Below are 72,089 nucleotides of genomic sequence, written 5' to 3'. Positions count from 1 at the left end.
CAGCATTTTCTTTGCGCCCAGTGATCTCATTTAGACCCTGCCATAGTCTACTGGCATCCCTCTGGTTAGCCTGGGATTCCAACTTGGCTCGATATTGCCTCTTGGTGCCCTTAATGGCTTTCTGGAGTTCATGCCTCGATCCCGTGTAGCGACTGGTATCCCCAGACCTAAAAGCCACAGCTCTAGCCTTTAAAAGAGACTTAACCTCATAATTCATCCAACGTTTCCAGTTAGGGAATACCCGGATCATCTTGTGAGACACAGAGTCCTCCGTGCATTTCCAAATAAAGTCCATGACAGCTGAGGCATACTCATCGAGGTTAGCTGCTGCGTCCTTGAATACTAACCAGTCCACCGATTCAAAGCAATCACGGAGGATCTCATCCGTTTCCTCCGTCCAACGCAACACCAGTTTTGACACCGTGACCTCCCGCTTCAGTTTCTGTTTGTAAGCCAGGAGGAGGAGTACGGCCTGATGTTCCGATTTTCCGAAGTGAGGTCGTGGGACGGAACGGTAGGCATCCTTGACTGCTGTGTAGCAGTGGTCAAGTATATTCAGGCCTCTAGTGGGGCAGCGGACATGTTGGTATAACTTTGGCAGCACCTTTCTGAGGTTGGCCTGGTTAAAGTCCCCGGCTGTAATGAGCAAAGCCTCCGGATACCTGGTCTCAAGTTCACTGATGTTGGCATACAGTATGTTCAGAGCACACTCCACATCCGCCTGGGGGGGAATGTAGACCGCTGTCAGTATGACCGAGGTGAATTCCCGTGGCAGATAGTAGGGACGACACTTCACCGACAGGTGTTCAAGGTCCGGACTGCAGGAGCTTGTCAGTGCCACTGTATCTGAGCACCTCTTAGTGTTGATCAGTAGGCAGACACCACCTCCCCTCGTCTTGCCCTAAGATGCCGTGCACTTCATCCGATGGATCGAAAATCCCTCCAGTCGGATGGCACAGTTGGGGGTGGCGGGGAGAGCCAGGTCTCAGTGAAACAGAATATATATATACACAGAAAATATATACTGTATATACAGCATACTATATAACACAAGTACTAAATAAACATTCAATGCACAGTACATTTTAAATTGTTCCATTCAGGCCTGAAGACTCAATCGCTGAGGAGGATTTCTTATTCTTCTGGGATAACTTTTCCTGCCAAGGTGGGGTCATTCTGCTTGGCAGGTGAGACTTGTGGTTGTGAAACAATCTCAGGTTCCGGTGCCTCCTCCGTATTGGTTGTAGGAGTTGACTCAGGGACTGCAGGAATTGTTGGCATCCTGAACAGTACCAGGGAAGTTGCTTGATCCGCTGATCAATCCCAGGCCAAAAGACAAAGCTTCTAGCCAACGCTTTCATTTTGACCACACCTAGATAACCAGCATGTAGCTCCTCCATCACTTTAGCTCTCAGCTTGGATGGTGCAACCACTCTCGATCTCCACATAAGGCAACCTCTGGCAAGGGCAAGTTCATCCCAGCGCAGGTAAAAAAAAAAGGGGGAATAGAATTTCTGCTGCACATTCCAGACATTTTGATTTGCCATGTAGAACTGAGACAGTGTGGGTTCTTTTCTGGTTTCCCTTTTGATCATCTCGGCTGTAATAGGAAGACCTGCAATTTGTTTTGGGGAGAATACATCAAGAGAAGTGTTCTTTTTTGTAAATTTTTCAGGTATTCTCTTTTCCAAGGGTAAATGGGGCAATCAATGATTAGTTGTCCTCTTGAATTCAATCTTGCAATTGTGTCCTCCAAGAAACAGAGCCCATCTCTGCATTTATGTTGCTGCTATTAGTGGAACATCCTCCTGTGGATTGAAAATGGACATTAATGGTTGATGATCAGTAATGAGGGTAAACTCTCTCCCATCCAAAGTTGAAACATTTTACACGCCTAACCGAACTCAAGGTCTCGCTGTCAATCTGAGTGCAATTTTTCTCTGCCGGAGTAAGAGAACATGACACAAAGGCTATGGGCGTTCATTTCCATCACTCGTAATGTTTGACATGACTGGCCCTATACCATGCAGCAAGGTGGTGCAGGCAAGCTTCCTAGACAATGTGGATCATAATGTGTGAGTACAATATCTGATGTCATCACTTCCTTTGTCTTTTAGAAAGTCACCCCATACTGTTTTGTCTATTGCCATTTCTTCCCCATCTGTAGTAATGAGTTTGAAGTGGGGAGCACTGTTATCACACTTGGCAGGAACCCGTTATAGTAATTGACAAATCTGGAAAAGGACCTCTACTGTGACACATCCTTTGGCCTTGGAACATCCACCACTGCTTGAATTTTCTCAGCACACTTGTGTAAATCTTTTGCGTCAATGGTGTGCCCACAGTCAGTGATGTTTGGTTGAAAGAATTTACACTTGTTGCGTTGTGCTCTGAACCCACAATATTTTTAACACATTCTTGAAATTTTGGAGATATTCTTTGACATGCTTTCTGGACACAATGATGTCATCCAGGTAACAATGAGTTACCTGGACAGCCTTGCAGCACCTGGCCCATAGCTTTCGACTGGAGTGCAGGTACAGATGCTACTTCAAAAGTAAGCCTCTTACAGAACTTTGGACTCTTCTTCCATCTCCACCTGTCAGACCCATCCTTCTTGGCTACTGGGACCATTGACATTGCCCATAAGCTCCACTCAACCTTGGAACAATTTCCTTCAGCCTTCGTGTGATTGAACTCATTGGCTATATTATCATGAAAAAGCGTAAGGAACCGGTGAGGCTTTGTAAAACTTGAATGTGGCATTTTCATTTGACACTATTTTACCCTTGATATGTTCAAACTTCCAAGGCCATTTTTGACTACTGCTGTGAGTTGACTATGGCAGAGGATGCGGCATGCAAATGGAGGATATATCTCCAGTCCAGTTGTAGTTGTCTCAGCCACTCACGACCACACAAAGTTGGCCATCCTGTTTTTACCATACAAACCCAATGTGGCTTGTTGTTTGTTGTATCGCATTGTTACAAATGTCACTCCCACAGAGTTGTCTTTTCTCCGATATAATTTCTTAGTTGGAATCCTGCAGGCTTCCGTTTACTATCTTTGAAATGTCATTCAAACTCATTCTGTGGAATGACTGAAACAGCTGAGCCAGTGTCCAATTCCATTTTTATTAACTTGCCATTCACCTCTGGAGTAAGCCATATTGCTTGTCTATTGTTAGTTATCACATTGTAAATCTCATGCCATGGTCCGGTCCGTGAAATCTGCATTCTGGTTCACGGTCTGGTCGGTGGACTCAGGACTCCGGGTCTTCCAGCTGTCCCTTGTTTTGGTTGGGTTAATCATAGGCATCTGATTCCCATCTTGAGGCTTGGAATATAAGTAGCCTTGGGGTCGAGTGTGGGTTGCTGGCTCGTCTTGTCTAGATCCTCTGGGAGCAATCTGCCGCTGGAAGGTTAGAGGGGCCACTTGCCATCTTTAGGTCGTGTTGGAGAACCATCGCTTCATAGAGCCTTGCTGTCGGTAGTCGGAGCTGTCTTTGCTGTATGGATTCAGCCATTTCCCGGGCCAGCTGAGTGGCCGTCAGCCACTCCAAGCTAGGTAGAGATCCGGCTGTTTCCGTAGCCAGCCGAGGTTGCTGGCCGTAACTGAGACTCGGAGCAACCCCGATGCAGAGATGGAATTGTCTGTTGTTCTTTGGTTTTGTCTCTTCTTGACCTTGCCTCCATGGGGTAAATCAGGCTGTTCTGCCGTTGTCCTATGGGGGGATCTGTCTTCTCTTGTCCTAGCCTCCGTGGGGTAAGTCGGGCCGATCTGCCATTGCCCTGCGGGGGATTCTGTCTTGTTTTGTCCTCGCCTCCGTGGGGTAAGTCAGGCCGTTCTGCCGTTGCCCTGCGGGGGGACCTGTCTTGTCTTGTCTTTGCCTCTGTTGGGTAAGTTTGGTCATTCTGCTGTTACCCGACGGATGGACCTGTCCCACCTTGGTGTGGAGATAAAGTTGAGTCCCGGCTTCTCTAAGGATAAATCTCAACTCTATGTCTATGTACTGTCCAGTCTCATGTTAGTGTCGTGTTAAAGATAAGTCCCAACTTTTCGAAGGTTAAGTCCCAGCTCTATGTTAATGTACAGTTCCCAGTTTGTCTCTGAGCTCCAGTCTCCAAGTTATCAGCCTCAAGACCCCAGACCCCAGCCTTGTCCTGTCCTGTAGACATGTCATGTCCCCACCTAGTTCTGGAGTCTGAGCCCGAGGCAACACCAAGGTTCTGGGTCCTTGTCCAGTCTCTGGCTCGGAGCCCAAGCCCAGGCTCCTAGTTCATGGTTCCTAGTCCTGGTCCCGCCTTCCCAAGCCCAGGCTCCTAGTGCATAGTTCCTTATCCTGGTTCCCTGTCTTGTCCATGTCCTAGCCCAAGTTTGCGTTCTTGTCCCTGCTCCTTGTCTGTATCCTGTCACATCCTTGTTCTTGTCAAGTCCTGTTCCTAGTACCTCAGTGTCTGTGTCTTGCACTTGGGTCCGTTCCCAACACCCCCGCTGTGACATCTCAAGGCTACTCAGTCCTGTTTCATTGTCATTGGTATCAGATTTTTCCTCAAAAGCATGCAGATCAATGCCTTTCTTGAAACTGCAACTTGACTTGCGATCTTTTTCTCCTTCTTGTACTGTCCATTTATTTTTGACTGCCTGACATGCTCTTTGCATATGTCCTAATTTATGGTATTTTCTTCAAGTTCCACCTTAAAACCTGCATTGGTCTGGTGTATGAGAGCCCCTGCCACAATGGTAACGCAATTTGTTCTACCTGGTCTGTTTCTGTTTAGATATTACAATTTTGTTCATACTCACTTTCATTCCTACATCAAAAAGATAGATGCAACTCAACTCAATTGTGTGTCTATCTTTTGTTTCCATTGATACAGCTATTTCAACAGCTCTTTTAAATGTAAGCTGTGCTTCAATTAGGAGCCTTTTTTGAATACTTTCTTGTAAGATTCCACAAACTAAATGATCTCACAGTGCATCATTAAGCTCATCATTCAACTGACAATGCTTAGACAATTTCTTCAATTCATCCACATATGCTGAAATGAACTTCCCTTCCTTTTGATTCTGCTTTTGGAATCTGAACTGTCTTCAATCAAAAATGGTTTCACTTTGAAATGTTCCTGCTTTACTTTCACAATATTAGCAAAACTCATTTTGGCTAGATTGGGTGCAGCAGTCATACCTCTAAGCAAACTGTATCCTCTTCCAGCCAATGCACTCAGCAGAACTGGCACTCGCTTCTCATTGGCTATTCCATTTTCTTTAAAATACTACTCAATTTGCTTAGTATGCAATATCCAGTTATCTCTTGTGCAATCGAATGCATCTATCCTTTTGATGTAGCCAGCCATTTCTGTTTTTATTTAAATTTACGATTATTATTATCACCTGGTAGTCACTGTTAATGAACCCATGAATTTGTCTGCTTTCTGCCTTTTTTAACTTGACCACCTCTGTCCCTTCCCATAGAAGCATGCACTGTGCTGTATTGTTTTACTCAATTGTTTCCACAGCACTTTTTTCTTAACTTGATTGTCTCACAGTGCTTCATCAGGAGGGTGGTTATCTTGGGTTCATTTAAAACTTGCTTGGCATCACTGTTATATTTTCTAACTCCAAAATATAAAACTAATTGAAGGAGAAACATGGAGCCTGGGTAACTCATGTACGTTCTTAGTTTTAGTTTTAAAGAGACACTCATGTATGGCATGGTGGCATTATGACGTACGCTATTCATGTTCTTTTATGTATAACCTGAAATGAATTATTTAAACAAACAAGGAATGCTAAATCAAACAGTAATTTTACAATATTACTCAAATGTTACTGAAATATTAAATGTTGTTGTTTGTCCATCGTTGTCGTCGATGAAGACCTCGACACCATGATGGTATTGAGACTAGTGCGTGATTTGGATTTAAGCGAGGGAGAGTTGTGCAGCGTCAGCCTCACCCTCTCTTCCCAATTCCCATCTGGATCCAGTGGCGAGCCATAGTCGAGACAGCTGGAGATGGGACTAGGAGCAATGGATGACCAGGACATCTTCTGTGTTTTGTCGTGCTCTACACATTCCACAATGCTTGCAGAGACCACCTTCTTGACTGTTGGACCTTCCATGGTCTCGTCCGCTGAATCCGCTGGAATCTGTCTTCACATGCTGGGATAGACAACTCCCTATGTCACTGAGGGTTTGAGACCCATCGGCTACCCTCACCTGGTTTAGACGGCTTGTCAAAGCCGTTGCCCGGGGTGTTGGATCTATCCCATGCAAACAGCTACCAGGAGCCACAGGTGAGAGCTGAGTGCCAGGTGAGGACCAAAGGTGGACTAACCGCCTTGAAAAGGACAGAACATGTTCCCCCACCAGAGGTGCTATCCCTCCCTGACACCCCATACACCCATAAATATTAAATACACAACAGCTGTCATCCAAATTGTAATGCTAAATAATGGCAGGGTGTTGCAGTTACATAGTTAAATCATTAACTCAGAGCTCCAGTAACCCAGATTTAACCCTGACCTCAGGAGCTAACTATGAGAAGTTTGCATGTTCTCCGCATGACCTTATGGGTCTCCTCCAGGTGTTTCAATTTCCTCCTACATTGCACAGATATTCAGATTGGTAGGTTGACTGGCTGATGTAAATTTCCTGCAGAATATCGATGTGGAAAATTCTGGGGTGAGGGGCTAATAGGAATGAGAGCCCAATTAGCTAGTGGGAAAATTAGCAGGAATGGCAGGAATGAGATTGCTCCTTGAATGAAAAGGAACCAGATGTATCAAGTAGCCATCATCCACTGTGTGTAAGAAGGAAATATGGAAATATAAAAAATGCACTTATTGTTTGAAGATAAAGCACGTCAACTGTGCCACTAGGTTTGAGGAGACCCTAAGGTGACCACACTCTGTGGTGGCCTCTTCTGTTCTGTTAATCCCAGGTACCGACAGATCTAGATGGAGGTCAGATTCAGACTAGGTCGTTATTAGTGCTAGGGGACGACATTCCTCAGCAACCAGGAGTTCTCAGTTCACTATCTTCATATCCAATCAGACAATAGCTCAGAAATTTGACTGTATTGCTCTGCCTGTCTCAGTAACAAGCAAATAATGGATTGAAATGTGACGATGACCAATTTCGAGTCCTTTCACACCGCTACAGAAACTCAACCAAGTGTTTCGCAGTTTGAGTGGCACTGATATACTCTCTCAGTATCAAAGGTGAATTTAGAACCATAGATTTGTACCACACAGAAACAGGCCATCCGGCCTACCATGGCATACTGACCATCGTGTCTATCTGTTCTAGTTCTATTTACCCACATTTGGTCTGTAGAACTTGTTAGCTGTGGGAGGAGTAGTTTAGAAATCTGTAATGATATTCTCTATACTTTACTCTAGAGTTTGATAGACTGAAGGAGTTCTCATTGATACATTCTTAACAGGGTAGATGCTGCAATGATATATTCCCTGACCGAAGCATCTAGGACGAGGAATCACAGTCTCAACATAAGGGATTGTCATATATTAAAAGGACAGTGATAATATAAGATGTCTTCACCCTGTGGGTGGTGAATCTTTGGAATTCTCTGTCCTATGGCTGCAAAGACTTGGTCTCTGTTACATTCAGGACTGTGATTGATAGACTTTTGGATATTAAGGGGGTTACTGCAAGATGATGATGCTGAGGTAGAAGACTAACCTGATCTGAATAGTCTCCTCTATGGATGCTGCACCATTTTAGAGAGGATGTGCCAATGGCATATGGTTCCTTTTGGAACATCACAATGCAAGCTTGCCTACACTGGACACACTACAAATTTTAGAACGCAGCACCAGAACGGGGGTCCATTACGTCTTGCATATTCCATTTGTCAGATACTGCTCAATTTTCACCTCTTCTGTCAGTCTCCCCAGCCTCACATTCCGAAATGAAAATCAGAACAGAAACCTCAGATGCAGCAAATCTGAAATGAAAGCAGAAGATACGAGAAACTCTCAGTAGGTCCAGTACTAGCATTGGGGGGAAAGAGAAGTAGTTAATATTTTAGGTCTAATTAAGGGGAAGTTGGGCCCACTTCTATGTAATATGTGTTGCAAATGCCATGTAGTCCGTAATGCATCAAGTTTATGGGCTGTGTAAAGATGTATTAGTGGAGCAATATTATATAGTCTCTGATCAACAGTGTGTAGGCTATGTACTGTAATATTGTATAGGCTCTGTAATGTATATTCTGTGTAATGTTCTACAGGTTGTGCAATGTTCTCAAAGCTGTGCAATTCATAGCTTCTGCAATGGCATACAAACTGTATATTTCATAGTCTGAAATATTGCAGTGTGTTCGATATTTATGGCCTTTCTGACATTGTATGGTCTGTAAAATGTTGTATAGGCTATCTTACGAAACATGTCTAGCAGGTCAGAGAAAAGAAAGAATGATGAAAAAGGGAGACAAGCTCAGATAGCCATTCCTGATAAAAACAGTACTAAGGAATGAGTAACTTAAAGTTGGAGAATTTGCCAATTCCTGATGGTCCTGTTTACCAGTAGCCTGATTCCCTAATGCTCTGGTGCCCATACAGACGACCCAATTATTTCCACCCTCCCACATATGGAGCTCATCTTCGGATGCTTGTGACTGAGTCCCAGTCCCAGTACCAGTCCCAGATCATGCAGGGAAGATAGATAAGATCTCACAATCAGAGTCAGGTTTACTATCATTAACACAGATGGTGAAATTCACTGTTTTGAGGCAGCAGTGTAGTTCAAAACATAAAAGTTACAAATATAAACAAACAAATAAATAAATAACCATTGAAAAGAGGAATAGTGAGGTCGTGTTCATGGGTTCATGGACCAGTCAGAAATCTGATAGCAGAGGGGAAGATGCTCCTCCTCAAATGGGTTTGGGTCTTCAGGCTCCTGTACTTCCTCCATGATGGTAGTACTGAGAGGAGGGTATGACCCAGATGGGGAGTGTCCTTAGTGATGGATGCAAACTTCTTGAAGCCCAGCCATTTGAAGATTTCCTTGATGGTAGGGAGGCTTATGCCTGTGAGGAAGCTGGCAGTCTACAACACTCTGCAGCCTCATTCAGTCCTGTGCATTGGTGACTCTACTCCAGGCGGTGATGCAGCCTGTCAGAATGCTCTCTACCGTACAATGTAGAAACATGCTAGGACCTTTGGTGACATATCAAATCTCTTCAAACTTGTAATGAAGTATAACTGCCTTCATAATTGCATCACTATCTTGTGCCAAGGATAGATCCTCTCAGATGTTGACACTCAGCTGCTCACCATTTCTACTACTACACCCTCAATGGGGACTGGCGTGGGTTCTCCCGGCTCCTCCTTCCTAAAGTCCACAATCAGTTCCTTGGTCTTGATGACATTGAGTGTGAGATTGTTGTTGTGACACCATCAACCAACCGACCTATCTTGCTCCTGCTTTTCTTAGGGACCAGTATGACTGATGCCCTTTTCAAGCAGGTGGGAACATCTGACAGCAGCAGTGAGAGGCTGATGTTCTTGAACATTCCAGCTAGTTGGTCAGCACAGGTCTCTGGTTCTCTGCCAGTTATCTGCTCCACCTCCCTGAATGACCATAAGACATAGGAGCAGAATGAGGCCCTGTGGCTCATCAAGCTTTCTCTGTCATTCCATCATGGCTGATTTAGCATCCCTCTCAACCCCATTCTCCTGTGTTCTCCCTGTAACAATTACTAATCAAGAACCTATCGACCTCTGCCTTAAATCTACTCAATAACTTGGCCTCCACAGCTGTCTGTGGCAATGAATTCCTCAGATTCACAACCTTCACTATGTCAGAAGATCAGAGAAAATCAGCTTCCGGCAATGGTCAGAGTACCTCAGCAAGTAATGGAAACAGTCCTGAGCATGTTCTGTCAGAACATTTGCATGCTGACCTCAGGGCATACCCAGACTTCTATTTTTACCTGTGACCTCATATGCAGTACCTGCTGCATCTTGGCACTCCCACTGTGCTGGGTGGCAGGGACTCTGTGGCCTGGTGCTGAGCGTATCTTGAACTCCAGACCTCCTGACTCAAATGGGGAAAGCTTCCAGAAGTGGCAAGTCTTTAGTGGCAGATGCATAATCGCTCACTTGGGGAAGTAATGAGTGTCGACAGAGACAGTCATGTCCTCCCTCCTTCCTGAAGCTTCTGGCCTAATCCTGAGTGCATGTTCCCACATGCTCAGTCTTCCCAACTTTGGCTAACTATGACAAACACCATCCAGTATACATCTGTCAGCATGGCTCCTCTCAACGAGAAACTCCAACGAGGACGGTGGAATTGAATTGAATTAATTCCTCAACTACTGACTAACAAAGACAAAACCCCAATTATGGAGAAATTCCTGTCTGGGTCTGCCTCATGCCTGGAGGCTGGGGGTTGAGGAGCTCCAGTGGAGGGAGGGATTCCAGAGAAAGGGGCAGAGGGGAAGGTGAACTGAGAGGGTGGAGCCCACCCATAAGGAGAGCAGCAGACATTCAACTGCAGAAAAAGGGGGATAAAGGTGCCCCCCCCCACCCGTGAGCAGAAGCTGCCACAAGATGGAGAGGGGTGAAAACATCTGGGATGGGTTTCTGTGATTTTGTTCAAATCTTGCAACAGGTAGACCTGACCAGTAAGTGATCAGTACCACCTTCTATTATTTCACAAAGACTTCTATTATTTCAATTGTTGCACATAGGTTTGCCCTCCTGATGTTAGAGACTGTTCCTAAATAGTGTAATGAGTAGCTGTCTTCCAGGTCTCAGCATTGTGAAGTTCCCAGATGTTGGTGCAATGGGAAGCTGTCCAAGATGTTGACGTAATGGAATTAGTTCCTAGATAATGGTGTAATGATATTCAGAGCTCCAGATGCTGCATGAGGAGGAGCTGTCATCCAGATTTGGAGGTAATGTTGGATATTCTCAAGGTGATGATATTTCCAGATGTTAATATCACAAAGGGCATTGCCATTATGTGGCATAATTGCAGATGCACTCTAGACGTTATTGTAAAGAGGACTGTTCATCAAATATTCATGTGATAAGCGGCAATTCTCCAAATGTCAGTGCTCTGAGAATCAAATCCATATGTTGCTGTAATGGGGCCCTTCAGATGCTGATACGAGGAGGAGATCCTCCAGATATTACTGCAATGAGGGAAGGTCCAAGGATATTCTGCTGCTGAGGGACATACAGTATATCAGATGCCATTGTAATGAAGATCAGTCCTCCAGATGTTGATATAACGAGGGTCAGTCCTCCATGTGTTGGTGAAATGATGGACAGTCCCCAGATGTTGGTATAATGAGCATAGATCTGCAGATGTTAGTTCAAAGATCAACCGTCACCGAGTGTTGGTGTAAAGAGGTCAGTCCTCCAGATATTAGTATAATAAGCATCAGAACTCCAGATCCTGCAGCAATGAAGAGTACTCCTTCAGATGGTGCTGGTAAGTGTTAGCATTCCAGATGTTGCTGTGATGAAGGTCGCTATTTTGGAAGTTGATATAATAAGAGGCATTGCTCCAGATGTTGGTATTATTTGCTCCATAAATAGCTCCTGATGTCTGCATCCTCGTGTCAGGTTGAGTTTATTGTCATACGCACAGATGAAATGAAAAACTTACTTGCAGCAGCATCACAGGCACGCACTATAGCATCATATAGCAATATTCACAAAAATAAATTAAATATAAATTATACATTATTTTTGTAAGAAAGAACACAATTAGAATGGGAAAAAAGAGCTAAGTCCATTTGACTGCAAAGTAAACTCTCCAGTGCAACCTATTCCTGTGTGAGTGGAGTGGAGCTATTGCCAGTTATAACAAGACTGTAACTAACACTGCTCCAGGTCTCTGCCAGATGCCTGATAGAGTCGTTTGCCTTTTTTGGGCGTTTTGACCAGAAGTTGTTAACTTTTGCTTGTTGGCTTGTTGATAAGTGGATGTAAATACTGTTAACACTGCTTGCTGATTCTGTAATTTTCCATGCCTGTATTAGGACTATCCTGGCTTCATGACTCTTGGACTGCAGCTTGCAATAATTATGCTGGTATGTGTTGGTGGATCGGATTATGTGCAACCCTTAAAACGACAAACAGTCTAATAAATATCCTGCAGTTCTCTGCTCACACTCTAACCCCAACTCGAAATTTAAAAAAAATATGTACAATTTTGTACTGACAACTATATCCCTATTGTCTTACAATGACATACGATTTACCCCATTGTTGTAATGCATTTCACATAAAGGTTAATCTGTGAACAACAGGATCCCATAGCAAACAGTGAGGTAATGACCATAACTTGCACACAGCTTGGTGGTGATTGGGATGCAAAGTAAAGTCCTGCTCTTTTGCGTAGTAGTTTTATAGGAACCGTGGATCATCTGAGGTTCAAACAGACATTGGCTTGAGTTGATGTACAGGGCTTTGAAGTGAGTAGTTCTTCATACATTTTATTATTTCAAATCAAATGAGCCATACACAAACAGGAGAAAATCTGCAGATGCTAGAAATCCAAGGCGACACATGCACAATGCTGGAGGAACTCAGCAGGCCAGGCAGCACCTATGGAAAAGAGTAAACCATCTGCGTTTTGGACCCAGACCCTTCATCAGGACTGGAAAGAAAAGGTGAGAAGTCAGAGAAAGAAGGTGAAGCGAGGGGAGGAAAAAGTACAAGATGGTAGCTCATAGGTGAAACTGGGAGAGGGAGAGGAGTGAAGTAAAGAGCTGGGAAGTGGGTTGGTGAAAGAGATAAAGGGCTGGAGAAGGGGGAATCTGATAGGAGAAGGTAGAAGACCATGGAGGAAAGGAAAGGGTGAGAAGCACCAGAGGGAAGTGATGGGCAGATGAGGAAGTGGGAATTGGGCAATCGGGCAATGGTGTGGTGGGGGGTGGGGGACGCAATTACCGGAAGTTCAAGAAATCGATGTTCAGGTTGGAGACTCCCCAGACAGAATATAAGGTATTGCGCCTTAACCTGAGTGTGGGCTCACTGGGCAGTATAGGAGCCATGGACTGACATAAGACCATAAGACATAGGAGCAGAATTAGGCCATTCAAGCCAATGAGTCTGCTCTGCCATTCCATCATGGCTGATTCTGAATCCCACCCAACCCCATACACCTGCAGTCTCACCATATCCTTTGATGCTGTGATTGATCAGGGGACTATCAACTTCCACCTTAAATATACCCACAGATGTGGCCTCCACCACAGTCTGTGACTGAGCATTCCACAGATTCACTACTCCCTGGCTAAAAAAAATTCCTCCTTACCTCTGTTCTGAAAGGTCACCCCTCAATTTTGAGGCTGTGCCCTCTAGATCTGGATACCCTCACCATAGGAAACATCCTCTCCATATCCACCCTATCTAGTCCTTTCAACATTCGGTAGATTTCAATGAGATACCTCCTCATTCTTCTAAATTCCAGTGAGCAGAGGCCTAAAGCTCTGAAACCTCCTCATATGTTAACCCCTTCATTCCCTGAATCATCCTCATGAACCTCCTCTGGACACTGTCCAATGACAACACACCCTTTCTGAAATATGGGGCCCAAAACTATTGACCATACTCCAAGAGCAGTCTGACTAGTGGCTTATAAAGCCCCAGCATTATCTCCTTGCTTTTATATTCTATTTCCATTGAAATCAATGCCAATATTACATTTGTCTTCTTTACCACAGACTCAACCTGTAAATTAACCTTCTGGAAGTCTTGCACGAGGACTCCTAAGTCCCTCTGGAGTTCTGATGTTGGAACCTTCTCCCCATTTAGATAATAGTCCACACAATTGTTCCTTTCACCAAAATGCATTATCATACATTTCCCAACACTGTTTTCCATTTGCCACATTTTTGCCCATTCTTCCAATTTGTCTAAGTACTGTTGCAACTGCATTGCTTTCTGAACACTATACTCCTCCACCTATTTTCAGACCATCCACAAACTTTGCCATAAAGCCACTAATCCAATTATCCAAATCATTGACAAACAATGTGAAAGGTAACGGTCCCAATACTAAAGAACACCACTAGTTACTGGCAGCCAACCAGAAAAGACCCCTTTTATTCCTACTCACTGCTTCCTGCCTGTCAGCCATTCCTCCATCCATACTAGCATTTTTCTGTAACGCCATAGGATTTTATCTTGTTAAGCAGCCTCATGTGTGGCACCTTATCAAATGCCTTCTGAAAATCCAAATAAATAACATCCACTGCATCTCCTTTGTCCACCTGCTTGTTTCTTCCTCGAAGAACTCTAACAGATTTGTCAGGCAAGATTTTCCTTTACAGAAACCCTGCTGCTGACTTTGACTTATTTTATTATTATTCTCTAAGTACCCCGACAGCTCATCCTTAATAATATAGTCTTCAACGCTTTCCCAAACACTGAGGTTAGGCTAACTGGCCAACAATTTCCTTTCTTTTGCCTTCCTCCCTTCTTAAAGAGTGGAGTGATATTTGTAATCTTCCAGCCCTCTGAGAGCATGCTAGAATGAAGTGATTCTTGAAAGATCATGATCAATGCATCCATTATTTCTTCAGTAACCTCTTTCAGCACTCTGGGATATAGTCCATCTGGTCCAGGTGACTTATCCACTTTATGACCTTTGGGTTGACATGTGGGAATGGGAATGGGAATTAGAATTGAAGTGGGTGGCCATTGGGAGATCCCACTTTTTCTGGGGTGTGGAGCATAGGTGTTTGGTAAAACAATCTCCCAATCTATGCCGGGTCTCACTGATAAGACAGGAGGCCACACAAGGAGCACTGGGTACAGTAGATGATCCCAACAGACTCACAGGCAAAGTGCTGCCTCACCTGGAAGGATTGAACGGTAGTGAGGGAGGAGGTGTAGGGGTAGGCGTGACATCTGTTCCTCTTACAATGATAAGTGCCAGGAGGGAGATCAGTGGGGAGGGACAAAGGAACAAGGGAGTTGCGTAGGGAGTGATCCCTGTGGAAAGTGGAAAGTGGAAAGTGGGATGGGAGGGAGAGAAAGATGTGCTTGGTGGTGGGATCCCATTGGAGATGGTGGAAGTTCCAAAGAATTATGTGATGGATGGGGAGGCTGGTGAGGTGGTAGGTGAGGACAAGATGAACCCTATGCCTGGTGGGGTGGCAGGAGGATGGAGTGAGGGCAGACATGCATGAAACGGAAGAGAAGAGAGGTGAGGGCAGTGTTGATGGTGAAGGAATACAAGCCCCTTTCTTTGAAGAAGGAGGAGGACACCTCATTAGTTCTGGAATGAAAAGCCTCATCCTGAGAACGGGTGTGGTGGAGATGGAGGAACCAGAGAAGAGGATGGCATTTTTACAAGTGGGAAGTTAGGTAGAGTTGAAGTCCAGACAGCTGTGAAATCTGTGGGTTTATAAAAGATATCACTAAATAGACTGTCACCAGTGATAGAAACAGAGAGATCGAGAAAGGGGAGAGAGGTGTCAGAAATGAACTAATGTTAGACACTATTTTAAAAATGAACCCTTTAGTGAAAGGTTTCATTGGAAAAATTTATAATTTACTATTACAACAGGATAACTATCCTTTACTTAAGATTAAGCAAGATTGGGAAAGAGTGTTTAACATGACCTTGAAAACAAAGGAGTGGTTGCGAATTTTGAAGCTGGTTAACTCTTCTTCGATTTGTGCCAGTCATTCTCTAATTCAATTTAAAATTGTACATCATTATTATTTGACAAAGGAGAGATTGTCTAAAATATTTCCTAATGTAAATAGTCGGTGTGATAGATGCAAAACTGAGATAGTTACATTGACACATACGTTTTGGTCGTGTTCTGTATTGAAACAATTTTGGAAATCTATTTTTTCTACAGCTTCTAAAGCTTTAAAAATCAATTTATAACCTAATAAATTGACAGTTTTGTTGGTATAACTCCTCAATATATTCACGGTATTTCTATATCAGACCAATACATAATTGCATTTATCACATTATTGGCTAGAAGGGCTATTATATTAAAATGGAAAGATGCCTCTGCTCCCACTTTGACACAATGGTTCTCTCAGGTGATGGTATGTCTTACTTTGGAAAAAATTAGAAGTCAAACTTTTGATCCTAAATTTGACTTTGAGAAAAGGTGGGGTTCCTTTGCCCGTTATTATCATTTGATTTGATTTAATAAAGATGGTCCTTTTCTGATGCTTGGGTAAATGGATTTGGTTGGCAGATTGATGTCTTTTTTTTAATGGAAGCTTGTATGGCGTATAGCTCCAGGTTTGTGCTCCATTTTTTTTGTTATTAGGATTTTTTTTGTTTTAGTTTGTAGGGGTTCTTTTTTTCTTTCTTTTTTCCATTAAAAAAATAGCTTTAACATTTTGTTTTTTTTTATTATTGATATACTGTTCAGTTTGGTTGATCGTTTAACTCTTATTCTACATATGGATATGTTGTCTTGATTATTTTGATGTATTTTTCTCTGTTGTTGATTTTCAATAATAATTAATAAAAAGATTAAAAAAAGAGAAAGAAATGAACTAAGTAAATTTGAGGGCAGGGCGGAAGTTGCAAGCAAAATTGATGAAGTTGACAAGCTCGGCATAGATGCAGGAAGCAGCACCAATGCAATCGTTGACGGAGCGTAGGAAAGGTTAGGGAGTGATACTGGTGTAGGCTTGGAACATAGACTGTTCTACTTAGCTGACAAAAAGGTAAGCATAGTTGAGACCCATGTGAGTGCCCATGGCTACACCTTTGGTTTGAAGGAAGTGGGAGGGGCTGAAGGAGAAATCATTGGAAGTGAGGGCCAGGACTGCAAATGGAAGAGGGTGGTGGTGGAGAGGAACAGGTCCAGAGAGAGGGGACAGCTTTAAGGCCCTCCAGATGGGGGGGTGAAGGAGTATAGGGACCAGACTTCCATGGTGAAAATGAGACGACTGGGGCCAGGGAACTTGAAGTCAAGAGTGTGTCAGGTGTCACAGATGTAGGTAGGAAGGGACTGAACCAGTGGGATAAAACTGAGACGAGGTATGCAGATGTAAATTCAGTGGGGTAGGAATAAGTAGAACTAATGGGTCTACTTGGACAGGCGAGTTTGTGGATCTTGGGTTGGAGGTAGAAACAGGAGGTAAGGGAACTACGAGGCTGGTGGCAGTGGATGGGAGATCCCCAGAGCTAATAAGGTTACTGATGGTGTGGGTGACAATGGCCTGGTGCTCCTTAGTGGGGACCTGTTCAAGAGGTAAGTAAGAGTCTGACAGTTGTTGCATGGCCTCAGCAAGGCAGAAGTCAGTCTAACAGACTACTACAGCCCCCCCTTATCTGTGGGTTTGATGGTGAGGTTAGGATTCGTATGCAGAGAGTGGAGAGCAGCGCATTCAGAAGGAGTGAGGGTAGACTTGGAGAGAGGATTGGTAAAGTTGAGACAGTTATGTCTTATAGGCAGTTAGCAATGAAAAGATCCAGAGCAGGCAAAAGTTCAGAGCGGGGTGTCCAGGAAGAGGAAGAGGGTTGAAGGTGGAAGGAGGAGTCATCAGTGCGAGCTGGAGAGTCCTTGCCAAATAAGTTGGCACTAAGATGGGAGAAAAGCTCAATGTCATGGCGGGCGTGGAACTCACTGACGTGTGGGCACAGGGGGACAAAGGTGAGGCTCTTACTGAGGTCCGCAAACGGAGGAGTCGTGGTGGTGGAGATGAACAGGTTGGGTCGGAAGATTCTGCCTCAGAGAGGGGAACATCAGAGGGAATTGTGAAGACACCGCAAGGATGAGAGCTTGGATCAGAGTTGGGAAGAGTGTTGGTAGTGACTGAGAGGAGAGGAGAGGATTGGGGTTTTCAGGGAAGGTGGGGTGGGAGGAAGATGGAGTGTCCGAGGACCCAAGAGCTGACGGTGGCCTGACAGGCACAGAATTGCAGAGTGGTGCTGGGGGAATGGGAGACTGGGCTTCCAGCAGCACAGCACATCAGGTCATACACTCATTGTTGCTGCCGCTGTTGAATAGAACTTAATGGATAGCACAGTGGTGTTGCCAGTAGAACCAATGCCTCTCCACTCCAGAGTCCAGTGCAGATCCTGACCTCAGCAGCTGTCTCTATGAAGTTTATGTTTTCTCCCTGTAACTAGGTGGATAGTCCGTGTAGACACAATGGGGCAAAGGGCCTGTCTATGAATTTCACAAAAGGAAAAGTACATTGATTGTGAGTAATTGTTGCTCCACAGAGTGCATGGATGTGTTTGGACCTGACTCAGCACTGCCACGCCATTGCTACTTTTCTTCAGAACACATTTAGTCTTACGGTTTCACATCATCCCTTGACAAGGAAGCTTCAAATCAGGGATCCTTGTTGTTGAAAAGCACTCGGGAGAAGCAGTAAGAGTGGCAAGACATAGAATGGCCTCTGGAAGGAGATTTCATTGTTCATCTGCAGGAGTGGGCTGGTAGCTCCATCACAACCCCAGGTGATAGGGTTCAGTAGGACCCAGAACTGCTGACTATTGTCTGTGGCAGGTAGTATTCCAAATCTTTGTGACAGGATGTTGAGCAAAAAGCATGATACAACATGCGAAGCAGGCCATCCCACAAAACTCCTTCCCCATGTGGACCCATATTGACCAAATCAGTCACTTCACATAGCCAGTGACCCAGATTTCATCTGGCCCTTGGCACTGCCTGTGTGGAGTTTGCCATTTCTCCCTGTGACCATGTGGGCTTCCGCTGGGTGTTCTGGTTTCTTCCCACCTCCCAAGGCCACAACGATCTGGGAATTGTCTGCCGTGTATAGGTGAGAGTGGTAGAATCTGAGGGAAGTAGATGGGAATGCGAGGAGATTGGAGACATGGAAAATTAGTTGGACTGTAGGATTGTTCTGTAAGCTTACATAACCACGATGGACTGAATGGCATCCTATGTGATAAGAAAATATGGATACATAAAAGTCATCTTGACCCTGAGGAACTGCTAATGAGAAGAGGAACTTGTGCTTCAACAGTATGACCTGTCCAGGCCTCAACTGACCAACCTTACACCATTTCCTGAGCACTGATGCTCCAACACCTTCTCTCACAAGGAAAATGGAAGCGTTTTCAGAATGCTTAAACCTGATGGTCTGATTAATGGCAAACTGTGGCTCTGATCGACAGCTCTGGCTAGATTACACAGAAGCTTTTGTTCCTCACTGGGTAGCAAGAACAAGGGCTCAGTGCAGTGTCCAACAGCACCAAATGGGTTGTGTAAGGAAAATATTATTTATCCAATTGAAAAAATTTCCTTCAGTGCAAGCCTTCCAAATATTTGTCACTAAGGAACTGTTCCAAGTGCCCTCATTTCTCCCACCTCAGTAGATTTCCAAATACACATTGAGTTTAAGATAATTTTATAGATCAGAAACTAGTTCTGGTTGGGAAGTTGAAGCCTTTGGATCAGTGTGGTAGACATTGCATAACGTCAGTGTTCAGAAATTCTGACAAAGATGTTTGCCAACTTGTTGAATATTTCCAGCACCTTTTGCTTTTCCTTCTTGTCATTTACAGTCCCATTGTTATTGTGCTACACTGTGACAAGCAACACACAGCCCCTCCTTTAAAGCTTCAGATTCAGCACAAATATTGAACTTCAATTGGCTTAACCTTCCACAACCTTGATATGAGTATTCCAGATGCAACGCATTTGGAAAGAGTTAAACTAATTCCCAGTTAATATAAATCCTTATCCAGTCCAATATAATATTTCCCAATGTTCCCTCACGTGAGTTTTTATGAGTTCATGATTTTGTGCATTTAGTGTCATAAAACATAGAATTGGGACTGTGGTGCTCGGCAACAACCCTGTACTACGCTCATCTCATATTTTTCCGTATTCCCACCAATTCACGTCATGTCCTACCACCCACCTGCATGCTAAGGACAATTAGCATGTGGGAGGAAACTGGAACATCCATGGAAACTGGAAGTCAAATTCCACACAGACAGCAGCCGAGCTCAGGACTGAGCCAGGGTTCGGAGTGGTGAGACACCAGTACAGTATGAACGTGGATAGGTGGGAAGGTGGAGAGGGAGAGAGGGAGAACATAAAGGGAAGAAGACGGATGAATAGCAAGAGGGAAGAGAGAGAGAGGCAAGGGAGAGCAGCAGGGAAAAAGAGTAGGAAATAAGAACGAGGAAGCAAGAGCAGAAGAGGAGGAGGATGAAGGGAGACCAGGAAGGGAGGGAGTGCAGCAGGGAAGGACTGGAGAGCTTGTGGATGGACTGAGGAGAACAGAACAATGTAAATCATTAGACAAGGCGGGTGAAGTTCAAGTTGCACCATGCTTGCCCATATGACTCATCCTACACGTACACAATGCCAAAGGCATCTGGCCAAGCCAACATTGGATCTGTTTACAGAACCACTAAAACCATTGCCACAGTAACAAGAACCTTCTGCTCAACAAAATGAAGTTTTATCAAGTGATAAACAATTAAGAAATGAGCAGAGATTAAACCGTCGCATGGGAATGACCAATAGCACCCAACTGCAGCAGATATTTACACAGTGGGTGGAGCCTCTGTCTCAGAGCCAGGCACTGAGGTTCAGTCCTGACCTCAAGTACTCCCTGAGTGCTCAGGTGCTTGCGGATGCTGGCCAGGACAGCTTTCTATGCTAATCCTATCTTCTTGCAGTTGACATGTATCCCTGATTTCCTTTCTTTTCCATGTACCTGTCCAAATGCTGTGATTCTATCACCTCATCTGACAACTCATTCCATATGCTCACCACCCTCACTGTTAAAACATATCCCTTGGACCTCCTTTAAAGGTTTCCCCTTACTTTCTTAAACGTCTGTGCTCATATTTTAAAGTGCCCTACCTTGTGGAGAAATCTCAGAATTATCCAACCTATCAATGCCCCTCATCATTTTATAAGCCCTAATAAGATTAAGCTTCACCCTTTTGCATTCCAGTGAGACTAGCTGAATTCTCCAGTTTCCTGTGACAACCCAGGGATGTGTGACGGTAGCTTAACTAGCCACTGTACAAGGGGTGATAAGTTTGTGGCCTAAGGTAGAAGGAGTCAATTTTAGAAAACCTAGCACATTTATTTTTGAAAATAGTCCCCTCCTACATGTACACACTTAGTCCAGCGGTCGAGGAGCATACGGATCCCTTCTTTGTAGAAGTGGTCCACAGCAGGGGTGAATGATAAGTTCGTGGCCTAAGGTAGAAGGAGATGATTTATTAACTTCAAACTTTCTGTATAATCACTCAAAGAGTTGAACTGCAGGTGCATGTAACAAGAGCGTCTTGGACCTCCAGGTGGTTCACAGCAGAGGTGATTGATAAGTTCGTGGCCTAAGGTAGAAAGAGATGAGTGATACAGTTCTCGTTACGTACACTTGCAGTTCAACTCTTTGTGTGATTATGCAGATAGTTTGAAGTTAATAACTCATCTCCTTCTACCTTAGGCCACAAGCTTATCAATCACCCCTGCTGTGGACCACTTTCTGGAGGTCCAACACACTGACTTCTACAAAGCAGGGATCCGTATGCTCCACGACGGCTGGACTAAGCGTGTAAATGTAGGAAAAATAAATGTGCAAGGTTTTCTAAAATTGACTCCTTCTACCTTAGGCCACGAAATTATCAATCAGCCCTCGTAAATTGCCCATGCTGAGTGAGTGGGAGAATCTGGGAGAACTGGTGGTGATAATGTGGGGAGGAATGGAATGGTACCAGTGTGAATGGGTGGTTGATGGTTGGAATGGATTTGGCAGGTCAAAGGACCACTTTTTACACTGTATCCCTTTGTAGGTACTGCAAGGTATTTAGACAGCATTGGTGAAGGAGCCCTCTTGCACATCGGTATCACGAGCTGTGGCTAGAAACGTTGGTTTAAGACAGCGCTTGTGAATCAGCGACTTCTTGCTGCTGGCCGATGAAACAAGGAAAACAACTAAATGCTTTGTTAATCTGGTAAGTGATCATCGCAAGCAATAGTATGTAACTTCCCTTTGGACTTGATGTGGCAGAATTGAGGCAAGGTGAGGCAGCAGGCTCATCGCCGAGAGATAAGGAGACCCGAGGTTTGATCAATTTCGGCCAGGCCGAATCGGAAAGGTCGGGTACAGGCTGAATCGAGACGGCGGGGTCCAGGCCCCAGGACGTAGCGAAGCAACTGAACCCAGTGTTTGGATGACGATCTCAGCACCAGGCCAAGTTGAAAGGTCAGAGTGTCGGGGCCCGAGGCAAGGGACGTGCCGGTTCAGCTCGCTGCTCCGCTCTGCGCTGAACTACGGGTCTGGGAACGGACTTTCTTTCTGGGCTTCGGTTCAGAACGCTGCTTGTTTGCTTTTATTGTTTGGGTGACTTGTTTTTTTTTCTTCTGCACTTTGGGTGTTTGACGATCTTCCCTTTTAATGGGTTCCTTTGGGTGTCTTCGTTTCATGGCTGTCTGTTAGGAGACGAATGTCAGGGTTGTATAATGTGTACACTGATAATAAAGGTACTCTGGAGCATGCAGAGTTTTCTGACTTCCACACCAGAGACCCAGCTGCACTGTTTGTGGCCACATGCACGACACAGCTATTTTGTCATTCTGGAAGTGTAGAAAAGTGGTGAAGGGGTGTGTTAATGGCTTAGGAGGTCAGGGATCCGAGAAATCCAATCACAATCGGTCAGCACATCCTTCTTCTTCCCTGCACGTTCCTGTAGTTAAATCCCAGTTCAGAGGAGGGAGGAGAGATCAGGCCTTTGTGCAAACATCAGAATTCTCCGGGGAATTTTGAAATCTCTAGGACTGAGCTAGGCTCCATTATCTCCAGATATTTCCTCCTCTCTCTTTGCACGTTTCTCCAGGGTTCAAAGTTTACATTCCGTTTACAGACAACATCTGGCTGTGGGCTGCCAGCAAAGCTCTAGGGGTCACACAAAGAGCAGATATTTCCCTGGGTTGGACAGAGCTTTCCAAACATTGCGGATTTAATGCAGGAAGTTCTGCTGCATTAAATTTTCAGCAGTGAAAATTCTTCAGTCAGGATTCCAGCTGGCAAACGACAAGCAGCAAACCTCATTTTTTTTTGTATCATTTGCTTGGAGCAAATGTTTCAGTAAAAGATCCTTTCAAACAGAAAACAAAATTATCAACAAGTGAATTAATTTGACACCCAAGTATACAACTTACTGCGTACATAGGTTGTACACAGCATACTCGTTTCAGAGTGTGTAATCAAGCTTGTCCTTAGATGGGCTGTGTATAGTCTGCTCCCTTACACTGCTGTGTGTCCAGTGCATTTCTACCCAGAATGCTTACAACTCCACCTTGTACAATTGATGATATACTATCTTCACCACGCAGAGCTCCTTGCAAAGCACACTTTACAGTGCTGTCTGTGTGGAGTTTCCATGTTCTCCTGGTCACCACATGGATACCCCTAGAGAGCTTCCCACATCCCAAGAATATGTGGTCTGATAGGTTAATTGGCCATTGTACGTTGCCCCGAGTGTTATTGTGAATGGGGGGAAGAGCTGGTGGTGAGCTGATGATAATGTGGAGATTACAAGGGGTTGTAGTAGGATTTGTGTAGATAGGTGGCAGCTGGACTGACTTATCGGCTGCAGGGTCTGATTCTTTGCTTCGTGATGCTCTGACTTGATGTCAGTCAATGGCTTACGTAACTAAACTCTAACCTAGAAACACACACAGAATGCTGGAGGAACTCAGCAGGCCAGGCAGCATTCACCTACGTAAAAGAGTACAGTCGACACTTCAGGCCGAAACCATTCATCCACACACAGCTTGTCAATGATCTGCTTCTTGTGCAGTGTAAATGTGTTTTACACAGGCCATGTTCATGCTGTTATTTCTTTGCACAAGGTCTCCACAATTGATTTTCAGACCAGGATGAGGACATTCGACATGTTATACAGGCCTCACACAGTCTCCGTACAAGACATCTCTGACGTACACAGAACGTGTACCATCCTGTCCTTACGTAGGGCCTAGAAAATCTGCTCATCTCACAGACTAGCTTGAAAGCTTCATCCGTTTTTGTGTTTATCATATGCCAATATAATTTGGAACTCCGTCAAATAATGTAGAATTCTTCAAATGCCGGTGCAAAAAGGTGGAATGCAGGCAGAAGGATTTTCAGAAGGGACTGGTGTTTACGAAAGTTCACTCAATTCAGTATGGCTGCTGCTGATCTCCCCTCTCAGCTCCGGCCTCTGCGGAGGAGAGAGAGATTTCAGGTCAGTGGGAGGGAACACATACAGGGATAGAAGGGCTTTAAATCATGGGAATGGATGCCAAAAGTGGAAGCTTGTTGTGCAGACAAGAGACGCAACAAGGCCAGTCAAGCAGGAGGTAACTGAAATGGAACGGAAAACACAGAACACATTACAGTACAGTACAGGTCCTTCGGATAAGGAAAGTGTATATTTGACCATTTATACCTGCACTAATTGAAAGAAAAGCTGTTAAACTTTCCCCTTCATGGCTCTTCAAGAAGGCACTCCAGTACTGTTTAAGCATGGAGAGGGTTTTCCTCATTCCCTTTCTAATCTTTTCTTCTGATTATTTTTGACACGGCCACAGGAAGTAAACATAGAAACGTAGAAAACCTACAGCACAATACAGGCCCTTCTGCCCACAATGCTGTGCCGAACATGAACTTACTTTAGAAATTACGCAGGGCTACCCATAGCCCTCCATTTTTCTGAGCTCCATGTACCTATCCAGGAGTCTCTTAAAAGACCCTATCGTATCTCCCTCCACCACCCATTCCATGCACTCACCAATCTCTGCGTAGAAAACTTAACCCTGGCATCCCCTCTGTACCTACTTCCAAGCGCCTTAAAACTGTGCCCTCTTGTGCTAGTCATTTTAGCCCTGGGAAAAAGCCTCTGACTACCCACGTGATCAATGCCTCTCATCATCTTATACACCTCTATCAGGTCACCTCTAATCCTCTGATGCTCCAAGGAAAAAAGGCTGAGTTCACTCACCTATTCTCATAAGGCATGCTCCCCAATCCAGGCAACATCCTTGTAAAGCCCCTCTGCACCCTTTCTATAGTTTCCACATCCTCCCAGTAGTGAGGTGACCAGAACTGAGCACAGTACTCCAAGTGGAGTTTGATCAGGCTCCGATATAGCTGTAACATTACCTCTTGGCTCTTAAACTCAGTCCCATGATTGATGAAGGCCAATGCACTGTATGCCTTTTTAACCACAGAGTCAACCTGGAGGAGCAGCTTTGAGTGTCCTATGGAGTCAGACCCTAAGATCCCTCTGATCCTCCACACTGCCAAGAGTCTTACCATTAATGCTATATTCTGCCATCATATTTGACCTACCAAAATGAACCACTTCACACTTATCTGGGTTGAACGCCATCTGCCACTTCTCAGCCCAGTTTTGCATCCTATCGATGTCCCGCTGTAACCTCTGACAACCCTCCACACTATCTACAACTCCCCCAATCTTTGAAGAAGAAGAAGAAAGCCCTTAAATCTGAGTGGAGTCATTGGGACACCTTCGTGACAGTGTTTTTTAGCAGGCTTTCCTATTTTTACGAGGCCGAGTTACTAGCTCAACTCTCAACCCAGCACGGATGGAAAGCATGCAAGGGAACCGGCTGGATTCGAACTCAGGAGCCTTCGCTCTGCAGTCCGGCGCTGATGCCACTATGCCATCAGTCGGCTTCCAACCTTTGTGTCATCATCAAATTTACTACCCCATCTCTTCACTTCTTTATCCAGGTCATTTATAAAAATCACGAAGGAAAGGGGTCCCAGAACAGATCCCTGAGGCACACCACTGGTAACTGACCTCCATGCAGAATATACCAGTCTACAACCACACTTTGCCTTCTGTGGGCAAGCCAATTCTGGATCCACAAAGCAATGTCTCCTTGGATCCCATGCCTCCTTACTTTCTAAATGAGCCTTGTTGGGGGAAGCTTATCAAATGCCTTGCTGAAATCCATATACACTACATCTACTGCCCTTCCTTCATCAATGTATTTAGTCACATCCTCAAAAAATCCAATCAGGCTCGTAAGGCATGACCTGCCTTTGACAAAGCCATGATGACTATTCCTAATCATATTATACCTCTCCAAATGATGCCTCTCAGGATCTTCTCCATCAACTTACCAACCACTGAAGTAAGACTCACTGGTCTATAATTTCCTGGGCTATCTCTACTCCCTTTCTTGAATAAGGGAACAACATCCGCAACCCTCCAATCTTCCAGAACCTCTTCTGTTCCCATTGATGATGCAAAGATCATCGCCAGGGGCTCAGCAATCTCCTCCCTCGCCTCCCACAATAGCCTGGGGGGTACATCCCGTCCGGTCCCGGTGACTTATCCAACTTGATCTTTTCCAAAAGCTCCAGCACATCCTCTTTCTTAATATCTATATGCTGAAGCTTTTCAATCCTCTTTAAGTCATCCCTACAATCGCCAAGATTCTTTTCTGTAGTGAATACTGAAACAAAGTATTCATTAATTATCTCTGCTATCTCCTCTGGTTCCATACACACTTTTCCACTGTCAAACTTGATTGGCCCTATTCTCTCACACCTTATTCTCTTGTTCTTCACGCACTTGTAGAATACCTTGGGGTTTTCCTTAATCCTGTCTGCCAAGGCCTTCTCATGGTCCCTTCTTGCTCTCCTAATTTCATTCTTAAACTCCTTTCTGCTAGCCTTATAATCTTCTAGATCTCTATCATTACCTAGTTTTTTTGAATCTTTCATAAGCTTTTCTTTTTTTCTTGACTAGATTTACAAAAGCTTTTGTACACCACAGTTCCTGTACCCTACCATCCTTTCCCTGTCTCATTGGAACGTACCTATGCAGAACGTCACTCAAATATCCCCTGAACATTTGCCACATTTCTGCCATACATTTCCCTGAGTACACCCGTTCCCAACTTATGCTTCCAAGTTCCTGCCTAATAGCTTCTTATTTCCCTTTATTCCAATTAAACACTTTCCAAACTTCTCTGTTCCTATCCCTCTCCAATAGAAACATAGAAAACACAGAAAATAGGTGCAGGAGTAGGCCATTCGGCCCTTCGAGCCTGCACCGCCATTTATTATGATCATAGCTGATCATCCAACTCAGAACCCAGCCTTCCCTCCATACCCCCTGACCCCTGTAGCCACAAGGGCCATATCTAACTCCCTCTTAAACATAGCCAATGAACTGGCCTCAACAGTTTGCTGTGGCAGAGAATTCCACAGATTCACCACTCTCTGTGTGAAGAAGTTTTTCCTAATGTCGGTCCTAAAAGGCTTCCCCTCTATCCTCAAACTGTGACCCCTCGTTCTGGACCTCCCCAACATCGGGAACAATCTTCCCGCATCTAGCCTGTCCAATCCCTTTAGGATCTTATACGTTTCAATCAGATCCCCCCTCAATCTTCTAAATTCCAACGAGTACAAGCCCAGTTCATCCAGTCTTTCTTCATATGAAAGACCTGCCATCCCAGGAATCAATCTGGTGAACCTTCTTTGTACTCCCTCTATGGCAAAGATGTCTTTCCTCAGATTAGGGGACCAAAACTGCACACAATACTCCAGGTGTGGTCTCACCAAGGCCTTGTACAACTGCAGTAGTACCTCCCTGCTCCTGTACTCGAATCCTCTCGCTATAAATGCCAGCATACCGTTCGCCTTTTTCACCGCCTGCTGTACCTGCATGCCCACTTTCAATGACTGGTGTATAATGACACCCAGGTCTCGTTGCACCTCCCCTTTTCCTAATCGGCCACCATTCAGATAATAATCTGTTTTCCTATTTTTGCCACCAAAGTGGATAACTTCACATTTATCCACATTAAATTGCATCTGCCATGAGTTTGCCCACTCACCCAACCTATCCAAGTCACCCTGCATCCTCTTAGCATCCTCCTCACTGCTAACACTGCCACCCAGCTTCGTGTCATCCGCAAACTTGGAGATGCTGCATTTAATTCCCTCATCCAAGTCATTAATATATATTGTAAACAACTGGGGTCCCAGCACTGAGCCTTGCGGTACCCCACTAGTCACTGCCTGCCATTCTGAAAAGGTCCCGTTTATTCCCACTCTTTGCCTCCTGTCCGCTAACCAATTCTCTATCCACATCAATACCTTACCCCCAATACCGTGTGCTTTAAGTTTGCACTCTAATCTCCTGTGTGGGACCTTGTCAAAAGCCTTTTGAAAATCCAAATATACCACATCCACTGGTTCTCCCCTATCCACTCTACTAGTTACATCCTCAAAAAATTCTATGAGATTCGTCAGACATGATTTTCCTTTCACAAATCCATGCTGACTTTGTCCGATCATTTCACCGCTTTCCAAATGTGCTGTTATCACATCCTTGATAACTGACTCCAGCAGTTTCCCCACCACCGACGTTAGGCTAACCGGCCTATAATTCCCCGGTTTCTCTCTCCCTCCTTTTTTAAAAAGTGGGGTTACATTAGCCACCCTCCAATCCTCAGGAACTAGTCCAGAATCTAACGAGTTTTGAAAAATTATCACTAATGCATCCACTATTTCTTGGGCTACTTCCTTAAGCACTCTGGGATGCAGACCATCTGGCCCTGGGGATTTATCTGCCTTCAATCCCTTCAATTTACCTAACACCACTTCCCTACTAACATGTATTTCACTCTGTTCCTCCATCTCACTGGACCCTCTGTCCCTTACTATTTCTGGAAGATTATTTATGTCCTCCTTAGTGAAGACAGAACCAAAGTAATTATTCAATTGGTCTGCCATGTCCTTGCTCCCCATAATCAATTCACCTGTTTCTGTCTGCAGGGGACCTACATTTGTCTTTACCAGTCTTTTCCTTTTTACATATCTATAAAAGCTTTTACAGTCCGTTTTTATGTTCTCTGCCAGTTTTCTCTCATAATCTTTATTCCCCTTCCTAATTAAGTCCTTTGTCCTCCTCTGCTGAACTCTGAATTTCTCCCAGTCCTCAGGTGAGCCACTTTCTCTGGCTAATTTGTATGCTACTTCTTTGGAATTGATACTATCCCTAATTTCTCTTGTCAGCCACGGGTGCACTACCTTCCTTGATTTATTCTTTTGCCAAACTGGGATGAACAATTGTTGTAGTTCATCCATGCAGCCTTTAAATGCTTGCCATTGCATATCCACCGTCAATCCTTTAAGTGTCATTTGCCAGTCTATCTTAGCTAATTCATGTCTCATACCTTCAAAGTTACCCCTCTTTAAGTTCAGAACCTTTGTTTCTGAATTAACTATGTCACTCTCCATGTTAATGAAGAATTCCACCATATTATGGTCACTCTTACCCAAGGGGCCTCTCACGACAAGATCGCTAATTAACCCTTCCTCATTGCTCAAAACCCAGTCCAGAATAGCCTGCTGTCTAGTTGGTTCCTCGACATGTTGGTTCAAAAAACCATCCCGCATACATTCCAAGAAATCCTCTTCCTCAGCACCTTTACCAATTTGGTTCACCCAGTCTACATGTAGATTGAAGTCACCCATTATAACTGCTGTTCCTTTATTGCACACATTTCTAATTTCCTGTTTAATACCATCTCCGACCTCACTACTACTGTTAGGTGGCCTGTACACAACTCCCACCAGCGTCTTCTGCCCCTTAGTGTTACGCAGCTCTACCCATATCGATTCCACATCTTCCCGGCTTATGTCCTTCCTTTCTATTGCGTTAATCTCTTTTTTAACCAGCAACGCCACCCCACCTCCCCTTCCTTCATGTCTATCCCTCCTGAATATTGAATATCCCTGAACGTTGAGCTCCCATCCCTGGTCACCCTGGAGCCATGTCTCTGTGATCCCAACTATATCATAATCATTAATAACAATCTGCACTTTCAATTCATCCACCTTATTACGAATGCTCCTTGCATTGACACATAAAGCCTTCAGGCGCTCTTTTACAACTCTCTTAGCCCTTTTTAATGCTTGCCCTGGATTTGTCGGCCTGCCACTTTTACTTTTCTCCTTTGTACTTTTTGCTTCTACACTCACTTTACACCCCTCTGTCTCTCTGCACTGGTTCCCATCCCTCTGTTGTGAACTAACCTCCTCACGCCTAGCCTCTTTAATTTGATTCCCACCCCCCAACCATTCTAGTTTAAAGTCACCTCAGTAGCCCCCGCTAATCTCCCTGCCAGGATATTGGTCCCCCTAGGATTCAAGTGTAACCCGTCCTTTTTGTACAGGTCACGCCTGCACCAAAAGAGGTCCCAATGATCCAAAAACTTGAATCCCTGCCCCCTGCTCCAATCCCTCAGCCACGCATTTATCCTCCACCTCATCGCAATCCTATGGTAAAGGAGATAGAATTGTGATCACTATCTCCAAAATGCTCTTTCACTGAGAGATCTGACACCTGACCAAGCTCATTTCCCAATACCAAATCAAGTACAGCCTCTCCTCTTGTAGGCTTATCTGCATATTGTGTCAGGAAACCTTCCTGAACACACCTAATAAACTCCACCCCATCTAAACCCTTCACTCTATGGAGATGCCAATCAATATTTGGGAAATTAAAATCTCCCACCACAAGAACTCTGTTATTATTACATCTGTCCAGAATCTGTCTCCCTATCTGCTCCTCGATGTCCCTGTTATGATTGGGTGGTCTATAAAAAACACCCAGTAGAGTTATTGACCCCTTCCTGTTTCTAACTTCCACCCACGGAGACTTAGTAGACAATCCCTCCATGATGTCCACCTTTTCTGCAGCCATGACACTATCTCTGATCAGCAGTGCCACGCCCCCACCTCTTATACCTCCCTCCCTGTCTTTTCTGAAACACCTAAAGCCTGGCACTCTTAAGTAGCCATTCCTGACCCTGAGCCACCCCAGTCTCCATAATGGCCACAAGATCATAGCTCCAAGTACTAATCCACACTCAAAGCATTTCTGCTTTTTTCATGATACTCCTCACAGTACAATAGACACATCTCATACCATCAGTCTGAGCGCATCCTTTTTCTATCACCTACCTATCGTCCCTCTCATACTGTCTCCAAGCTTTCTCTATTTGTGAGCCAAGCACCTCTTCCTCTGTTTCTTCAGTTCAGTTCCCACCCCCCAGCAATTCTAGTTTAAACTCTCCCCATTACCCTTAGCAAACATCCCTGCCAGGATATTGGTCCCCTTCAGATTCAAGTGCAGCCCGTCCTTATTGTACAGGTCATGCCTGCCCCAAAAGAGGTCCAAATGATCCAGAAATCTAAATCCCTGCCCCCTGCTCCAATCCCTCAGCCACACATTTATCCTTCACCTCATTCTATTCCTATACTCACTGTCGCGTGGCACAGGCAGTAATCCTGAGATGACTACCTTTAAGGTGTTGCTTCTTAATTTCCTTCCTAACTCCCTGTAGTCTGTTTTCAGGACCTCCTCCCTTTTCCTACCTATGTCGTTGGTACCAATATGTACCACGACCTCTGGCTGTTCACCTTCCCATTTCAGGATATCGTGGACGCAATCAGAAATACCCTGGACCCTAGCACCTGGGAGGTAAACTACCATCCGTGTTTCTTTCTTGCGTCCACAGAATCACCTGTCTGACCCCCTAACTATAGAGTCCTCTATTACTGCTGCCTTCTTCCTTTCCCTACCCTTCTAAGCCACAGGGCCAGACTGTGTCAGAGGCACGGCCACTGTTGCTTCCCCCAGGGAGGCCAACCTCCCCCCTCCCAACAGTACTCAAGCAGGAGTGTTGTAATGTGAGCATTATTAAAAGTAAGTTATTACTAATTAGGATAATGGGGGGGGGGGGAGGTTCTACTTCCCTTCTTTTTACTTCCAGTGGGCTCTGTATATAGTGTCCCTGCCATGCCATACGGGTTGTGAAAGCCTCTGTATATACATAACGGTTTTGAAGTTCGAGATAAAGTTATTTCTTGGGCATGAAGTTGTCAAGGGTGCCTTTTTCAAAGTAGAAGTTACTACAAGGAATACTTATTGCCAAGGGGTACAGCCACAGGGGTACTCTGTAGTACCTGACTCTTCCCCATCCCCCTCCTGACTGTTCCCCTCTTCTCTGTCTCCTGTAATCCCGGTGTGGCTACCTGCCTATAACTCTTCTCTATCACCTCCTCACTTTCCCTGACCAGACGAAGGTCGTCGAGCTGCAGCTCCAGTTCCCTAATGCGGTCTCTAGACGCACCTGGTACAGATGTGGCCGTACTTCCTATTCATCCAGTCTAGCCATATCGTAATTAAATGCATCTTCCTCAACCTCCTCTGTTCAGGAGAACAGCTCCAGCACATCGAATCGTTCCTCCAGACTGTAATTTTCCAGCCCTTTTTGTTTCATTCATTCAAGGGAAGTGGGCTTCCCTAGCTAAGCCAGTATTTAACTGCCTGTGTCTGGCTACCCTTGCGAAGGTGACATCAGCGATGCTCCTGAACTGCTGCAGTCCTTGAGGTGTCAGTATGCCTACAACGCCGTTAGACAGGGAGCTCCATGATTTTAACCCAGTGATGGTGAAGTGTTTCCAGGTTGTGACGGTGTGTGGCTTGGAGGGCAACTTCAAGGTGGTGGTGTTTCTGTGCTTCCGCTGCCCTTGACCTTCTAGCTGGTAAAGGTGGTGGGTTTAGAAGCTGCTGTCTAAGGAGCAAAACCAATCAACCTACCAACTGGAATGTCTTTGGACGGTGGGAGGAAACTGGAGCACCCTGTGGAAACCCACACAGTCACGGGGAGAAGGTAGAAATGCTTTGTAGGCAGCAGTGAGAATTGAACCAGGGTCGCCTACACCGTGAAGCTTTGTGTTCACCACCACACCACCGTGCTGCCCCAGTGCATCCTGTAACAGTACACACAGCTGTTACTGTGCATTGGTGCTGCAGAGAGGGAGCGTGCTTATGGATGGGGTGCCTATCAAGTTGGTCGCTACGTCTGTATGGTGCGAACATCTTGAGAATCATTGAAGCTGCATCCGTCTCCATAACACTGCTGACTTGAGTTTTGCAGATGTTCGATGGACTTTGGGGAGTTAGGAGGTGAATTACTTGTCACGCCACTCTACAGAATCCTTGCCAATCGTGCACCCTGTCTGGTGAGATCTCATTGCCTCTGCAGTGCAGTGACAGACAAGCATACAATGCTCAATCTGTGTCTGACCTGTGTTATCTACGTTGCTAGCATCTTCTCCCTTCTATTATATCCTGTGGCTTGGCTAATAGAGCAAAATGTCCTGTCACATTTTTAACCTCCTTATTAAGCTACCCTGCGAGCTGAACACTCCCAGGTCTCCCTTGTCCTCCACACTAACTGTTCTGCCACTGACCCTGTATTCCCCATCCTGTTGCATTACATGCCTCTAAATCACAACTTCACACTTTGGTTTCAGCTCCATTTGCCATTTCCCTGCCCCAGTGAAGAGACCGCCTATGTCCCTTGGCAATCTGCATCACTCCTCCTCACTGGCAACGGATGGACAGTTCCTGCAATATCTGAGAACTCCATAATCATGGCCCCTGCACTAAACTCTAAATAAATAATTATTCCCGAACAGGTCCAAACTGAATCAGTCCTACAGGGGAAAAGATCGGTGAGTAGTGGAGCAATGACCTCACAAGGTTAATCAGGGGGAGCTGTACGACAATAAAATATTGCTGTTTCATACAGAACCACACACGGATAAACATGTACACACACACACACACACACACACACAATGGTGCACACCTACATGATTGTACATACACAGGTGCAGTCAACCTGTCTACTGCATCCCATGTCCTTTGAACATTCCTCAAAGTGCCAGGTTCTGAGGCAGCATGCATATCCAGCATTAGGAATGACCCCACTCGTATTGCCTCTGTCTTCTCTATCTTGGCAACCTCCTTGTGCTCTGCTCCTGCTCTGTTTTCTTGAGGGGGAACAGAGACTTGTCCTAAAAAAATTCAGATAGTTACACAAATAATGGTTGCAATTATTGACTGCTGCTAAAGCAGCTACACATGGAGTCATCAGTAAGCATGGTAATGAAGGTTTCCACAGTCGATTGGTTCAGAGGGACGTGGTAGCCACAGTTCAACAGTATCAGTGGGTATTCCTGCCGGATCTGAAACAGCAACTGTGCCCTGGAAACTGGTCTGCCCGTGAGGTAAAGAACTGCTTCTTCTGGCCCAGTGAAGTGTTTCTGAGGGTCCACTACTGACAGAGTGGCCTCCCCTTCATTCCTCACTATTTCTTCCTAATGAGGGAGATGGGGGACTCTGGTCCCCTGTTTGTAGCTTCAAAATGAGTGGTTTGGGACTGGGGGAAAGTAGAAAGTCAAAATTGGGATGCATATTAGTGTGGGAGGAGGCGTTCTGTGAGAATTCTGAAGAGTGTGTGTGTATGTCAGTGATCCTCTGTGTATGGACATCTGTCTGGGTATTTGTGTGTGCACATGTGTATGTGAAAACGTATCTGTGTATATGTGTGTGTGTGTGTGTGTGTGTGTGTGTGTGTGTGTGTGTGTGTGTAACTGCGACTGCATGTCTACAGGAATATGCATATCTGAGGGTGGTGTTTGTGTATGTCTGTCTGAGTGGCTGATTGTATATGTGTGTCTATGTATGTCTGTGTGTGTCTGTGTGTATCTGTGTGTGTGTAACTGTCTGACTGCATGTCTACAGGTATATGCATATCTGAGTATGTGTGTGTTTGTGTGTGTCTGTCTGAATGGCTGCTTGTATATATGTGTGTGTGTATCTGTGTGTCTATGTGTGCATATCTATTTTTTGATGTGTAAGAGTGTGTGTGTGTGTAAGAGAGAGAGACAGCCAGAGTTTCAAAGCTGTACTGTGCTGACTTGTCCAAAAATCAGAGCAACTACCTTAATGAACCTGGAGAGTTAGTCACAGTCATAGTCATAGTCATACTTTATTGATCCCAGGGGAAATTGGTTTTTGTTACAGTTGCACCATAAATAATAAATAGTAATAAAACCATAAATAGTTCAATAGTAGTACGTAAATTATGCCAGGAAATAAGTCCAGGACCAGCCTATTGGCTCAGGGTGTCTGACCCTCCAAGGGAGGAGTTGTAAAGTTTGATGGCCACAGGCAGGAATGACTTCCTATGACGCTCTGTGTTGCATCTCGGTGGAATGAGTCTCTGGCTGAATGTACTCCTGTGCCCAACCAGTCCATTATGTAGTGGATGGGAGACATTGTCCAAGATGGCACACAACTTAGACAGCATCCTCTTTTCAGACACCACCATGAGAGAGTCCAATTCCATCCCCACAACATCACTGGCATTACGAATGAGTTTGTTGATTCTGTTGGTGTCTGCTACCCTCAGCCTGCTGCCCCAGCACACAACAGCAAACATGATAGCACTGGCCACCACAGACTCGTAGAACATCCTCAGCATCGTCTGGCAGATGTTAAAGGACCTCAGTCTCCTCAGGAAATAGAGACGGCTCTGACCTTTCTTGTAGACAGCCTCAGTGTTCTTTGACCAGTCCAGTTTATTGTCAATTCGTATCCCCAGGTACTTGTAATCCTCCACCATGTCCACACTGACCTCCTGGATGGAAACAGGGGTCACCGGTACCTTAGCTCTCCTCAGGTCTACCACCATCTCCTTAGTCTTTTTCACATTAAGCTGCAGATAATTCTGCTCACACCATGTGACAAAGTTTCCTACCGTAGCCCTGTACTCAGCCTCATCCCCCTTGCTGATGCATCCAACTGTGGCAGAGTCATCAGAAAACTTCTGAAGATGACAAGACTCTGTGCAGTAGTTGAAGTCCGAGGTGTAAATGGTGAAGAGAAAGGGAGACAAGACAGTCCCCCTGTGGAGCCCCAGTGCTGCTGATCACTCTGTCGGACACACAGTGTTGCAAGCACATGTACTGTGGTCTGCCAGTCAGGTAATCAAGAATCCATGATACCAGGGAAGCATCCACCTGCATCGCTGTCAGCTTCTCCCCCAGCAGAGCAGGGCGGATGGTGTTGAACGCACTGGAGAAGTCAAAAAACATGACCCTCACAGTGCTCGCTGGCTTGTCCAGGTGGGCGTAGACATGGTTCAGCAGGTAGACGATGGCATCCTCAACTCCTAGCCGGGTCTGGTAGGCAAACTGTGTTTCTTTGTTCATGTGGTCTCTTCCTGCATTACATCCACGTGAATCAGTGAGTTCATTAGCTTCTCCTTTCTGCTCTAGTATCTCTTGATCAGAGACAACGGTGTTCCTCTTCTCAACACTATCCAGACATACGAAGGTCAGTGAAGGTGCTGGGTGTGTGGGGTCAGTCACACCCATTCCTTTCACCTCTCTAACACAACTATGTGTCAATGCCCATGCCCAGGACAGGAGCAGGGCTGGAAAACCACCAGTGTATGAATGGATAAATGGATGTGTAGTACGACGGCAGTGATCATCTCCAATATTACCCGTGGAACAAATCAATTATTGCTCTTAGATACACAGCCCCTACTGTACTGAGAAATATTTACCTGTGCAACTTGGGGTCCGATTCAACAATTGAGAGCAATCCCATCAACTCCTGGTACATTGCATTGTGGGCCATGGCTCTTCAAGGGTTCATGAGATGTCTGCCTCCATCCCCTCAGGCAGAGAAAGACATAATTTTAACCAATCAGGTGTCTGGAATCAATGCCCTGTCCCATAGCCCTCTCTGCTCAGTTTGCTCTGCCCATGCATCCTCTTTGGACTTCGTATGCGTGTGAGATCAAACCCAAATAAATCTCTCCTTACCTCTCTTCCAAGAAAAAATCTCCAGTAGCATCAGTCTCTCATCTACATTGTAGCTCTCCAGCCTTGACAACGCCCTTGTAAATCTCCTGCACATCCTCCCTGATGGATCACATAGTGTTTATTAGAACTCAGACAGCACTCCGTTTTGGCCTCAGCAGTGTTGTACACAGCTGCAGTGTAACTTCCCTAAAAAAGTTCAATTAAATTCTGTAATAAAATGCTGGAAGCTCTCAGCAGGCCAGGTCAGCATCTTCAGAAACAGAAACGGGGTTAATACTTCATTTTGAAGATCTGTACACAGAACAGAGAAAGAGAGAAAAACGAGTTAATTTTGAGCGGCAGAGAAGGTGTGCAGTGTGGTAGGTAGCACAGAGTGATTTTCTGTAATAGAGTGAGGCTCCTGTTGCCATAGAGATGAACAGTAGTGGTCGATGGGTTAATGAGGGCAGAACAGAGTGACGATATCTGGATGCGAGCATGTAATGTTGTGTGGAGCAGGGCTGTCAGACATGCCCTGCATTAGGCCAAGTTAATGGAAAATGAGCCAATGTAATGGTTCATTAGGCCAAGTACAAGCTGTTGAAGTGATTAAATACAGTGTGTTGGAGTCTAGGAACTATATGGTGTATTGGGGCCAGTGAGTACAAAGTGTTGGGGTCCAGAAAGTAGAAGTTGTTGGGGTCCCATAAGGATAGTGCTTTGGGTCTGGTAAATAGAAAATGTTGGATGTCCAATGAGTTCGAACTGTTGGGCTCCAGTGAGTAGAGTATATTGGGTTCTGGTAAGTACAATAGTAAATCTGAGAAATAAATTGTTAAACTGGTTTATTATTGTCACGTGTACTGAGATACGGTACAGTGAAAAAGATTTCTTTGAATGCCATCCATACAGATCATTTAATCACATCAGTATGTCGGTATCAGAATGTAGAATAACATGTTACAATTACAGAGAACTGTATTGTCAATAAGTGCAACATGTTTATCCAGAGCAACACACATAAAATGCTGGAGGAATTCAGCAGGACAGGCATCATCTATGGAGGAAATAAACATTGAATGTTTTGGTCTGAGACCCTTCATCAAGTCCTGAGCTCCTCTAGCATTTTGTGCATGAGGTTCAAGATCTCCAGCACTTGCAGAATCTCTTGTGTTTCAGTGCAGTGAGTATAAGGTGTTAGAGAAACATAACTCCCAAATCTATTTGACATAATTTTAGTACATTTCAGTGAGGTCACCTCTGACTCATCTAAACTCTGACGAATTCAGACCCTGAATATTTAATCTTTCCACAAACAACAAAAACACCATTCTAAAAATGGATGCAGAAGAGATTTCCAAGAATTTCTAATGCCCTAGCTTTAAACATGCTGTTGCTGACTTCCTGTTCTAACAAGCACTAAAGTTTCCATATGGGATAATGAAAGCTGCACTGTGAGCCCAATCTCCCTGTCTTTATTAACAGCTATCACAGAGCTCCTTAATCCAGCCACTGCCCAGGAGTTTGTGCTTTTTCTTTGCAAGGTACGGTGAATCAGACAAGAGGTTTTGTTCTGCAACAAGGGGTTTTGATCCAGGGTTGTGGCTAAAGATGAGTGCAAATTCATCTTCCTCTTTGCACTTCTCTTATTGGAGTCTACGTGAGTTGAGGCACAGACCGGTGATTCTGAAATTGAAGCTGTCAGACTCAGTGTGATTGGAAATAACCACCAGCTTCCTCTGGGTGGGCGATGAGTAAAGACCTCACATTAAAAAATATGTAATATTCCTATTATTTGCTCACCATATTGAAGGAGATCATTCAGCCCATTGTATCTATGCTGGCTCTCAAAGCAATCTCATCACCCCTGTCCCCCAACTTATTCCCTTACCTGTTCTCTCCTACCATCTACCAAACTCATCATCCCACAGATTCTCCTGCCACCCAAAGTCAAGGGCAGTTGACATCAGCCAGTTTACCTACGAGGCAGCACATTGCGGGGATGTAGGAAAGAAACTGGAGTGAACACGAAAAATATGCAAACTCCAGACAGACAACACCCGAAATTAGGACGGAATCTGGGTAGTTGGAGCCATGGGGCGGCCACACTGCCCATTTTGCCACTAGCCCCTTGTATGGGATAAGGTCAAGTACAAATGGGATCTGTGTAAGATCAGAGAGGCCTCTTCTTGGTTCCACTTGAAAGCCAAGAAGAAAAGGAGTAAGTGTTAGAAACATTCAGTGGGTCAGGCACATCAGCAGAGAGAGAGAAATGGAGATTAACGTCAGGTCCGAGACCTTTGGTTAGAAGTGTCAGATTTCTCATTCTACAGTGGATCTGCAGTTGTGCCATGTCTCAGTAATGCTCTGATCCCACGAGAAGTACGCCTATAAGCTTTTATTTGTGAGGAGACCAGCATCATGATTTCTAATTGAGCTGAAGGTTTATTTTATATGCAAAGTAAGCAGAGTATCTCAGTGAAAATGGCCCAACACTTCTGCAGATGGAGTTGTGGACCATTGTTATTTGTAAATGGGATTTGAGAGATGCTGGCAATATTGCCCTTGTGAAGGGAGCTTCGAGCCATCTCCTTGGATCATCTGCATTCCTTCTGGAGCATCAGAGTTCAGCTAATGAGGAAATACACATTCAGTGGAGCTTTTCTAATATCTAGTTCCAGCCACAAAACATTATTTAATAACACACTATGCAATTAATACTGTGACTCATTTCATTGTCTCAGCATGACAAGGAATTGGTTCAGGTTATGCTTGATTCTCTTATCTATTTCTTTTCTGGTGTAAATGTTGGTCATTTGTAAAAGGCACTCCTGTTATAACTGTGATCTGCCATTTGCTTCATTAAAGATGTGGCTATTATCTGGTAGGCTGGGTGTTTAGATCTACGATATAGCCTTGTTCAAGGGATTCTGGTGTAGATGGAATGAGTGCTTTATTGCAGTGTTTCTTGTGTGATGGCTGTGGAGATGAATGTAGTGACACAAAGGGAAAACAGGAAGCAGCAAGGGTAAACACTGTTCTCATTACCAGAAATCAAATTCTGTAACCACCTCCAGGGAAAACATTGAATTGCCAGCTCAGATTCTCTGCTTCCAGTCTAAACAACCTAAATCTGATAAAAATCCACTGTTCCAATTCTGTCCGGGCTGTCCTCCATCAACTGGGCTCATGTGAAACTCTGTTCTGCTGCGTATTTCCCAAGTCCTGTTCACTTCATTGTTTTACTGGCTTTCACTTCAGGAATATAATAGAATTCCTCTCCCATTTCTTCAAACCCTTACATACCTTTACTTCTCTTACTTCTCTGAGACTTCCTCCACTGCTAACCTCCACGAGCTGCTCAGTGTCCACTCCACTGATCCTCTGTCCCAACATTACTGAATGCCTTTCAAGATTACGCTGCCATTACACTGCAGCAAAGATGATTTCCAAAGCAACTTATTGCTACTCAGCATTTAAACCAATTTGGCACTCTGTGCCACAAAACTCGGCTGCTTACATGCAGCTAGGCAAAAATATGATGAAATAAGAAATGTGTCATCAGTCTGTATTAAGCCAAAGGCTATTTATCCCTTAAAGTCTGCTACAACACTCCATGAGAACAGCAATACATTGAAGAGGGATTTTAATGGGTACTTGAATGAGCAGAGCATAGACGAATATGGAATTAGTGGAGGCAACTGGGATTAGTATAAATGGTCAACATTGACGTGATGGGCTGAAGGGCTGGAATCTATACTGTACAACTTTATGACTGTGACTGACCTTGATCTAATCATAATCTCCTGCCTTTCCTGCTCACTGCATCTGGTTTATGTATATTTACTAATCAGGAGTAATAGTTGATTAATCAGAGTTAATGAATAACAGACTAGGTATTACTAACCCACCAGACTGTAAGTTTCACTAACATCTCCAGGAGAGGAAATTGGCCTCCCTTACCTGATCTGGCCCATATGTGGCCTCTAACCCACCAAATGAATGCTCTTTGAACAGGCCGTACAGTTGAATCATTCCAAGTGTTTTGAAATGCACAAAGGATTAAATTTATAATCCACCTGCATTCAATCTGGTATCTGAATCTGGACCAGTTGAGTTTCTTCAAGCCCAGGCAACCTTGCACGGTCTTTCTTAAAAGCGTCTGAAACTGGAGTCTAATTTGGGAGATCGATTGTGCTTCAGAAATATGGAGCAATGACTTTTTCAAGTTGAGAGTATCCAACCACTTACCTTGACACTCACTGGCCTTTCTGTCACTAGGTCTCTCACTTCCAATGTCCCTGGGTCTTGAGTAAACTGCAAATCACCCAGATTAGCCACATAAGTACCATGACTACAAAAGTAGTCAGAGGCTAGGTTGGCCTGTGGTGAGTGACTGACACTCCAAGGCCTTTCCAACATATACAAAGCACAAGTCAGGTGTGTGATGGACTAAGAGTAAGGATTGGTGCTGGGACCTTTGCAGTTTGTGACTGTGATGGGATCCTGACTTATTACCCCTATGAAATGTGCTTTTGAAAAGAGAGAGAGAGAGAGAGAGAGAGAGACAAAGACTAACGGTTGGACTGTCACTTTAAGGCTCTGGAATTAACTTCGGATTTCTACTGAGTTGGAGTTGGAGACAGCACCGAGCAGCTCATAAGTTGCTATGGTGACCGAAGGCAGTGTTATTTAATGGACACTCGATGTTAAGATTTTCGGCAGGTTGTTGACACTTTCTTCAAGGATTTTTGCCTGCTTGCATTTCTTCACAGAGAGAGGAAGGAGGGATTATTTGAATGACAGTTGATTCTCAGTACAGGAAGCTAAAATAGGAGGTCAGGTGATAGACCTCAGACACATGTTTGGACATTGAATGAGCATTGTTGTGCACACAGGAAAAGTGGGTTTTGGAGGATCGATCAGGCGGATCAATCCATCGCTCTTGCAGTGGAAAGAGGAAAAGGGTTGACTAGTGGGGAGTTGTCCATGTGGCCACCCTCGCCTGGGGGATAGCTCCACCACAGAAAACCAGTCCCTTTTGTTAAAGTCATAGTCGGTGACTTTGAAAAGGATTTCGAAGGACGACGAGAAGATCGACGGCGTCAGCTCACCTGAAGACTCAGATCTCTCCCTCTCTCCCTCCATCACTACACAACTAAATACCAAGAACTGAACTGAACTGAACTTTACTCATCATCATAAGACTGTATCTTTTTACCCCTAGACATAAGGAAGCTTGGTTTTTCCTACATATATATTCCACACTTACTTTTATGTAATCATTGCTAACCTGTTTGATTTATCTACATTTATATTGCTGTATTGTGTAGTTACTAATAAATATTACTAGTTTATAGCAACACTGGAGTCCAAAGTGTTTTCCACCTCTGCTGGTTCTTTATTCCCGTCGGGGGGTTCGCGACAGTGACATAGGTGTGAATGCAGGAAGTATAATTAAAGAGTTGCAGGTGACATGGAAGTTAGTAAAGTTATTGATAGTGAGGAGGACTGTTTAAAGTTACTTTCAGTTAGTAAGTTGGATGGAGGAATTTTGGATGAAATTTTTTCCTGATAAGTGGAAAATAATGAATTTTGGGAGTTACACTAAGGGTATGTTATACATAATGAATGTCAGAGCCCCAGGAAGTTTTGAGGAACAGAGGGAACTTGGTTTATATGTGCATAGATTCCTCAAATTGCCAGAGTAGGTCAATGAAGTGGTGAAGAAGATACACAATGTGCTTGCCTTTATTATCTGAGGCAGGTAATAGAAAGGAAGTCTTGGTATAACTTTGTAAATTATTGGCTTGGCCTCAACTTTGAAGTATTGTTTTGGCCACACTTGGAGTTTTGTGCACACAGTGACTGCCATGTGAAAGCACTGGAAACAGTCAAAGGCGATTCACCAGGATTTTCTCCAGGATAGAACGTTTTGATTATGAGGAGAGACTGGACAGATTAGAAACAAGACAAAATCTACAGATGCTGGAAATCCGAGCAAGACACACAAAATGCTGCAGGAAGGCAGCAGGCCAGGCAGCATCTATGGAAAAGAGTACAGGTGAAGTTTTGGGCCGATACTCTTCATCAGGACACCTAATCTGGATGGAATAGGTTTGTTTTCCAGGAGGCTGAAATGATGAGGTTCATAGATAGGATTGATAGTGAGAGATTTTTCTTGCCCGTAATTGAGTTTAAAAGCAGAGAACAGACTTAAGATAAAAAAATGAGTTAAAAGTAAATCTGAGGTAGAGTTTTATTTTTCTCAAGCACAGGGTAATTGCCATCTGCAATGCACTGTTGAGGAAACGGTGAAGTCAAATGTTCTCATAACATTTAAGCTGAGCACCCAAATGCCCATTGAACTAAAGGGAATGAAAGGAATGTTATAAGCGTGATAAGCACAGATGGGTAGTTGTTGGCCAGCACGCATGGTGTGGGCTGAACAGCCAAGTCAGTGGTATGTTTAAGGCAGAGGTTGATAGATGCTTGATTAGTCGGAATCAAGAATTAGTCATGAAGGGTTACGGGTAGATGGCATGAGAGCGGGGCTGACAGGGAAATGGATGAAATAGCAGAGCAGACTTGATGGGCCAAATGACCTAATCCTTCCCCTATATCTTAAGGACTTATGGTCTACTTATGTGCTTTATGATAATGAATGATGCCTGTATTAATGTAACTCCAATAACTCTAAAGGAGCTCATGACAAAACAGCCTGTTGAACTGGTACCCCATCCATCGCTATACGAGGTGCACCAGCTTAAAAATGCAACATGGTGACTGAGCCAGGCTACTCTGACGGCATCTCCAAAATCCACAACCTCTCCCAGCAGGAATGACAGGGGCAGTAGGCACAGGGAAACGCCACTACCCACAGGTTCTCCTCCAGGTAATTCCCCATCCTGATTTGGAAACATATCACCACTCCTTCGATGCCACGGGGTCTAAGTCCTGTAGCTCCATCCCAAATAGCACCATGGGAGCACATTCACCAGAAGGACTGCAGCAGTTCAAGGAGATGGCTCAAATCTTACATCTTAAGGGTGTGACGAATACACATAGATAAGATGTTAGCTGTCCAGTGTAATCAGCAGTTGGTCTGCCACCTGTCTTCAAGAGAGAGATAAGGGACAAAATGAAACAGCACCTGGAGATGTGTAGAGAGCTGTCTGGAGCGGCTCCCCCTTTGAACCCTGAACTGTTTGAAGTGATGGACAGGCGATACCCCAGCAGGGGGATAAAAAGGGATAGGTTTGCTAAAGCAGGACACACACGCCACCCGAGGTAACGAGACCCTGGAAGCGGTACGCCTCTCACGAGTCGGTGGGAAGTACCAGACAACGGCCAGGGTGGAAAGGTACAATCAGCGGGAACCCAGTGTGTGTCCGCCCTTGCCTGGGTGCCGGGTTCACTGCAGAGGATCGACCGCATCTGGAGGAGGGGTCACAGTCGGTGACCCCAGGTGACATCACCAAGGACCTGCCCAAAAGCTGCTTGTGAGCCATCTCGCCGGTCTGTGAGTGAAGCCATGTCTGAATGATCAATTGTTCCCGTTCTCTCTCTCTCTCTCCCCCCACGTTGTCCATCGCCATGGCAACGATTACTGCGAACTGAACTACTAAATTGGACTGAACTTTGAGTCACTTTGAAATTTGGTCAATTACCCCTAGACAGCGATAGAGCTTGATTGATGCTGTTATCTTAATTCTGTGCACATGTGTGTTTATCATTGCTAAACTGTTGCATTTATTATCTTTTCGATTACTGTGTTGCTTGTTTCTTTAATAAAACTTTCTTAGTTCTAGTACTCCAGACTCCAACTGAGTGATCCATTTCTGCTGTTTTGGCAACCCAGTTATGGGGTGCGTAACAAGGGTAACTAGAGATGGGGAAAAAGGACTGGCCTTACAAAATACTCCAAAAAAAAATCTGTAAAAAAATTATTTTTCAAATGTGAAAGAGCATCTCCACTTTATACACACTGTTGTGGCAGTTTCCAAACCTCTCTCCTCTTATGGCCAGGTCCTAATTTTCAAGCTCTACTGAACTAGTTTCTCTGCACCTACTTATCACTTTTCCTTTGGCAACATGAACAAATATAATAGCTCAAAGCCTTACAGAGATTGCGACCCTTGCTCCTGTAGCCCCTCCTTACAGGTTTCAGAAACCCTGTTCAGAATGCTGCCCAGGGTTTACAATAAAGGCACCTGCTACCCTCAGTATGTCAGGTATTGGTCAAACCAATGCACCTACACTGGGTGCATCATCTCAATCCCAAATTGCTAGCTCTTTAGTAACCATTTAGCCTATGTCTGTACTTCTCCAGGCACCTCCCCTGTGTATGTATATTTTCTCAGTGAACAGTTCCACACAAAGGGAACTAAAGAAATAATCTTCATCCTGGGCTGTGAGGTGGGGGTCTGAGATTCATTGCTAGGAAGAGTTGCATTGGAGTTAGGCTCTTCAACCCACAGTGTTCTTGCTAACTCCAACCCAATTACATCATTTTCCCTCTCATATCCGCTGGAGGCAGAACTCCTGCCCACATTCAAGATGGACACAATGAGCTTAAAATCCTCTTCCTGGGCTAAAGGTTCTAAGATTTGAATATTATTTATAAAGTTTTTTTTAGTCACAGACTCACACAGCACAAAACAAGCCAAAAGGCCCAAGTGCTCAATTCCAATGAAGTCCAATTTGCCCACGTTTGGCCAATATCCCTCTAAACTTTTCCCATCCATGTTCCTGTCCAAGTACCTTTTAAATGTTGTTAATGGAACTGCAAGGAGGAGATACATCTCTCTCAAAAGAGGTGTAAGGCACTCCTTCCCTCCACTAGCCTGTAGGTCACCCTTGGGCAAGGTTCAATAGGTTTCAAAGGTGCATTTAATGTCGGAGAAATGTATACAATATACATCCTGAAATTCTTTTCCTTCGCAAACATCCATGAAAACAGAGGAGTGCCCCAAAGAATGAATGACAGTTAAAAGTTAGAACCCCAAAGCCCCCCGAACTCCCCCCTCCCAAGCACAAGCAGAGCAAAGCAACGACGCCTCCTCTCCCCCACCAGCAAAAAAGCATCGGCAACCTTCACCAAGCACTCAAGCGTGCAGCAAAGCATTAATAAAGACACAGACTTGCAGTACCCCAAAGACTACTTGTTCACCTGGTAATTCGACATACCACAGGCTCTCTCTCCCTAATAAGGGAAAAACAGCTGTCCCCATTTCACAGCGGGAGGGGAGACATAACAAGCAACTCGCTGATTTATGATGTTAACAGTCTGTTTTGGCGCTTTTTCTGAGCTCTGCACCCAGAGAGTTGGCCCCGGGGCTCAGGTCTCTGGACACACAGCCCACGGCAGATAACCTGCTGCTCCCATGCTCCGTGTTTTCCCATGACGTCCCAGTCTGGGGCAATGGCCTTGAATCAGCCCGTCTCCAGAGCCACAAAAATCCGGCACCCTGAAGGTGCACTAGTCTTCCAGGCCGTGTCCATGGCGTATCGAAAAGCGGCCGGTCGTGAGACAGGGGGCTAAGAAGGTGCAGTATTTGCTTAGCACCCCACCTCAATCAGGGTCACAAGCCATGGGAGCAGGTGGTGGAGGGGCATATGAGCAGCCGGTGCAGATCACAGGTTCTGGTTATGCAGCCATTGACACCAGGCAGACAATCTCTGAAGAGTATTATTAATGGCTAGGGTCACCCATTTTGTAAAAACACTGCCCAGAAGGTGGTAATGGCAAATCACTTCTGTAGAAAAATTTTCCAAGAACAATCATGGTCATGGAAAGACCATGATTGCCTATGTCATAGGACATGATACGAAACAAATGAACAAACAAATGGACCTACCTTAATCCCGTTGTCCAGCAGCTCATTCTGTATATGTAACTGTGCTTAAAAAAAGCTTGATTCCTTTCAGTTACCATTTGACATAATGGAATTCAACAGCTAAAGTTTTGCCTAATCACTTAACCTCTTTAGAATGTTGGAGTAGAAAATGACACTTCTATTTGTTTTATATAGTCACATATACTGAGGTTCAGTGAACAACTTCTCTTGGACTCTGTTCATACAGATAAAATCATTACACAGAGCATTGATGTAGTACAAGCTAAAAACATAGCATACACAGAATAAAGTGTAACAGCTACAGAGCAAGTTAAGTACAGGTACAAGATCATAATGAGTCAGATTGTGAGGTCATTTTATCCTCCTAGGAAACCATTTCAATATTCGTATAATAGTGGGGAAGCAGCTGGTGGTAGGTACTTTCAGGCTTTTGAATCTTCTGCCTGATGGAAAAGGGGAGAAGAGAGAACGTCCAGGTGGGTGGGGATGTTGATTATGCTGGCTGCCTTGAGAAGTTTAGACAGAGTTCATGGAGGGGAGGCCAGGTTCTGTGATATGCTGATCTGAGTTGACAATTCGCTGCGGTTTCTTTCATTCGTGGGCAGTGCAGTTGTCATACCAAGCCGTTATGCATCCAGACAGGGTGACTTCTATGAAGAATTGGTAAAAATTAATGAGGGTTGATGGCTACATACCAATTTTTTTTTAGCCCCCTGATAAAGCAAAGGCATTAGTGAGTTTTTCACTATGAATTCTACATGCTTGGACCAGGACAGACTTAAAGATTATCACATCCTTTCTTCTACACTACATACAACACTGCACACATATCTGTCTTCAGAAATTTGGAATCAGACATCTAAATCATTACTAAATATGGAGAATAGTTGAGGGTACAACCCAAATGTTTGGGGGAGATTTGGTATGTCATCAAAGACACTCGCAAATTTCTACAGATGTACTGTGGAGAACATTCTAACTGGCTGGATCACTAACTGGTATGGGGGGATTAGTGCACAGGATCGAAGTAAAGCTGCAGAGAGTTGTAAATTCAGTCAGCTCCGTCATGGCCACTAGCCTCCGTAGCATTCAGGACATCTTCAAGGCAGCATCCATCATTAAGGACCCCCCCCCCCATATATACTTACTGTAATACACATTTTTTCTATTATTATGTATTGTATTGTACAGCTACCACAAAGACAGCAAATTGCATAATGTATGCTGGTGATATTAAACCAGACTGATTCTGGGACAGCACCAACCCTATTCTCTCAATATGGGCTTTTATCCATTCTTTACCCTTCTTCATGTCTGTTGTTTCAGCTAATTTCAGGGGTAAATCAAATGTCCTCTGGGTGTTCGAAAAAATCTGTATTTATAGCATTCGCAAATATTCCCTCACCTACTGATTAGATTACCTTGTCAAAAATGCAACCATGTTCAACAGGCATTATGTACTCTTACCAGTCCTATTAGTTTCTTCATTATCGTGACCTTGCATATACATAATAAATTTGATGAGTTCCAGCCCTTGATCATGTTCTGGGTATATTCTGACATACCATCTTCCGCAAGTTATTTAACAACACTGTCATTTTTATATTTCAGTGTTTTTCTTTGAGTGCTACTCTCTTGTCTTGATGTAATTGTAAAAGGATTTGCATTGATTTGATATAATTTGCAAGCTTCTATTTATGGAGGAATTCAGCACATTAGGCAGAACTATGGAGAGGATTAAACAGTCGATGTTAACATCAACCATCTCAGAATCACCACTTCTCTCTCCTAATCAAATCACATGCCATCTGAATGAACTGCCCTCCCTCCACTCACACCATGCCAATCCCAACCTCACCATCAAACCCCCAGATGAGGTAGTCTGAGAGACTAACCTCTACCCAGCTGAGGCTGGGCAGCAACTCTCAGACACCTCCTTTTATTTGCCCCTTGAACAGGACCTGACCAAGGAGTATCGGGCCATTGTCTTCCACACATTCGCCAATCTCATTGACTGTAGATCTCCCATCCACCACCACCAATCTAATAGTTCTCTTATCCTGCATGGCTTGTTTCTATCTCCTACCCAAGAGCAACACATCTGGGTGTTGGGTAGGCCCAGTGTTACTTCCTGCTTCTGACCCACTGAAGTCACGTCCATATACCATGACTCCATATTGTCCACCTTGGTTCATTCTCTACATCTCTAGTACTTCACATGTTCTCAACCACTTTAAGTATCAAGCCCTTGATCAACTTTTCACAATGGATGTCCAGTCCCTATACACATATATCCCTCCATTGGAGGGCCTTACAGCTCTCTGCTTCTTTCTGGTAAACAGATCTAAGTAGGTCCCCTCCACCACCACTCTCCTCAACAATTTTTCTTTCTGCTCCTCCCACTTTCTCAAAATCCAATGTGTAGCTATGGGCACCTGCATGGGCCTCAGCTGTGCCTGCCTTTCGAGCAGCTACGTGGAACAGGACATGTTCCAAGCTTACTCTGGTAATGCTCCCCAACTCCTTCTGCACTACATTGATAACGTCATGGGTGCTGCTTCCTGCACCCATGCTGAGCTCATCAATTTCATCAACTTTGCCTACAGTTTCCACCCTCCCCTCAAATTTACTTGATCCATTTCTGACATCTCTCTCCATTTTCTCAAATTCTCTGTCTCCATCTCTGGAAACAGACTATCCACTGATGTCCTTTTTAAACCTACTGAGTCCCCCAGCTATCCTGACTATACCTCTTCCAACCCCTGTAAAAATACTATTCCCTTTTCTCAGTTCCTCCATCTCCATGACTTTGTTTTCAGGATGAGGCTTTCCATTCTGGAACATCTGAGGTGTTGTCCTTCTTCAAAGAATGGGCTTTGCCTTCCACCACCATAAAAGCTGCTCCTCCCACTTTCTCTAAACCCAATGCGTAGCTATGGGCACCTGCTTCTCCTCCATTTCCACACATCTGCCCTCACCACATCCTCCCACCGTCATAACATGGATATGGTTTCTCTTGTCCTCACCTACCACCCCATGAGCCTCCATATCCTGAAGATCATTCTCCATTATTTCAGCCATCTACAATGAGTTCCAACCACTAGGCAATATTGTACCAAAGAACTCTCCACCGTCAGAATTAAACAACTACTGCCCAGTGGCACTGATGCCAATCATCATGAAGTGCTTTGAAGAGCTGGTAATAAAAAACTCCATTCCCGCCACACTGGATACTCACCAATATGTTTAATGACAGAACAGCTCTGCAACAGATGGCATTGCATCTGTCATGCACCTGGCCCTGACACACCTAGCAAGCAACAACACTTATGTCAGAATGCAGTTTCTGGACTTCAGTTTGGCATTCAACACTATTGTCCCACAGACCTTGGTGAACAAACTCCTACTCCTCCGTCTAAATACACCAATGTACAACTGGGTTTTGTTCTGCCTAACCAATGGACCTCAGGTTGTCAGGATGCACGACTGCGCTTTCCTCCCCATCACCCCATCATCCTCAAACTGGGATCCTCCCCAGGACTGTGTGCTGAGCCCATCGCTGTACACTCTGCTCACACAGAACTACATGCCCAAACACCCGAGTGATCACATTGTCAAGTTCACTGATGACGGGACGGTGGTGGGGCTCATCACCAACAATGATGAGATGGCCTACAGAGATGAGGTGGAAGAGAATGAAGCCTTATGCTAGGCAAATAACCTCTTCCCCAAAGTCTACAAGAGAAAGGAGATGGTTATTGACTTCAGGAGAACTCTCACCACTCATACCCCTCCTCACATCAGCAGCACACAGTGGAAACTTGGGGCGGTGTCAATCTCCTGGGAGTACACACCTCGCACAACCTCTCATGGTCCCAGAACACATTTTACACAATCAGGAAATCTCACAATTGCCTTTACTTTCTGAGGAGGCTGAAGAAAGCTGGACTTTGACACATCTATACTCACATCATTCTACGGAAGATGCAGAGGACAGCATCCTGACAAGCTGCATCACTGCATGGAATGGAAACTGCACTGTGGCGGACAGAAAGGCTTTACAACAGGTAGTCAAAACTGCCCATCATATCACTAGCACTAACCCAGGACATATCATCAAGGACAGAAAGGTCCCAGAAAAGGGCAGTAACATTGTAAAGTATCCCACCCACCTTGCTCATGGACTGTTTGTCCCACTCCCATCAGGGAGGAGAACACGTAGTATCCATGCCAGGACCACTAGACTCAAAAACAGTAACTTTCTCCAAGCTGTAAGACTGATCAATCCTCCACCCACCAAGCCACCCCTCCACACCTTCAACCACCACTACTTTATCATTTCCTGGTGGAGTCATGTTATGAGCAGGCACTCCTGTCCCTGGAGTCACTGTATGGACATAAAATAAATGTATGTATGTTAGCTGACTTATGTATTCGTACAGGTAGTTATTGTGTATTTTTATTATTGTGTTCTTTATCTGAATGTGTTTACTTTGTGCTGCATCACATCTGGAGTAGCAATTACTTTGCTCCCCTTTATATTTGTGATTAAACAACCATGAATCTTGAATCTTTCTCTCCCCTACACACTGCTTTGTGCAGAGTTTGCTCTCTCCATGATTCACTTGTTCACTCGACCCTCTCCGCTGATCTCCCTCCTGGCACTTTTCCCTGCAAGTGGGACAAGTGCTACATCTGCCCTTCACCTCCTCCCTCACCGCATTCATGGCCCCAAGTCTATTGGTGTCACCTACTGTGTCTGGTTCTCCCAGTGTGGCCCCCTCTATATTGGTAAGATCTGGTGAAGACTGAGGGAGAGCTCTGTCAGGTACCTTCAGTCCATCCACAACAAAAGGCGGGTTTCCTGGGAGCCATTCATTTCAATTCAGCTTCCCATTCCTTTTCTGAGATGTTGGTCCATTGGGTCACATTCAGGTTGGAGAGCAATACCTCATATTCCGTCTGGGCAGCTTCCAATCTGACGGCATGAAAATTGATTTCTCTAACTTCTCCCGCTCCGTCTTTTCCATTCCCCTTTCCGGCTCCCCTCCCCTTTTGCCCATTCTCTTCTCCTCACCTGGTCATCACCTCCCTCTGCTGCCTCTCCACCTTCCCTTTATTCCATGATCTACTGTCTTCTCAACAGATTTCTTCTTCTTCAGCCCTTTACCTCTTCCATCCAGCACCTCCTAGTTTCTTGATTAATCCTCCTCTGCCACCCACCCACCCACCTTCCTCCTCACCTGGTTTCACCCGTCACCTGCCAGCTTGTATTCCTTCCCCATCCCCCCACCTACTTTTCTGGATTCTTCTCTCTTCTTTTCCAGTCCTGATGAAGGGTCTTGTACCAAAACGTCAACTGTGTATACCTCTCCATTAATATTGCCCCCACCTGCTGAGTTCCTCAGCACCCTGTGTGGACCTCAAGATTTCCCGTGTCTGCAGAATCTCTTGTGCATATGTTTCTATTTAAGTTCCTCTCGTCATTTTATTTTTGCTCCTTGTATTTCACCATACAGAACCATCTGTGCTGTTTTTTTTCCTTTTTCCTATTGACCATTAATTTTTTGGTCATCAATGGACTTTGTTTTGGCAAGGAGATCTCCTGCCATGTCATGGTGTTGTAGGATAATGTAATTGGAGGAAGCGTACATAATTCACAACCCCCAATTTTGATCTGGGATTCTACTTAAAGAGGCTGGTCTGACATGATGACATATTACATGAAGTTCTGTGAACACATTTTGAGTTATCTGTTTGGAGTACAATAAATGAGTCGTTATGGTTTCTCTCAGACATAAAATGCCTCACTTTCTTTTATTTGTGAAAGCCTACAATGCTCTCAGATGATTCCAAAGTTATTGAACATGTCAGCTGATGCAATTGCTTTAAGACTGCCAGAGCTTTGGGAGCGAAATGCCATTGTTTGGTTTGTACAAGCCGAGGCCCATTCACGCTGTGAGAAATCACCACCATCAACACCAAATATTTCTATCTGGTAGCATCGCTCAGCAACTCCACGGTTCTGAGAGTGGTGAGTTTACTGGAACACCTACCTAAACGCGATAAATACCAATCGCTGAAAATTCATCTTTTATGGACTTTTGGACTATCAGAGTCTGAGCGAGCCAAACACGTTGCTCTCCTTCCCTGACTTCGCCGATGCTATGCTTTCATAGCTAATGGACCACATGCTGTCTCTCCTGGGAAATCACCACCTTGCTTTATTTTTAAAGAACACGTCACGCAGCAAATGCCTGATCAAGTTCGCATAACGTTTGCTAATGCACCTGTGAAGGAGGGAGCTTGTTGTGATAGTCTACACTTAGCCAGGCAGTGATGCATCATACCTCCTCCTTTCTTTGCCTCAGTAAGCCCAGTCAACAAGGTCCCAAACATAAGGACACCCACAGCTGTGAAACACATGCCGCCGGGCCCAAGTTTTTGCCGCGCTCGCTTTGGTACGGATGCTAGGAAGTGCCAACCGCCTCACCGCTTCGACAGTGCCCGCGCATCAGGACATCAGAGGTCTGTGAGCACTGTGGGTTCCAGCTGCCAGGGTCGTCTACTGTTCATTTCAGGGCAACGCTTCCTGTGTGACACGTGTGCTCAAGTGAGTGTGCTGCCACTTCATGAGAAGGTAAAGAGTGACAAAACCTCACTGGAGCCCGCCAATGGCAGCAGGATGCAAACTTCACGGTACATGATGGGTGACACTCTGATTTAGTGGGTGATGATACACATGGGACTTCGTCCTGACTAAAGTAGCTAGACCTCTGCTTCGTGCAGATTTTCTGTGTGTCCAAGAACTGCTGGTCGATCTTAAGAACTGTTGGCTCGTTCATGTCAAGGACTTTGAGTCATCAGCCTGCTCCCAAGTGGATTCCCCACAATGACTCTGCCAAGTGCATGTACCATCTCATATGAGTTTACTCAACTGCTGGGCAAGTTCCCAAACCTCACCAAGCCCACATTCTCCACCACAGTTACAAAACATGGGGTCAAACACCACATTTCCATACCTGACATGCCAATCCATTCCCATGAATGTAGACTGGACCTAGAAAAGCTGGCAACAGCGAAGGCACAGTTTGCCAACATATAAAGACTTGGTATTGTATGCCAGTTGAATAGCCCCTGGTCTTCATTCCTCTATATGGTCCCTTAGTCCAATGGTGGTTGCCACCCATGCGGTGATTACTGGCACCATAACAAGGTCACCACCCCCTGATTGTTACCTGGTCCCACACATCCAAGACTTTTCAACACATTTAGCCGGAAAGTTAACTTTCTCTGAAGTCAACTTAATTAGCGGCTACCATCAGATGCCTGTGTGCTCAGAGGCCATTCCCAAAATGGCTGTGATAACCCCATTTGGCCTTTGAGTTTCTGCACATGCTGTTTGGGCTGAAAAATGCAGCACAGACTATCCAACGGCTGATGGGCTCTGTATTAAAAAGCTGAGATTCTCTTTTTGTTTATCTGGATAACATACTTGTCACCAGTGAATCCAAATCCTAACATGTATCTCATCTCTGCACATTTTTCAAGTGCTTAAGCCAATACGGGTTGACTATTAACCCTGCTAAATGCCAGTTTAGGTTGTCAACCATTGACTCTTGGCCATCGCATCTCTGCAGAAGGTGAGAAACCCTTCCAATCAAAAGTAGCTGCTATTATGGATTTTCCACTGCATCACACTACTAAAAAACTACAGGAGTTTTTCTGCATGGTGAATTTCTATCACCACTTTATTTCATGAGCTGCTGAACCTATGCTCCCCCTGTATAGTGCATTTGAAGGCAATACCTCAAAAAACTTGCTTGACTGGTCAGCAGAAATGACCAGTGCATTTGATGATACCAAACCAACTCTTTCCAACATTATCCTACTGGCGCAAAAGCACCCATAGCCATTACTGCTGACACCTCAGACGCTGCTGTGCGTGCTGTGCACAAACAGTTGGTTGGTGGCTTGTGGCAGCCGTTTGCCTTCTCATTTGGCAGTTCCGACCCCCCCCCCAAAAGGAAGTACAGCACGTTTGACCATGAGCTTCTCAGTCTCTATCTGGCTGTCCGCCATTTTAGAAACATAGAAACATAGAAAATAGGTGCAGGAGTAGGCCATTCAGCCCTTCGAGCCTGCACCGTCATTTATTATGATCATGGCTGATCATCCAACTCAGAACCCCGCCCCAGCCTTCCCTCCATACCCCCTGATCCCCGTAGTTACAAGGGCTATATCTAACTCCCTCTTAAATATAGCCAATGAACTGGCCTCAACTGTTTCCTGTGGCAGAGAATTCCACAAATTCACCACTCTCTGTGTGAAGAAGTTTTTCCTAATCTCGGTCCTAAAAGGCTTCCCCTTTATCCTCAAACTGTGACCCCTTGTTCTGGACTTCCCCAACATCGAGAACAATCTTCCTGCATCTAGCCTGTCCAATCCCTTTAGGATTTTATACGTTTCAATCAGATCCCCCCTCAATCTTCTAAATTCCAACGAGTACAAGCCCAGTTCATCCAGTCTTTCTTAATATGAAAGTCCTGTCATCCCAGGAATCAATCTGGTGAACCTTCTTTGTACTCCCTCTATGGCAAGGATGTCTTTCCTCAGATTAGGGGACCAAAACTGTACACAATACTCCAGGTGTGGTCTCACCATGGCCTTGTACAACTGCAGTAGTACCTCCCTGCTCCTGTACTCGAATCCTCTCGCTATAAATGCCAGCATACCATTCGCTTTTTTCACCGCCTGCTGTACCTGCATGCCCACTTTCAATGACTGGTGCATAATGACACCCAGGTCTCGTTGCACCTCCCCTTTTCCTAATCGGCCACCATTCAGATAATAATCTGTCTTCCTATTTTTGCCACCAAAGTGGATAACTTCACATTTATCCACATTAAATTGCATCTGCCATGAATTTGCCCACTCACCCAACCTATCCAAGTCACTCTGCATCCTCTTAGCATCCTCCTCACAGCTAACACTGCCACCCAGCTTCGTGTCATCCGCAAACTTGGAGATGCTGCATTTAATTCCCTCATCCAAGTCATTAATATATATTGTAAACAACTGGGGTCCCAGCACTGAGTCTTGCGGTACCCCACTAGTCACCGCCTGCCATTCTGAAAAGGTCCCATTTATTCCCACTCTTTGCTTCCTGTCTGCTAACCAATTCTCTGTCCACATCAATACCTTACCCCCAATACCATGTGCTTTAAGTTTGCACACTAATCTCCTGTGTGGCACCTTGTCAAAAGCCTTTTGAAAATCCAAATATACCACATCAACTGGTTCTCCCCTATCCACTCTACTAGTTTCATCCTCAAAAAATTCTATGAGATTCGTCAGACATGATTTTCCTTTCACAAATCCATGCTGACTTTGTCCGATCATTTCACCGCTTTCCAAATGTGCTGTTATCACATCTTTGATAACTGACTCCAGCAGTTTCCCCACCACCAACGTTAGGCTAACCGGTCTATAATTCCCCGGTTTCTCTCTCCCTCCTTTTTTAAAAAGTGGGGTTACATTAGCCACCCTCCAATCCTCAGGAACTAGTCCAGAATCCATCGAGTTTTGAAAAATTATCACTAATGCATCCACTATTTCTTGGGCTACTTCCTTAAGCACTCTAGGATGCAGACCATCTGGCCCTGGGGATTTATCTGCCTTCAATCCCTTCAATTTACCTAACACCATTTCCCTACTAACATGTATTTCGCTCAGTTCCTCCATCTCACTGGACCCTCTGTCCCTTACTATTTCTGGAAGATTATTTATGTCCTCTTTAGTGAAGACAGAACCAAAGTAATTATTCAATTGGTCTGCCATGTCCTTGCTCCCCATAATCAATTCACCTGTTTCTGTCTGTAGGGGACCTACATTTGTCTTTACCAGTCTTTTCCTTTTTACATATCTATAAAAGCTTTTACAGTCAGTTTTTATGTTCCCTGCCAGTTTTCTCTCATAATCTTTTTTCCCCTTCCTAATTAAGCCCTTTGTCCTCCTCTGCTGAACTCTGAATTTCTCCCAGTCCTCAGGTGAGCCACTTTCTCTGGCTAATTTGTATGCTTCTTCTTTGGAATTGATACTATCCCTAATTTCTCTTGTCAGCCACGGGTGCACTACCTTCTTTGATTTATTCTTTTGCCAAACTGGGATGAACAATTGTTGTAGTTCATCCATGCAACCTTTAAATGCTTGCTATTGCATATCCACCGTCAATCCTTTAAGTGTCATTTGCCAGTCTATCTTAGCTAATTCACGTCTCATACCTTCAAAGTTACCCCTCTTTAAGTTCAGAACCTTTGTTTCTGAATTATCTTTGTTTCTGAATTTTCATTTTCTTCTGCAGGTTCAAAAGTTCAAGGTTCAAAGGTCGAATTTAATGTCAGAGATGTATACAATACACATCCTGAAACGCTTTTTCTTCGCAAACATCCTTGAAAACAGGGGAGTGCCCCAAAGAATGAACAACAGTTAAACGTGAGAACCCCAAAGACCCCCCCAGCTCCCCCTTCCTGCGCGTAAGTGGCAGCAAGCAGTGATCCCCCCCTCCCCCCACCAGCAAAAAAAAGCGCATCAGTACCATCACCGAGCCCAAGCGTCTGCTAAGCAATAGCAAAGCCACAGACCAAAGTTACCCCAAAGGCTTCGCATTTCATCTGACATTCGATGAACCACAGGTTCTCTCTCTTCCTGGCAAGGGAGAAGGGGTATACCTCCCATTTTCACAGCGAGCGGGAGACATAACAACAACCCGCTGGTTTACAATGTTAAAAAGTCCATTTCGTGGCCTTTGTTGAGCTCTGTGACCGAAGATCGCAAAGACCTCGGGTCTTCGGGCCCACAGCAAAAGATTTTCCGGCTTCCCCGATGATACACAAGTCTCCTGCTGTGACACTGATCCTCGATCCGCCCGTCTCCAGAGCCCCGAGATTTTAGGCTTCCAAACATGATCGACACCCTCAGGCCAAACCCTTGGCATGTCGAATAACAGCCAGTCACGGAACCCCGAGAACGAGTCCTATTCCCGCAAAGAACGGAAGCCTACCTGCAACTCCAGGTCAGAGTCTTCAAAATAACCCTGAAAGGGAAAAATAAACATATCAAAGTTGAAAATAAAGCTGCTTCTGAAGATGCAAGCAAAGGAGTCGCCATTATCCCTCCTAAGCTCCGCCTTCAAATGGGTCACCATTTCGCAGCGTCCATCGACCACAAACCCCTCACGTATGCGATGACCATGTATGCGACGACATCCTGGTACGAGAGGGAAAGCAACCAGCAGTTGTGACACATGTTGGTACCAACGACATAGGCAGGAAGAGGGATGAGTTCCTGACGTGTGAGGTTCGGGAACTAGGCAGAAGGCTGGAAAACAGGACCTCAAGGGTGGTGTTCTCAGGATTGCTGCCAGTGCTACGTGACAGAGATGGTAAGAATTGGAGGAGATGGCAGTTGAATGCGTGGCTGAGGAGTTGGTGCAGGGAGCAGGGTTTTAGATTTTTAGATCATTGGGATCTCTTCTGGGAAAGGTGGGACCTGTACAGATTGGATGGGTTGCACCTGAACTCGAGGGGGAGCAATATCCTTGCAGGTAGATTTGCTAGCATGGTTTGGGAGGGTTTAAACTAATTTGTGAGGGGGATGGGACCCAGAGCGATAGAGCAGTGAAAGAAGTGCATGGAGTAAAGCCAGATCTAACATACAGAGAGGCTTTGAGGAAAGAGAAGCAGAATAAACGGTGTAAAGACAGTAAGGTAGAAGGGCTGAAATGTGTGTACCTCAATACAAGAAGCATCAGGAACAAAGGTGATGAACTGAGAGCTTGGATACATACGTGGAATTACGATGTAGTGGCCATTACAGAGACTTGGCTGGCACCAGGGCAGGGATGGATTCTCAATATTCCTGGATTTCAGTGTTTTAAAAGGGATAGAGAGGGCAGAAAAAGGGGAGGAGGGGTGGCATTACTGGTCAGGGATACTATTACAGCTACAGAAAGGGTGGGTAATGTAGCAGGATCCTCTTTTGAGTCAATATGGGTGGAAGTCAGGAACAGGAAGGGAGCAGTTACTCTACTGGGGGTATTCTATAGGCCCCCTGGTAGCAGCAGAGATACAGAGGAGCAGATTGGGAGGCAGATTTTAGAAAGGTGCAAGAATAACAGGGTTGTTATCATGGGTGACTTCAACTTCCCTAATATTGATTGGCACCTGATTAGTTCCAAGGGTTTAGATGGGGCAGAGTTTGTTAAGTGTGTCCAGGATGGATTCCTGTCACAGTATGTGGACAGGCCGACCAGGGGGAATGCCATACTAGATCTAGTACTAGGTAATGAACCGGGTCAGGTCACAGATCTCTCAGTGGGTGAGCATCTGGGGGACAGTGACCACTGCTCCCTGGCCTTTATAATTGTCATGGAAAAGGATAGAATCAAAGAGGACAGGAAAATTTTTAATTGGGGAAAGGCGAATTATGAGACTATAAGGCTAGAACTTGCGGGTGTGAATTGGGATGATATTTTTGCAGGGAAATGTACTATGGACATATGGTCGATGTTTAGAGATCTCTTGTGGGATGTAAGGGATAAATTTGTCCCAGTGAGGAAGATAAAGAATGGTAGGGTGAAGGAACCATGCGTGACAAGTGAGGTGGAAAATCTAGTCAGGTGGAAGAAGGCAGCATACATGAGGTTTAGGAAGCAAGAATCAGATGGGTCTATTGAGGAAAATAAGGAAGCAAGAAAGGAGCTTAAGAAGGGGCTGAGAAGAGCGAGAAGGGGGCATGAGAGGGCCTTGGCGAGTAGGGTAAAGGAAAACCCCAAGGCATTCTTCAATTATGTGAAGAAAAAAAGGATGACAGGAGTGAAGGTAGGACAGATTAGAGATAAAGGTGGGAAGATGTGCCTGGAGGCTGTGGAAGTGAGTGAGGTCCTCAATGAATACTTCTCTTTGGTATTCACCAATGAGAGGGAACTTGATGATGGTGAGGACAATATGAGTGAGGTTGATGTTCTGCAGCATGTTGATATTAAGGGAGAGGAGGTGTTGGAGTTGTTAAAATACATTAGGACAGATAAGTCCCCGGGGCCTGACGGAATATTCCCCAGGCTGCTCCACGAGGTGAGGGAAGAGATTGCTGATCCTCTGGCTAGGATCTTTATGTCCTCGTTGTCCACGGGAATGGTACCAGAGGATTGGAGGGAGGCGAATGTTCTTCCCTTGTTCAAAAAAGGTAGTAGGGATAGTCCGGGTAATTATAGACCAGTGAGCCTTACGTCTGTGGTGGGAAAGCTGTTGGAAAAGATTCTTAGAGATAGGATCTATAGGCATTTAGAGAATCATGGTCTGATCAGGGACAGTCAGCATGGCTTTGTGAAAGGCAGATCGTGTCTAACAAGCCTGATAGAGTTCTTTGAGGAGGTGACCAGGCATATAGATGAGGGTAGTGCAGTGGATATGAACTATATGGATTTTAGTAAGGCATTTGACAAGGTTCCACAAGGTAGGCTTATTCAGAAAGTTAGAAGGCATGGGATCCAGGGAAGTTTGGCCAGGTGGATTCAGAATTGGCTTGCCTGCAGAAGGGGGTGGTGGTGGAGGGAGTACATTCAGATTGGAGGATTGTGACTAGTGGTGTCCCACAAGAATCTGTTCTGGGACCTCTACTTTTCATGATTTTTATTAATGACCTGGATGTGGGGGTAGAAGGGTGGGTTGGCAAGTTTGCAGACGACACAAAGATTGGTGGTGTTGTAGATAGTGTAGAGGATTGTCAAAGTTTGCAGAGAGACATTGATAGGATGCAGAAGTGGGCTGAGAAGTGGCAGATGGAGTTCAACCCGGAGAAGTGTGAGGTGGTACACTTTGGAAGGACAAATTCCAAGGCAGAGTACAAAGTAAATGGCAGGATACTTGGTAGTGTGGAGGAGCAGAGAGATCTTGGGATACATGTCCATAGATCCCTGAAAGTTGCCTCACAGGTGGATAGGGTAGTTAAGAAAGCTTATGGGGTGTTAGCTTTCATAAGTCGAGGGATAGAGTTTAAGAGTCGCGATGTAATGATGCAGCTCTATAAAACTCTGGTTAGGCCACACTTGGAGTACTGTGTCCAGTTCTGGTCACCTCACTATAGGAAGGATGTGGAAGCATTGGAAAGGGTACAGAGGAGATTTACCAGGATGCTGCCTGGTTTAGAAAGTATGCATTATGATCAGAGATTAAGGGAGCTAGGGCTTTACTCTTTAGAGAGAAGGAGGATGAGAGGAGACATGATAGAGGTGTACAAGCTAATAAGAGGAATAGATAGAGTGGATAGCCAGCGCCTCTTCCCCAGGGCACCACTGCTCAATACAAGAGGACATGGCTTTAAGGTAAGGGGTGGGAAGTTCAAGGGGGATATTAGAGGAAGGTTTTTTACTTAGAGAGTGGTTGGTGCATGGAATGCACTGCCTGAGTCAGTGGTGGAGGCAGATACACTAGTGAAGTTTAAGAGACTACTGCACAGGCATATGGAGGAATCTAAGGTGGGGGCTTATATGGGAGGCAGGGTTTGAGGGTCGGCACAACATTGTGGGCCGAAGGGCCTGTACTGTGCTGTACTATTCTATGTTCTATGTTCTATGTTCTAAATCAGACCCTTGGTCTGCACAGCAGCAATGTCTCCTGGTCTACATGTCAGAGTTCACAATTGATACAACATATCAAAGGGGAAAAGTAATGTCATGGCTGATTGCCTCTCACGGCCAGCCATTGAGGCCATTCCCATATGGCGACTATGCCGGCCTGGCAGGTGACTCCGAGGTCTAGGCTTATCCAGCAGCAGATTCGAGCCTGTAATTAGCTAACATTAAGTTCCGGGAAGCTGGAGTTTCTTTCCTGTGCGATGTCTAAACCAGTCACCCTCGCCCTAAGGTGCCTGCAGACTGAGAAGGATGGTTTTTGACTCCATACATGGCCTCTCACATCCAGACTGGAAGGCCTCACAGAAACTGGCTGCACTGAAGTTTGTTTGGCACAGCCTCAGAAAGGACACGCATGGACTGCAGCCTGTGTGCAGTCCCAGTGGTCAGACATTAACCATCATGTTCAGGCGCCATTGGCACCTTCTGAGGTCCCTTGCTGGCGGTTTGACCATGTCTTTGTGGACCTTGTTGGTCTGCTCCCCCCCCCCCTGCACCCCCCGCGGTTTCATGCACCTCCTTACCATGTAAACTGTACCTCCTGGTAGCCAGAGGCCGTCCGTCTAACTTTGACGACGGCTGCAGGGGTGACTCAGGTGTTCATCAGCACCTGGGTTGCTCGGTTTGGCGCCCCATCTGATTATCTCCCAGGGGCCATGCTGGGGCCCAGAACTGCTCCAAAAGAGAACCTACAGTCATCTGTGGCTGAGTTGATGTGTGGGCAGCCATTACAAGTTCCAAATGATCTGTTTTCCTGATGCTACAACACCCTGGTCGGCCTCTCAACAGCATTCCATCTTTCTCAGTAAATTCAATTTCTTTGCACCTGTTCCTACCGCCCATCATGGCCTGCAGCGCTCTTGGGTTCCTATTGACTTAGCTTCCACCTCGTTTGTTTTTGTCCGCCATGATGCACACCAATGTCCCCTTAGACACGCCTCCTCCCCCCCCAACCCCATAATGGCCCGTTTTGGATGGAGGGAAAATACTTTTATCATGGAAAAGAGATGAAAGCTCAAATGTATTTCAGTAGGTCACTTTCAACTGGCACTCAAAAATTTGGAGAATTCCACTACCATATCCCTGCGATCAGAACATGACCATAAGCTTGTCAACACACCTCTGGATGAGTAAGAAGCATTTGCTGTTCCTCTACCTGTGGAACACAGGACCCGAGCCGGGCGGCTCGCTGAGCTCCAGACACGCTCATAAGGCTGGTTTTAGTGAATTTTGGCGCAGAGCTGTGTCGGGTGATGTAATTGGTGGAAACGCACATAATTCACAACCACCAACATTGAGTTGGGGTTCACCTTAAGAGGCTGCTCTGACGCATGACGTAATTACATGAAGTTCTGACCCTGCGCTTTGTGTTCAGTCTTTGGAGTACAATAAATGACTTGCTATGGTTTTTCTTAAACATAAAACGCCTCACTCTGTTTTATTTGTGAAAACCTACAGCATAAGCTGGCTCTGCATCCAGTCATATTCCCCATAAGTATCTCCCTCTCATTTTTGTCCCCGAAAAGGATTTGCCAAAATTCCACTGTATAGTTCTGACTCAGCTTGCTGAAGTCAGCATCAGATTAATGTAAAATATGAGTAAACCAGTAAACCATTTATATTTGTTCTTCTCAATATTGTCAGAACTTGATCACATTATGACTGCTATTTGCTGAATCTTCGCATACCATTGGCTGTTAACTAATGTGGCCTGTTGCCCACAACTAATTTAACAGGTCCATGTTGAGTCATGGACATTTTGTTGCAAAAAAATGATCCTAACACAAACAAACAAACTCGCTACCTTTTCAACATATTCTGCTTACAGAGTCATGGTCATAGTCATTCACTACAGAAGCCTTTAGCCCAACTGGCTCATACTGACCAAGATTCCCATCTAGGTTAGTTCCATGTACCCATGTCCTTCTAAACCTTCCTTCTCCATATCCCTGTCCAAGTGCCTTGTAAATATTGTTAATGTACCTGCCTCAGCTATTTCCATTGGCAGCTCACTTCATATATGGGCCACCCTTAGGTGAAAAAGCAGCCTGGGTTCCTTTTCGCTTTTTCTTCTCTCACCTGAAGCCTATTTCATCTGGCTTTTGATTCCCCAAATGTGGGAAATAGACTGTGTGCATTTACCCTATCTACGCCTCTCATGATTTATAATACCACCCCCTTGCTCCTTGCTCCAATAGAAGTCCCAGTCTGCTAAACCTCTCTCCATTAATCAGTTGATTTCAAACTTAGTGGTATCTTTCCTGTGGCAGGTGGGTGGCAGGGTGGAGATGCATCTCTACCAAAGGAGGTATGAAGCGCTCCTTCCCTCTGCTAGCCTGCAGAGGGAAGGCTACCTTTGGGCAAGGTGTGGCACCTTCTTAGCACCCCCAATCAGGGTCATGTGAAGCTATGGGAGCAGGTGGTGGATGGTCATATGAGAGGCCAGTGCATATCACAAGCCTGGGGTACGTGACCATTGATGCCAGGCAGACAATCTCTGAAGAGTATTGGTAATGGTCGGGGTCTCCTGTCTTGTAAAGACACTGCTCAGAAGAAGGCAATGGCAAAGCTCTACCATAGAAAAATTTGCCAAGAACAATCATGCTCGTGGAAAGACCATGATCGCCCACATCATACAACATGGCACATAACAAATAAACGGACCTATAGCAGGGTGACCTAATCTGAACTCAATATTCTAAATGGGGCCTCACTAATGTCTTCATGAGCAGATACATGCACTGGATCACAAGATCAGTGCATTCATCATACATTGTACTCTATAGAACTTAGACCACATTTGGAATATTGTGTACTGTTCTGGACATCGATTAGGGGAATGATGTAGAGGATGCAGAAGAAGTTCACCGGGATGTTGCCTGAGTTATGGAGTTTTGGTTATAAGCAGAGCTGTGAAAATTGAACCATTTTCTTGGAAGAATTGGAGACTGAGGAGTGACCTGACAGAAGTTATATCCAATTATGACAAGCATAGACAAGGTAGACAATTATTGCCTTTCAGCCTCAGAATTGGGGATAGGAACTGACAGACCAGAGAAAATTCTTAAGAATGATTGACAAAGTATTTCACTTATTGAGGGCATCGTATCAGGTAGGTGAATGATTAGGCCAGACATTAGTGGGACTGATGATATAGTGTTATCTCGTCCAACTGATGAATATGGGTTTTGGTGGTGGCATTGACTATTGGGAAGTGGGCATTAGTGCAGCCATGTGTCACAACCATGGATTCTGCTGCGGAGTCTGGGCGCCTTCGTAGTCAGACAGCTGAAGGGAGTCAACAATCATGTGAGTAGGTACATTCAAGGCAATTAGTGTTTCACGATGGTGGAATTTAACTCCCTTCCCCTTGTTTGAACCTTATCGAGTCTGGACCAAAAGCACAACAATGTCAATGCTCCTTACTTATCTTTATCCCTGTTGCGCCAAAGAATACTACTATTTAGATTGACACTGTGAAGGAGTGAGATTTATTTATTTTTCCAAGCTGCAGTGTCAGCATTGGCTTTCATTTTGAGACTTTCAGTTAATGGTCCTGATAGCCCAGCATTGATTGTTTTTGCTTTAATTCTGACAGTTCTTATTAAAAGTCGGTGAACTGTTCATCCATTTCAGTGTCCCCCCCTCAGCATTTGGGCCATCATCACAGATACTTGTCAACAAGACTCAACCACAAAGAAAAGATACCCAGCAGAGATCGGACAGCTGACCACGGCCCTGACATTCATTGGTCAGGTAGGAGAGAAATTACAGTCAGTGGAGGCTGTGTTGGCAGAGGTGACTCACGCAGTTTAAAGCTACTCACAGAATGATAAGTTAAAAGTTAATGATAATGATAAAACCAAAGTTTATGCAGGAGTAAATAAAATCAGTAGATCCTTCTCTGAAACAGCCACATCAGCTTTGATCCATTAATGCCCAAATTCACATGACTGGACCAGAACCGACTATTCATCCACGAAGCAGATAGTTCTGTGGCCCTGACGGCTACAGGAATTTTATTAACTTGTGTGAGCTGACTTTTCAAGACCAGCCTGGTCCGGTTGGTGATGATGCACGCAAACTGGCTTACATGGCGATTCTCTTAGGTGGACCCCTACCCAGCCTGTTCAATGCTCTATGAGAACAAGGTTCCCTCACCGTCCAGTCATTCCATCAATTTGTAGTTCAGTTCCAAGAGAGTTTTTGATTTTCCAGTACAGGGTCAGGATGCTGCCTCTGACTCCTAGACCTGTGCCAAGGGAAGGAGACTGTGAGGGACTATGCAGTAAAGTTCTGCACACCTGCAGTTGGGATGTGGTGTGACAGAAGATCCCTCATCCCCTGCTTTCCAGCACGGGCTGACTGCAGGGGTCCTGCATGAGATCACAGTGCATGATAAGCAGGAGAGGCTGGATGAACTGATAAATCTAGATTTTCGAATCGATATTGGGGCAATGGAATGGCACAGAGAAAGCACATCCTGAGCTTCCTGCTCCTTAGATCACCATCTTTCTTCACCCTTTCCACACTATCCGTGGAGGAGCCTATGCAGGTGGGGTGCATGCACCTATATGAGGAGGAATGAGTTCAGTGTAGGAGAATAGGTTCCTGCTTCTACTGTTGCGATCCACGACACTCTCAGGCATCGTGCCCCAAGCACCCAGTAAAAGAGGTTGGTTCTCCCTGCAAGCATCTTCCCCTAATCACATAATTCTCCCAGCTTCCTTGTCGTTTGGGGTCTCAGGCCCACGAGCTTTCGGGATTTATTGACTCCGGGGCAAATGGAAACTTCATGGATATCTCTTTGGCCCTGAGATGGAGAGCTCCGACTCAGCAATTGAGAGAAAATATCAGCATCCTGGATGGTTGTCCTCTGGGCACCAGCAAGCTCCACCTTTCCACAGAACTCCTCCAACTTGTGCTCGAAGGCAACTACAGTGAACAATTCTCCTTCTATCTGGTTGAGTTGCCTAACTACCACTGGTGCTTCGCCTTCTCGGGTTATCTCAACGTAACCCACTGATTGATTGGTCCCTAAAAGAAGTGACAGAAAGTTGTAAAACCAGTCAGCTCCATCGGGTACTAGCCTCCTTAGCATCGATGACATCTTCAAGGAGCGGTGCCTCAGAAGGAACCCCCTCAACCAGGGCATGCCCTCTCCTCACTGTTGCCATCAGGAAGGAGGTACAGAAGACTGAAGGCACACACTCAGCGATTCAGGAACAGCTTCTTCCCTCTGCCATCCGATTCCTAATGGACATTGAACCCATGAATACTACCTCACTTTTGTTTTATTATTTCTGTTTTGCACTGTTTTTAATTTAACTATTGTGACGAGAATACACATAAATTAAGATGTTTGCTGGCTTGGGCTAGCATCAGTGGCATCAGCAGTTGGTCTGTCATCTCTCCTCAGGGGAAGGAGAGATAAGGAACAATGAAGCAGCATCTGGAGATGTGTAATGAAGGGACGGGAGAGAGAGCTGTCTAGAGCAGCTCCCCCTTTGAACCCTGAACTGTTTGAAGTGATGGACAGGCGATCTGGAGATGTGTAATGAAGGGACGGGAGAGAGAGCTGTCTAGAGCAGCTCCCCCTTTGAACCCTGAACTGTTTGAAGTGATGGACAGGCGATCTGGAGATGTGTAATGAAGGGACGGGAGAGAGAGCTGTCTAGAGCAGCTCCCCCTTTGAACCCTGAACTGTTTGAAGTGATGGACAGGCGATCTGGAGATGTGTAATGAAGGGACGGGAGAGAGAGCTGTCTGGAGCGGCTCCCCCTTTGAACCCTGAACTGTTTGAAGTGATGGACAGGCGATACCCCAGCAGGGGGATAAAAAGGGACAGGTTCGCTAAGGCAGGACACACACGACACCCGAGGTAACGAGAGCCTGGAAGCGGTGCGCCTCTCACAAGTCGATGGGAAGTACCGGACCATAAACGCACAGGGTGGAAAGGTACGATCAGCGGGAACCCGGTGTGTGTCCACCCTTGCTTGGGTGCCGGGTTCACTGCAGAGGATCGACCGCATCTGGAGGAGGGGTCACAGTCGGTGACCTCAGGTGACATCACCAAGGACCCGCCCAAAAGCTGCTTGTGAGCAATATCGCCGGTCTGTGAGTGGAAGCCGTGTCTGAATGATCAGTCATTCTCGTTCTCTCTCTCCCTCCCCCCACGTTGTCCATCGCCATGGCAACGATTACTGCGAACTGAACTATTAAATCGAACTGGACTTTTGTGTCACTTTGAAATTGGTCATTTACCCCTAGACAACGATAGAGCTTGATTGATGCTGTTATCTTAATTCTGTGCACATGTATGTTTATCATTGCTGAACTGTTGCATTTATTATCCTTTCGATTACTGTGTTGCTTGTTTCTTTAATAAAACTTTCTTAGTTCTAGTACTCCAGACTCCAACTGAGTGATTCATTTCTGCTGGTTTGGCAACCCAGTTACGGGGTACGTAACACTATTTAATATACACATACTGTATATACTTAATGTAACTGATTTACTTATTTTTTCTTTCTATATTATCATATATTACATTGTCCTGCTGCTGCTAAGTTAACAATTTTCATGACACATGCCAGTGATAATAAACCTGATTCTGACTCTACCTGGGTCTCCTCCTGTATCAACTGCTCGTGTGGACTAGTCTGGCGTTCTGACTCAAGCACTGACATGCTTGAGGTCCTCAGTAAGAAAGAGAACTCCTTACCTCCTCACCAGCCATACGACTGCATCATTGACCTCTTGCCCGCTACAAGCCCTCCCTTTGGCCTGCTCTGTTCCTTCTGTCATTCCAAAATGGTGGCCAAGGATCAACCGCGGAGCAAGATGGTTCTGCACAATGCTTACCACCTGGTTTGTATCTGAGAAGTGGATGAGTGGAAGACAGCGTTCAACACTTCCACTCTCCACTATAAGTACCTCGTGTTGCATTTTGATCTGATCAAAGATCTCTGCTGTTTTCCAGGCCCTGTTCAGTGTTTGAATTGACTTTTTTACTTACATCCTTCATATAGATGAAGAGTAAAAATTTTTACATTACATCTCCTTCTAAATATGCAATGTGCACTTTATAGTAATTTATAATAAATAGTATGTTCAACAGGATTGTCAATATAACATAGAAATACTGTTGTATCAGCATGAATTAATCAGTCTGATGGCCTGGTGGAGGAAGCTGTCCCGGAGTCTGTTGGTCCTGGCTTTTATGCTGTGGTACTGTTTCCAGATGGTAGTCCCTGGAACAGTTTGTGGTTGGGGTGACTCTGGTCCCCATTGATCCTTTGGGCTCTTTTTACACACCTGTCTCTGTAAATGTCCTGACTAATGGGAAGTTCATATCTACAGAAGCACTGGGCTGTCCGCACCACTCTCTGCAGAGTCCTGCAATTGAGGGATATACGGCTCCCATACCGTGTAGTGATGCAGTCAGTCAGGATGCTCTCAATTGTGCCCCTGTAGAAAGTTCTTAGGATCTGAGGGCCCACACCAAACTTCTTCAACTGTCTGAGGTGAAAGAGGTGCTGTTTGTGCCTTTTTCACTACACAGCCAGTATGTACAGACCACGAGATCCCCGGTGATGTTTATGCCGAGGAACTTAAAGCTGTTCACCCTCTCAACCCCAGATCCATTGATGCCAATAGGTGCTGGCCTGACTCTGTTCCTCCTGTAGTCCACAACCTCTGGGACAAATTGCATCAGCTTGTTTTCGTATGTTCGGACGACATCCTTACCTATTCCCACTCTCACCAGGAACACATCCAGCACATCTGGAGTCTTCTCAGCTGACTCATGGAGACAACCTTTTTGCAGAGTGGCCCAAACTGGAGAGGCACAGTCAAACAGGAGAGGCACTTCATGGGGTTTTGTAACCTTATATCACCGTTACATCAGAAGCTTCAGTTCCATCACAGCACACATAAACGACTTCTGCACGATTCCTATAGAAAAGTGAAAGAGACTAAGCATTCTCAGAACTGGAGCGACATTATATCACTGCCCTAGTGTGCAACATCCAGACTCCAGACTCCTTACAGCTATTCGTCGTTGAGGTAGGTGCATCAGACATCAGCAATGGAGCTGTCCTGTCAGTGCCCTTCTGTGGATAAACACCGGCACCCCTGTGCCTTTCTTTCCTGTCATTTGACTCCTACTGAGTGTAACTACAATGCTGGGAACCAAGAACTTCTGGCTGCCAAGAAGGTCCTAGAAGCATAGCGACACTGGTTAAAGGGCACAGAGCACTCCTTTCTAGTATGGACAGATCACAAGAACCTCTCCTACATTTAGAACACCAAGAGACTCAACTCTCGTCAAGCCTTTGGGCCCTCTTCTTCACCTGGTTTATCTTAACCTTACCTATCATCCTGGAAACAAGAATACCAAGGCCAATGCTCTCTCCCACCAGCTTAACATCTCTGAGGACAATGTCGATCGAGAACCCATCCTTCCTCATTCACGTATTGCTGCTCCGGTAACTTGGAGAATAAAGGCAGGGGTGAGGGCTGCCTAACAGTTGGATCCAGGCCCAGGTGGGAAGACCTTCCAACCGGCTGTTGGTCTTTGCCACAGTGGACCCCAGGATATTAGAGTGGGATCACTCTTCTCATCTGGTTGACCATCCAGGAATTCATCGAACCCTGGAATTCATGAAGAGAAGATTTTGGTGACCAGCTATGTCACAGGATGTCCACAACTTTGTTTCTGCCTGTTGTAGTTGTGCCCTGAACAAGACATCATGTCAGCGCTCTGCTGGTCTGATCTGCCTGCTGCCTGTACCTCGTCACCCCTGGTCTCCCCTCTCAGTGGATTTCATCACTGGTTTGCCCCTGTCAGATGGAAACACTACTGTTCTTGTAGTTGTGGATCAGTTCTCCAAGGCTGCCCACTTTGTTGTTTTCTGCAAGTTCCTGTTGGCTCGTCAGACTGTCACTTCAAGGTTTAACACAAGGTCAGGTTGCACAGATTCCCTCAGGACTTAGCGTCTGATCAAGGACCACAGTTCAAAACTCATTTTTGGAAGGCTTTCTGTTCTCTTTTGGGAGACACAGATAGCTTCCCATCTGATTTCTACCCCAACTTTAACAGCCGGACTGACAGAGTGAATCTGGAGCCAGAGTCAACCTGCCCTGCCCTGTCTCTTCGAACCACCCCACAGCTCAGAGCTCCCAACCGGTTTGGACGGAGATACTGACAATAACCTCCAATCATCCTCCTCCGACATGTCCCCCTTTGAACGCCCAAAGGATTCGAGCCACCACCCTTCCTGACAAAGTAATGCTGCTGAACATTTGGTCTAACTCTACAAGTGTATGTGGAGACGAGCCAGGGCTTCTCTGCTGCATGCTCAGAAACCATATTCCTGGCAGGCTGATCGGCTCTGCTACCAGATAAGGCTTCCCAAGCCAGGGGAGAAAGACTGGCTGACATCAAGAGATCTTCCTTTGAAGGTTGAGTGCCACAAGTTGGCCCCAGGCTACATGAGACCATTTGTAGTGGAGAAGGTTATTAACACAGTCTCATATAGGTTGTGTCCTATCATCATCAATGAAAATTCACCCAGTGTTCCTTGTTTCCCAGCTCGAAGTGGTGACTTCCTCCTCCTTCCCCCTCCTTCCCCCTCCTTCCCCCTCCTACCTGCTAGTGGATGGTTTCCTGGTCTACACTATACAGTGCAGGGCAGCATTCAGTATCTTGTAGACAGGGGGGGTATGGCCCTGAGGAACGTCCTTGGGTTTTGGCTCAAGACATCCAGGACAAGCCTATCATTCGGTACTTACAATGGACACAGGTCTCCTGCACCTCAGAAGCTGAGGGAATTAGGGAGAGGTCCATGTTATAATCGTGGACTCTGCCACGGGGTCTGAGCACCCTCACAGACTCAACAGGACAGAGTCAGCAATCACGCTTGTGAGTATGCACGTTCAGTGCTTCATTGTGGAGGTATTTAACTCCCTTCCTCTCATTTCAGTCTTGTCAAGTCTTGAACCAAAAGTGCAGCAACATCAACATCAACGCTCCCTGCTTATCTTTGTCCATGTTCCAGGAAAGATTGACACTGTAAAGGAGTGGAATTTATTTACTGTCGGGTTACTGCTTCCGAGCTGCAGAGTTGGTGTTGGCTTTCAGTTTCAAGGTTTTATTTAATGATCCCGTTCAAAGTTCAAAGTAATTTATTATCCAAGTACATACTGTATATGTCACCATTTACAAACCTGAGATTAGTTTTCTAGTGGGCAATTACAGTAAATACATGAAACATTATAGAATCAATGAAAGACTATATTTTCTTTTCTTGCTGGCGGTTTGATGTTTATTTTTAGAAGCTTTTTGTATGACGCATGACTCCGGGCTTGTACATCTAATGGGTTTTCTTTTTTTTTCTCACTTTCCTGCTTAGTAGGTTTTTTTTGTTATCACAAAATTTTGTTTTCAATCTTTAAGATGATGGGTTTTTTTGAGGCATTGTAAGTGTTGTTACTTCGATACACTCATGTTATTTTTCCTATATATATATATATACAATAAAAAGGTTTGAAAAGAAACAAAGAAGACTGTATTCAACAGGACACACAATCAGTGTGCAAAAGACAACAAACTGTGCATAGAGAAAGAGAAAAAGGAAATGATAATAATAATAATAATGAAAAAACTCCTCGGGCTTGCAGTCGGGTACAGGTATCAATTATAACTGACATTTTGATGGCCAACTCTGCCATCTTTATCAGCAATAATGCCTGGACATGTCTAGTCTGCATTCGCAGGCAATCCTGTTATCACCAGCCGACCAGAACTTCTTTGACCTGGAACTGTGGAAGCATAGGGAAGCCAGGTGGTA

Source organism: Mobula hypostoma, chromosome 10 (assembly GCF_963921235.1).
Source record: "Mobula hypostoma chromosome 10, sMobHyp1.1, whole genome shotgun sequence".
Classification (NCBI taxonomy): Eukaryota; Metazoa; Chordata; class Chondrichthyes; order Myliobatiformes; family Myliobatidae; genus Mobula; species Mobula hypostoma.
Note: the sequence above shows the minus strand (reverse complement) of the source record.